Source organism: Mesocricetus auratus, unplaced genomic scaffold (genome assembly GCF_017639785.1).
Source record: "Mesocricetus auratus isolate SY011 unplaced genomic scaffold, BCM_Maur_2.0 Super-Scaffold_100024, whole genome shotgun sequence".
In the NCBI taxonomy this organism is placed as follows: domain Eukaryota; kingdom Metazoa; phylum Chordata; class Mammalia; order Rodentia; family Cricetidae; genus Mesocricetus; species Mesocricetus auratus.
This window is the reverse complement of record NW_024429205.1, coordinates 14,483,368-14,554,637: the sequence shown is the minus strand read 5'-3', so window position 1 is coordinate 14,554,637 and position 71,270 is coordinate 14,483,368. Positions and strand designations below refer to the sequence as shown.

Below are 71,270 nucleotides of genomic sequence, written 5' to 3'. Positions count from 1 at the left end.
GCTTTTCTTGAGGCCTGCAGAGGAGAAAGATGAGGCTGTGCTTGCCTTCACCTCCCGGAGTGGCAGGAGGGGATGACTGGAAGGGAGTTTCTTTATGCCTAGACATCCCAGAAGTGATACTGAGGAGGGCTCTTATGAGCCCCTGGGAATACAGCAGGCTTCTAAATGGTACCTGAAGCTGCATTGAAAGCTCCAGTCCGCTGGGACCTGGGGAGTCATGGTTCAGACTCATCCCCCCCCATTTCCTCATGGAGGTGGGGCAGCCAGGGAGCTGCTGCTTCTTTTTCCTTAGCGGGAGGTTGTGGGTTGTGGGATGGGGTTGCTGCTCCCACCCCCGCCCATTCCTGCCCTGGACCTGGTTTGCTGGTTTCAGTAGAGATTTGCTTTACAAGCTTGTTGTGTAAACAAGATCATAGTGGGATAAGCTGAACAAAGCCGGGGAACAAATTGCTTCCCGTGAAGACCCAATCTTATCTGGCTCTTAGAGAGCCCCCACCCCTTTGGGAAATTACTGGCTTTTGGGACTTCCCTATGGAGGGAAACAGCTAGCTGCCTTCTGTTTGCCTGGACCCCGGTATATGTTTGGTTCGCAGCAGCCTTGAATAAGTTCTGCACTCCTGGTATGCTGGTCTAGGTGGATCCTGGACCTCTGCCCCATCTCCAGCTCTCCCTCCCAGGGGAGGGAGTCCATGGGTTAGGAAAGGCGGGATTGGGGCCTAGAATGAGGAGGGAGGAAGCTATGATCTTGGGGTCTGTTGTCTGGAGGGAGCTGTTCTCCATCACTAAAGGGAGGCAGCCACGAGGAAGGCTACCACAGGAATCTGGGGTACCACCTGGGGTAGTGTAGACAGGATGTGGGCTGACTGGTGCGGGACTATCCTACGGATGATGATGGACCACGATGAACTTTTGAGCGTCTACCGCAGCGGTTCTCAACCCGTGGGTCACGACCCCTTTGGGGGGTCACATGACGATTCATAACAGTAACAAAATCATAGTTATGAAGTGGCAATGAAATAATTTTGTAGGGGGGGGTCACCGCAACATGAGGAACTGCATTAAAGGGTCGCAGTGTTGGGCTGTGAATGCTCACTGGAGTTGAGCCCCAGTGAACCAGCTGTCCTTGAACCTGGGCCTGTGTGAGCTCAAAACCTTTGTCCAGGGGAGAAGAGTGTGCTTTTGCTTTGTGCTTCTAAAGGAAGGGCGATGTTACTTCTGGCCTAGCAGCTTCTACACACGCTGTGCCGCCCCTGTAACCAGTTAGAGCTTACACAGCTAACCTCGGCTGGGTCTGTAGAGGCTCTCTCCTGCCTCCTCATGAAATTCTATCTTGACCCTGTGCTCGCTCTCCTAGTCATATGAGCCTCCTGGTGTCGGGGGTTGCCACGAATCCCAGGGAGTCCCTCGTCACAAATCGAACGGCTCTCATTACTTAGCACAGTGGGCAGGGACACTTGTTACTTGCTGAATAACAAGTTATTTCACCTCACATAGAAATTTTGTGGCCGTTTTGTAGTGCAGATGTTAGTTAGCACTGGCACCCATTTTTCAGATGGGGAAAGTGAGGCTGTAGGTTGTATAGTGAACTCCCTGAGGCCACTCAGCTGGTAAGTGACAGAGCTCAGGGTGTCTTTGGGGCCTTTAGCTGAACCATGTACTGTTTTTTTTTTTTTTTTCTTCCTGTTTTGTTGAGCCAAGAGTCTCTAAATAGCTTGGCTGGTCCAGAATGCATGTAGACAAGGCTGGCTTCAAATTTGCTGCAATTTTTTATGTCTTCCCCTTCAGTATTAGGGTTGTAGGTATGTGTTACTTCTCCCAGCTGTTGTACTTTTTTTTTAAATCATTCTTTGTTCTGGTCTGTCCCGGGGCCCTTGTATGTTAAGAGAAGCTTTTTCTTTTGCTAGCCGCTTTGGTTTATCCCCCGCCAGTCGCCTGGGCTCTGCCGCGCCAGCCTGGTTCTAGATCCGCATGAGTCCCAAATAAACACACAGGAAGCTATATTCATTATGAAGCTGTTGGCCTTGTTTGTCTCTTACTGGCTAGCTCTGCTTTAAGTAATTACCCCATAATTGTTAATCTAAGTATGTCTCTTACCGGAGAATAGTTCCAGGCTTCCTACCCCCAATGGCGTTACATGTTGACTCTCTTGTGTTTCCCCTTCCCAGAATCCTCCTCGACTCCTAGTCCCTCCTATCTAGGTTTTCTATTGGCCAGACAGTACTTTATTGACAAATGCACAGGCAAATAACAGGACTTCCCCAACATCTCCTCTTTTCTGTTTAAACAAAAGAAAGGTCTTAATTTTAATATAGTCAAATTGTATATGACAGAACAGTTATCAAGTAAGAACATAGTTACAATATTTTAGCAAGATGTAAAGAAAATATCATCCATCCCATCCTTGTGAGTCAAAAGTTCTATATGTATCTTTTATCATAACTAAGGAAAGCTATAATTATAACTATCTGTCTTCAACTCCATCAAAGACCACAGAAAGATAATATATAAACACTAGGATTAAAAGAGACATCTTACTGCCTGGACAGTCACCCGAAGTTCCTCTGTAACGTTGGGACATCCATCTTCAGCCCATAAGCCACAATGTGTCTGGAACACTTCTCAGCAAAGCAGGAAATTTCAAACTGTCCATCTCAAATATATTTCTGTATATCTAGAAACCTAACTTATGTAACTAGAAATTCTATTATAAGTAACTATCTATAGTCTGTATTCAATTATGCATTACGTTGTAAAAGATCAGTATAAGCACAATACTTAATCAAGAGGAGAAATATAAGCATCACAAAATTGACCTTGATTTTGTCTCAATAAATGAAAAACAATACCCATACCATAATTCCCCTTTTTACCATTAAAAAAGATTGGCTGTGATCACTAGCCAATTATAAACAATCCCATTCAAATGAAAACAAAGATTTATAAACAAGATGGGAATTGGGATGTCGCTCATTCCAAACTGCTTCCTGCTGGAAGGGGGCGCTGTTCATACCATGGGGATCATAACAAAACTCAGAAACCTGTATCAGTCCGTATTTTCAGGGCCTGTAAAACTGCATCATCTTAGCTGTTTTGATTGTTGGAACACCTGGTCCACTGCTTCCGGGGGTCTTGGTTCGTCAAACCACAAAAGCCTGGAAGGAATCCTTAGCTTTTCATTTTCTGTAGAAACATAAATAAAAACTCCTTTTCCAAGTAACATATCCTTACACTTAAATTTTGAAGTCAAGGCATTTTTAAAAGATAGAAGTTGGATTAATTCAGCAGCATTTATAATCAAGTGTACTTTAGCAGCAGTTCCTTCCTGAGCAAGCAAAAAACTGAAAAACACAATAGCGTACAGTATCCAGACTCTCTGTGTGTTTTCCATCTTTATGTGGCTTATTTATTTATCTATTATTACTTTATTACTTTATTTCTTTTACTTTTATTTCTTTTTCTCTGAGACAGGGTTTCTCTTTGGAAATCCGCCTGCCTCTGAAGTAAATCCTACCGGCGTGCGCCACCACAGCCAGCTTTTGTATTTATTTACCACTTTGTCGTTTTATTTTCTCTCTCAATCTCACGTATATTTTTAAACACACTGTAAACCTTTAGAAGTTTTTCTTTATCCAAGTCTGACTTTACTGTAAATCTTTATGTTTTTCTGGCCACGTGTCTTATCTGTAAAACCGCGGCTGTTTTAAACTGCCGGTTTTTCCGTCAAGATGGCGGGCGTAAGCGTGACTCCAGCTTACCGCCTCAGTCCATGCTGACATCCAGCAAAAGCTGCCACTTTCAGCTGTACATACACCCCTTTTAATTGTTAGCAGAGTCTCTTAAAACAACCTTGCTGTTTTTTTTTTTTTTTTTTCTTTTTATGCCGAGTCAGGAAGACTCCGGTAAGCAAGCCACGTGAATCTCGGCTTGTTGATAGCAAAACAGCACAACTGAGAAAATGCTGCTACCAAAAATCTGTGCTTCTCTCCGTTCTTCTGTTTCTAAAATTCCTTTAAAGCTTTTGTTGTTTTGCGTGGAAATTCAATCCCACTCCTGACACCATTTTGTTAAGAGAAGCTTTTTCTTTTGCTAGCCGCTTTGGTTTATCCCCCCGCCAGTCGCCTGGGCTCTGCCGCGCCAGCCTGGTTCTAGATCCGCATGAGTCCCAAATAAACACACAGGAAGCTATATTCATTATGAAGCTGTTGGCCTTGTTTGTCTCTTACTGGCTAGCTCTGCTTTAAGTAATTACCCCATAATTGTTAATCTAAGTATGTCTCTTACCGGAGAATAGTTCCAGGCTTCCTACCCCCAATGGCGTTACATGTTGACTCTCTTGTGTTTCCCCTTCCCAGAATCCTCCTCGACTCCTAGTCCCTCCTATCTAGGTTTTCTATTGGCCAGACAGTACTTTATTGACAAATGCACAGGCAAATAACAGGACTTCCCCAACACTTGTAAGACTATCCTACGGATGATGATGGACCACGATGAACTTTTGAGCGTCTACCGCTGGGTTATTTGGGCTAGTCTCATCGCCAAGCCGGGCTCTGTATCTTCTCTCCCTATCACCTCCTTACCTGGGCCTTCTGTATGTGGTGTCCTGGAACCAGTGATGGGGCAGTCATGGGTCCCACTCTCTGCCCCCCCATCCTGCCTAGCTGGGGGCAGTGCCCCACAGCCCCCATCCCTGCCCAAGTCCTGCGGGACTGGGTTTGCTCTCCACCACCTGTAGCCCCTTGGAGTTGGAGCTGGTAAGGCGGCCACATTCCTGCAGCTGCTGTTGCCAAGGAGAGCCCGTCCGAGGCCCACTGCCCATTCACTGGAGCCTCCTTAATGCAGAAGCCTTTTCAGATTAGCTTCCCTGTCCCCGGCCTAAAGGGCGCCCAGTTCTTTCTTCACTAAGAAGACCAGGATACAGTCCTTCCTTTGGCTGAGAAAATGATCCTTGTGACCCGGCCTGGGGCCACCCTGGGTGGGCAGAGCTGCCTCAGCCCAGACAGCTCCACCACGCCAGGCCTGGCCCTGCTTCTCACACTTGAGGCGTCCGTGCCTGCACCCCAGGGTCTAGCTCAGCTGGATGCTGGTTTTCTAAGTATAGATGGTTTCTGGGGGAAAGCTAATGTCCTCCATGCCTGATTCTCAGGGTGCGATTGACCGAAGGGTTTCACAGCGATCACAGCTTGCATTCCCAGGTTGGGTTCCCTGATTAGAGAGCGCGCCCCGGCCTTAGGACCCTGTCCCCATCGCTTGCATCTCCACTTGGCACCACGTTAGGTTGCCATAGCGTCGGGGATATGAGGAGGACCAGGGAACTTCCCAGAGCTGAGAGAGAGCCTCAGAGCCATGTGCAATGGCTCCCTACACGTGTAGCTGTGATGGTTGGCTGAGCCTGTCCGATTGCCTAAGACGAGAGCCCAGGGATGATGGGCACTGTCCGAGCCTCGTCTCAAATCCCTCTCTGGTCTTTTTTTTTTTCTAGCAAATTGTGACCGTCAATGTGCCCCCTGAGGATCAGGATGGCTCTGGGGATGACTCTGACAACTTCTCTGGTTCAGGCACAGGTAAGGCAGGCCCAGAACACTGAGATGGCCACAGGCCATGGCTGGAGTGGGTGAACAGGCAGTCACTTGGCTTTCGTGAGTCTCCTTCCTTCCCTATCCTCCCCTCAGCCATCAGTCAGAGGGAAGAATGGCGCCCAGCTGCAGCTAAGGGAAACACCCGGAGAAGTGGATTGGCTCTGAGAGGCCATGGGCAGCCCTTGGAGAAGGAGTTCAAGTTCACTGAGCATTGGTGTTTCCATCTGTGAGATGGGAACGCTTTGACCCAGAGGCTGTTGGGAGCTGTTGTAGCGCAGGCTAGAGAATTACTCTCACCTCCTTCTCTAGATACCATCTGTCTGGGGAAGAGATGGCTTTGAATTGCAGCTAGCCCAAGAAGTCTCCCAGAAGAGAGGTGGCGGGCGGGGGGTGGGGGGTGGGGGGAGGGAGGTGCGGGCAGGGGATGCTCAGCAGGGAAGTCAAGGTAGCAGTAGGAATGAACCAGAGCTAAGGGCTGGGAGATGGGTAGGACACAGCCACATGTTTCTAGGGAGAGAGGTAGGATGCAGGCATGTGTTCCTAGGGAGATAGGCAGGATGCAGCCATGAGTTCCTAGGGAGAGATGTAGGGTGCTGCTGTGTGTTCCTAGGCCTTTGGGGAAGAGGGCAAGGATAGGTGTATGTCCTGGGTTAGGGTCCTGTTGTCTCTGGTGCTTAGCCCATGCTCGCAGCAGTGCTCCGTCCCAGATTTCTGGAATCTTCCACACAGTTCAGAGAGCAGCAGGCTGTTCCCAGACAGCTGAAGCTGCAAAGGGCATCCCTTCTGGCCCATTTTTCAGAGTTCAGCCTAGGCTAGTTCACCCTGGAGGGCTCAGGCCCCAGGCTCACAGCACGAACTTGTCAGGCTGAACACGTGGGCACCTGCCTTCCCCGACACCCCCGCTTCTGCCCCTGTAGGTGCTTTGCCGGACATCACTTTATCACGGCAGGCTTCTCCCACTTTGAAGGATGTGTGGCTCCTGACAGCCACACCCACGGCTCCAGAGCCCACCAGCAGGGACGCCCAGGCCACCACCACCTCCATCCTGCCAGCTGCAGAGAAGCCTGGGGAGGGAGAGCCGGTGCTCACGGCAGAAGTGGACCCTGGCTTCACCGCTCGGGACAAGGAATCGGAGGTCACCACCAGGCCCAGGGAGACCACACAGCTCCTGATCACCCATTGGGTTTCAACAGCCAGAGCCACCACAGCCCAGGCACCTGTCACATCTCATCCCCACAGAGATGTGCAACCCGGCCTCCATGAGACCTCGGCGCCCACAGCGCCTGGCCAACCTGACCAGCAGCCTCCAAGTGGAGGTACTTCTGTCATCAAAGAGGTTGCCGAGGACGGAGCTACCAATCAACTTCCTACAGGGGAGGGCTCTGGAGAGCAGGTGAGTGGCTTTGTATTTCCCGGGTGGCCACTAGTACCCTGGCATCTTGGCACTCGGCACCCTGACGTCCTATGCCCTGTAGAGCCCATTGTAGCCCTCACCACAGCGATGGAGTAACAAACTGATTAAGAGATAGATCAGTAGGAGGTTCCTTAGACATCACTCAAGAGCTAGCCACCTAACGTTACACCAGGGTGAATTTTCTCTCTTAGAGCACTATGGGATTTTCAAACAAAAATGTGTGCTTTGTGTCACTTGAGGTGGTATCTGTGCCTTGGGCAGCTAGGGACCCGAGTGTGATTTGCACTCCATGACAGACGCTGGTTTAGGTTGGGTATGTCAGATGTGGGGTGGCAGGGGACCCCCGACAGGGTCTGGCAGGGCTCCAGGTTGCTATTGTGTCAATGGCTCCAGCCAGACCTGACCCGGACTTGCGCTCCTGTAGGACTTCACCTTTGAGACATCTGGGGAGAACACAGCTGTTGCTGCCGTAGAGCCTGACCAGAGGAACCAGCCTCCAGTGGATGAAGGAGCCACAGGCGCCTCTCAGGGCCTTTTGGACAGGAAGGAAGTGCTGGGAGGTGAGTCTTCTTTCAAGTAGGTAGGAGGAGACAGGCTGTGGCTCTGTGGTAGCCGGGGTTTCTGGGGTGCAGCCATCTTTAGCCATGGGGTGGCGAAGGAGAAGGGACGACTACGGCCCAGGCCACTTACTGTGTTGTTCGTACCCCTGGACCCATATTGCTGCTGAGCTAAGCCAGCCTCTGCCCACTCCCTAGGTGTCATTGCTGGAGGCCTGGTGGGACTCATCTTTGCTGTGTGCCTGGTGGGTTTCATGCTGTACCGGATGAAGAAGAAGGACGAAGGCAGCTACTCCTTGGAGGAGCCCAAACAAGCCAATGGCGGTGCCTACCAGAAACCCACCAAGCAGGAGGAGTTCTACGCCTGATGGAGGAACGGTTCTCCCCCCACCCCCAGCCCCTGCCACTCACTAGGCTCCCACTCGCCTCTTCTGTGAAAGACTTGGGGCCCCGGCCTCCACCACTGCGTTGCCTCCTCAGCACCCAGACCCTTCCAGCTGTTCCTGCCTCAGCAGTCCCAGGGTGTGCTGGGACTACATTCTACTTCTTTGACTTCTGCCTAGAAGCTTGGGTGCAAAGGGTTTCTTGTATCTGACCTTGCTACCACAGCCACACCTGATGTCCACTATTCCGACTTGGTTTCTCCCAATGGGAGGAGACCCAGCTTTGGAGAGAAAGGGGACCCAACTGCTTTGGACCTAGATGGCTGGAGGATCCAGTGGTGGGGGCGAGGGGGGACAGGAGAGGGGCTTCGGCTGACGTGCCATAGCACTTATCTGTTGAGACCGTTAGGGTCGGCCATGCTGTGGTAGGGGATGGAGTCCAGAGCTCCTTGGAATTCACTTCACATTGTGGGGAAGTCTACTTTAGATGTCAACTTGTTTTTGCACATGTTTCCTCTAGTTTCTCTGTTCAGAGCCCCAGGCGACTTTACTTCTGGGGTAAGGCAAGTCAGTTGACTGGGGTCCTTCACCTCGCTTCCCCAATCTACATTCGGGCAACCGCATCGGGGTCATTAAGACTTTCTGTTTTTGTTTTTAACCTAGAAGAACCAAATCCGGATGCCAAAACGTAGGCTTAGCTTGTGTGTTGTCTCTAAGTTTGTCGCTCATGCGTGCAACAGGGTATAGACTATTCTGTATGGTGCCCCATTTTTTTGGTGATTCATAAGTAGGCTGGCTAGTCCAGGACGCCATGGGGTAGCCACCTCCTGACCAGTCATGCCTGTGTGCATAAACTCAGGGCCATGACCGTGGCCTGGGCCACTGTGACATCAGAAGAGCCTGTGTGAGAACTTAACTCCTATAGCACAGTCTAGGGATGGAGGGGAAGAAGACTGTGGGGTGGGGGAGGGGTGGCAAGGATGCCCAAGACTCTCCTGCCTTTGGTACCATCTCTGGTCACCTTTCTCCCGGAAGTTGACAAGACACATCTTGAGTACAGCTGGCGCTGGCTCCTCCAAGAACCAAGTTCACCTTCAGCTCCTGCGGCCCTGCCCCAGGCTGGAGTCAGAAATGCTTCCCAAAGACTGAGAGTCTTTTGCTTTTGGCAAAACGCTACTTAATCCAATGGGTTCTGTACAGTAGATTTTGCAGATGTAATAAACCTTAATATAAAGGAGTCCTATGAACTCTACTGCTTTCGTTTCTTCTCTGGGCTGGTGGTGTAGACATAGCCAGCCTTCTCTCAAACCCTGGTAGCTCAGGGAAGCTTGGCTCAAGGCTGCGTGCCTCCAATTGTATTCTCTGAGGGGTAGGATCCTGGGTCCAGGATTCCTCTTATTGTTTGTTTTTGGTTTTTTTGTTTTCTTTTGGCCAAACTTCTTTTGAAAGTTGGTAGGATCAGCCAAGGTTTTACAGGGCCTGATGTCTGCTCTTGTAAATAAGTGGTATAAGTAACTGGGACTCTAGCATAACTTGACCTGGGGCCACCAGAGTCACACTTGGTTTGCAGAGCAGACACCTGGGACAGCGTTCCTCCCGTGTGTTTGCCGGGACACTTTTCCGAGGACTCCTTGCTTATTTAGCACAACAATGTTCCAGCTGCTGGCGAGCCTGCCCGTTGGCCCAGCTAGACAAGAGACCTGTGCCCCGTGTTCCATCCCAGAACTTGTTGCCAGCATATAATGGCTGGCGGGGGGGTGGGGTGGGGGTGGGGTCAGATCTGAGACAGCTTGTGAGACCCTCAGGCTGGGCCCATTCGTGTAATTGCAATAAATGGTACGTGTCCATTTGGACAGCAGACTCTTTGGTGGTGGTTGTGGAGTTTCTTCTTGGTCCCCCCATGTCCTACACTGTCCAGTTGTTGGAATGGGAGTCTAACTGGCCTGTGTCCTGGCTTGGTACCAAACAGCGACAGTTTCTGCCGTCCTTGCCCAGGCACCAGGGCAGGACTTTGGGCTTGCCTTCTCCGAGGACCCCTGGCTGTGCACCTGTCCTTACAGTGCCAACTCCAGCTGGATTAGTCCCTTCCCTGGGGTCATGAGAGCTCTGCTGACTCTTGAGTTTCAGAGTTTGCTAGTTGCTCTGTTTGCTCATTGTGCAATTCTTAAAAACCTTTCACTAGCAAGCAGTCTTGTTGGTAAAGGCTTGCAAGTACTGTCTGCACATTGGGAAGACAGTGACAACGAAAGATTGACAAGTTGAAAAAGCACAGAATTCCAAGGAGACCCCCAGGTTATGGGGCAGCTAGATGTCTCTCCTCAGCCTCATCTGGTCCTAGTGCAGGTCAGCCCTGACACTACGCATGTCTCTGGTGGTACAGAGCACGAGGGACTGCACCGGTTGACAGCAGGGCCTACAGGCTCCTGCTTGCTTAGCCTGTGGTACTCTCTTCCCATGCATTATACTTCAAAAGCAGTACTGGTTTCTGGGCCTAGTGACACACATGCCTGTAATACCAGAAACTCGGAAGGTTCAGGCAACATTGAAGGTCTACCTGAGTTGCAGAATGAGTTCACGGTCAGCCTGGGCAAATCACAGAGACCCTGTCTCGAAAGGAAAAGCAAAAAAAGGGGCCAGCAAGATGGCTCAGTAGGTAAAAAGTTGCTTGCCACCAACTCTGGCAACCTGAGTTTGATCCCCAGAACCACATGAGGAGAGAGAGAGGGAGCAGAATCCCGCAAGTTACTGTCTGGTCTTTACATGCACACACACGAGCACCCTCTCCAACTGAATAAAAAAACCTTTTTTGCTTATTCAAAAGAGTTATATGTGTTTTGATTATAATCTTCCCTCCCAACCCAACTTCTCTCTCAAAAACAAAAACCCAAATCAAAACAACAAAAAATCCTGGCAAAACAACACACACACACATACACACACACACACACACACACACACACACACACACACACACACACACACACATGCATATATACCAATACAGTGTCATGCCAGTGGAGAGCACATCCTTTTCCCAGCAGGTATCCATTGCAAATAGCTTCCTGATAGCTTCTTGGTAAGGGGGTGGGGCTTTGTGTCTACTTCCCTTTCTCCATGAGTGATGCCGTATGGTTTGAACCTGTGCAGGTCTTGTCAAAGTCTCTGAGTTCATACGTGTACCCGCCCAGTCGTGTCTGGTAGACACTGTTTCCTTGGAGTCATCCACTACCTCTGGCTCTTAACATTCTTTGCGTTTCTTCTGAGATCTCTGGGCCTCGAGGGGATGGGTTTATCCCGTTTAGGGCTGAGCACTGCAAAGTCTCCAACTCCCAGCACGGTCTCCGGTTGTGGGCCTGCCTTAATTACCATCTACCCCAAGAAGCTGCTTCTTTGATGGTGGCTGGGTGACGCACTGATCTATGGGGTGTAGCAATGCGTCATTAAAGGTCATTTTATGGCTATGTTCTTGAGCAGAATGGTAGTAATAGGTTTTCTCCTGGGCCCCACGACCTCTCTGGTCTCAGTGTCTTGGCTGCTTTAGCCATGCCCGGTATGGTATGGGTTCCATCTCATGGAGTAAGCCTTAAGTCTGATTTTTAAAAACTGGCTGGTTACAACTGTAACGTTTGTGCCAGTATAGAACCAGTGTAGTTTTGCAGGCAGGTTGCTGTTGTGGGTCACAGGGTTTGTAACTGGGTGATATTGGTGATTACTCTTTTCCTCCAGTAGCATGCAGAGGACCCTCTAGGACTATGAACACTGTAAGCAGGAGTGAAACTGCCAACTGGGCACCATCCCAGTTTCTTCAGAAATTAAACTTTTTAATTAAAAAATAAACTATTTTAAGTGTAAACAGGGCTGGGGACGTATAGCTTGGTCATAGCACACTTGCCTATCTGGCATAAGCAAGGCCCTGGTTTTAGTCACCAATACCAACCAGAGAAACTTTCCCTTAGGTCATCCATTTGTTCCTTAAACCATGAAAATAAGAATACTGGTCCTTTTCCCATCCCTGGGCTGGGTAGTAAAAACAGCGGTGGACTTGGTTGCCAAGACACCCATTAGTTTTACTAATTTATATTCTACCCACGTCCTACAGAAAGAAGCTACGGTGTGGAGTTGTTGAAGTGTCACTTTGGGGTCCTCGGGCAGCCCACAACGGGTGTGTCCTCACCTCACTCCAGCTGGGTGTTCCCACTGTCCTCTCGAGACCCTCTTCTCTGCAGGGAGCCATGGGGCACATTTCTGTCACCTCGTCTTCAGCTCCCGCCACTGCTGGAGTGTGCTAGTGTTCCGTGTAGGAAGACAGAGTCATGGAATTCCCCTCTGCGGGTTCTTCTCAGTGACTTTCTGAGGGGTGGCTCCGTTGCGTCATCTTCTCAGCTCGCATCTGGTTTCTGTTTGAATTGCCGTCTGGGCCTTGCTTGCCCCTGGGGTTTTGCTTTGAATGTCTTGTCACATTTAGAAGGAAGATCCCAGACCTCTCTGTTTTTCCTGCTCTCGGGGATGCCAGTGACTGCAGAGACAAAGAGAAGGACAGAGTGGTGTCCAGAGTTCTGTGGGGATCGCAAGGTCAGGGACATTTGTCCAGCTAAGCATCAGGGTCACCGGGGCTCACCTAGGCGGCCCTTGTTGGACCAAGTCTGGAGGAGCAAAGTGTAATTGGCCTCTGACATAGAGAAGAGGCACTCAGGGCAGAAGGCCCGCCTCAGCCAAAGACAGGGTTCCGGAGGCTCCCTGCTGGCTAGAGAGCTGAAGCAGGTGCAGGAGGGGCGAGCAGCTGGGGAAAGTGGAAGCCTTGCGGATGGGTAGGGGAGCATGGAGCGCCTGGGTTGAGACTTGGAGGCAGAGCCACTGGGATTTTCGAAGTGTGCACCTGGAGGCTCTTGCTCTCCCTCCATAAGCCCGAAGGGAGCCCAAAGGCAAAGGTGTGACGTAAGCGTGCCTTCTGCGCTTAATGGTCTTGGGGAGGAGAGGTCATGGGACGAGAGGGGACAGTAGCCCTTGAGGTGAGCAATCTTGAGCCCTCTCTGGGTTAGACACTGACAGTGGTTGGTCCCAGAATAACAGCTGGTAGAAATGGAAGCATGTGCGGGCAAGCAAACTGCAGAGGCCCAGAAATCATCGTCACCTCAGAGGTATTGCATCTGCCTGTGTCTGTCACATCATCTATGTCTCTTTTGGCCAGCTTGGCTCCTGAAGCCTGATGGGCTGCCTCAGAGGGGTGAGCATCTGCTCTCTGAAACTGGGAAGTGGTCCTGAGCCAGGTGCCTAGAGGGGTTTAAAAATAATCTGGCTTCCCCGACCATAAAGTTGTAGAGTTTCAGGCTCTTCCATCGCCGCCTGGCTGTGGCAAAGCCTTCTCCCCTTTCCCTTATGACCCAACACCATAGCGTCCCCCTACCTGCGTGCCCACGCTTGGCCACGCCCACTCATAGGACGGAATTGCCCCAGTCAGCTCCTCAGCTGTTCTATTCAACGACTACTCAGCTTCAAGTTGGGAGAGGCACGGAAACCCTGCCCCATTCCTTCCTTGTCATTCAGGCATCTCTTGCTAAGACCCCTGCCGCTCTGGGTGCTCCCGAAGGCAGATGTTTGTTGCACAACAATAGTCTGAGCCTGCAAGAGCGCCTTTGGGCGTGTCCGCTGTGTCTAGCTACGGAAACAAAGCCACAGTGGTGTTGGAAGGGAGAGGAAGGGACTGGATGGAGTGCTTCTGGGCTGCTGCAAGGGGTATCACTCCACAGGAGCACTGGGGCACTTGTAATCATTGAAGACATTTTTACCTCTCTGTGGTGCCAGTAAGATAAGAGCAGGTGTCTGGCAATAGATGTACATGCGTGTGCTCCTAGCGTCTGTAGCCATCACACACTAGACACGGAAGTAAAAGTCTATCAACAGGAGGATGGAAAAGGAATACTATTTGGCAATGACTAAGGAACCAAAGCACCACAGCACTCACAACACAGACAACTTATTACCTGCTTGAAGCTAGAAGCAGAGGAGCCTAGGTTGCATAGTTCCAGATATCAGAGGCTAGTTGACCATAATAGAAAACCTTCTGGCCAAGGGTGTGGTATTGACTAGGCTGGGACACAAAGGAACCTTCTAGGATGCAGGAAATATTCTCTGGTTTGATGTGGGTGGTGATTACAAGGGTGAAGGTCTGTGTAAATAAACCATCAGTCATGCACTTAGGTGAGTGTACTCTAGGTATTGATTCCGACATAGGAAAGTTACCTGAAGAAAATGAGCTTATTACCAAAGGGCAGTTGAGACTCTGATTAGCTTCCTGAAGCTCTGCTGTAGCCTTTTCAGTAGAAACAGGGAAGTCCACACGTCGGACATTTTCTTCAGAGTCCCAGAGGGTTCTAATTTATGGGTGGAGAGGCCCAGGGCAAAGCTAGCCACAGGTGCAAGCCAAACAAGCCAGCTGCTTGTCTGGGTCTGATGGGGTGGACTCCCTTCTCAGCTGTAGGATGGTGGGCACCAAACAGAGGGCAGCACCGGTGCTCCCTCCTCTCCCAACAGCGACCTAGCCCCGCTCCTCCTGGAACCTGCCTTCCCCAGACGCTGTTTCCAGCACTTAAGGCTGAGAGCTAAGCCATTCCTCCACTCCAGGAAAATATTTGTTCAGAGACTTGGCACCCGCAGAAGAGGAAATCAAAGCCACTTCGGAGTCGAGTGGGCAGCCTGCTGCAGGCTGCTTTGTCTGCCCCCCCCCGACTACTTCAGCGCTGGTTGTGTCTAGGACAGGGAAAACAAACGCCAACTTGCCAAGAGGCCGGCACTAGGCACGGCCTGTGTGTCAGCTCTTCATTCAGTGTTCAGTCACCAGCCAGTTCTGCCAGGCCAGATGGACAAAGCCTCCTCCATGCCAGGCTGGGTGCTGGGCCTGACCTTGCCTTCCAGGCTGGCGTAAGGGAGTGAGAGAGGTCAGTCAGTGGGTACCCATGGTAGCACAGGAAGACCATGGTGGCCAAGAGAAAGACGGTAGGCACTAGGCAGGGTGATTTCATTCCTGGGGGCAAGCATGAGATGTACCCCGAGTCAAGCTGTGAAAGAGGATGGCAGGGTGCAGGGGGCATGGGGGGCATGGGAGTAATGGAATAGCATAGCACCGGCAAAGGCCCCGAGTCGACAACTTCTTAGGAAGATGATGGCATCAGTTAGGTTTGCAACTAGGAGTCTAGGGAGGGAAACTGGAGAGAAGGTAGGCTGGGAACCTCCCATGATACCAGCTTGAGAGTGTGTGGACTTCATCTCCAGGGCAGAGAAGGTATGTGCTTGCTGTAAGATACTGAAACACGTTGATTTTTGAGACTTTTTTTTTTAATGTAGAAAAGTATAAGAGACAAAACTAGCCTAGCATGTTGTCACCGGGCTTATAATTCAAGTTACTCCAAAAGGTTTGACAAGAACTGTAAATTCAAAGTCAGTTTGGGTAACTTGATGACTGCCTGTTTGGGAAGGAAGGAAAGAAGGAAGGGAGGGAGGGAAGTAGGGAGGGAGGGAGGGAGGAAGGAAGGAAGGAAGGAAGGAAGGGAGAGAAGGACAGAAGGAAGGTAGGGGGTAGCTCAGTGGTACAGTGCTTGTCATGCCACAGGCCCTAGGTTTATCCAGAAGTATGGGAGAGGGCTGGGGGAGAAGAAGAGGAGGAGGAGGAGGGAGGGAGGGAGGGAGGGAGGGAGGGAGGGAGGGAGGGAGGGAGGCAGGTGAACAGATGGGGACAGAACTAACCTTATCTCAGTCCCACCATCTAGATACTTCATGACGACATTTGAAAAGTTTAGAAACACTTGTGGGCATGTGACTGGAAATCCAAACAGTGAGAAAGTACAAAATGCAAGCTAACTCCGCCTCCCCACCTGTGGCGGCTCAGGCCAAAGGCAGCTTCCTTTAATGGGGTTTCAGGGCATGTTTCCAGAATGTCTTTTCCAGGCCTGTTCCTGTGAGGGTAAGTCCACACTTTTAAAACTTGCACGAATGGCCGGCGCTGCACACGGGAGATCTGTGTGGCTTTCTTTAGCATGCCAGCACCTGCAGACAGCTCCGCCCTATTCTCGTCATGGCTACAGAGTCCACTCATCGAGGCCACCCCAACTCTTTCTTTTGGTAGATGCCTAGTTATCGGGCAGATGCTGCTGTCTTTAGGCAGCACTGTTTACAGCCTCCTGAGCTACCATGGACACATATGGGGAGCCCTTCTAGCCAGGGGTCCTGGATGGACAGAAGGCGATGTTTGTCACACTTGTCTTCTGAAAAAGGGATCAGGGTCTCACACTTGTCGCTGCACTCAGACTACAGCAAGAGTCTCGGATTAGTCACCACATCTCATCCAATGGTCCCATCTGCTTTTATGTGGGGGTGGAGATGGTATCTGTTCTTTTCATTCAAATGTGTTTAATTGCAAACGAAGTTTATGTTTCTCTGTGTGTGGTATAGGATACATGTATTATACATGCCTGTTCAAATGTGTTTGTGTCTAGATGTGTTCACAGGCATCTGTGCACATGTATGTAGGGGCCAGAGGTTGACACGAGGCTCATCCTTGATCACTGTCGTGTGTGTGTGTGTGTGTGTGTGTGTGTGTGTGTGTGTGTGTGTGTGTGTGTTCCAATTCGTATTTTGAGGCAGGGTCTCCCGTTACCTAGCCACCTTGCTCCAAAAATCTCCAATAATTTGGGATTGTAGATGGCTGTGTACTGAGGATCCACTCAGGCCCTCAAGCTTCCAAGGCAAGTACTTCACCCACTGAGCCATTGTCACAGCCTTTAGGTTTCTTTTTTCTACCCCCCCCCCCATCTCAGGACATCTAATTTTTCACATTTGGGACTCACCTTCCCCATCGGCCTTTTTCTATTCCTTGTAGATGGGTCCTGGGTTTTCAAACATTAAGGCACTGAAGGGGTTAGCATTTGGAACCTTGATCTTCAGGAGGCCCCACTGCTACAGTGTTAGGGGGTCTGGGGGTCCTTGGAGAGGTACGGTGGCCTGGAGGGATCAGTGGCCACAGCAGTCAGGAAGAACCAGTCAGCGGATTGAGCTGTTTTGGCATAAGTTCAGGGTTCCTTTGTTTCTGTTGCCAGCCGCCTTGTCCTAGTAAACCCAGTGAGTGACAAACCTGGACACGGGTCCTATGTGTAAGTCACCCAGCTGGCTAACCACACGCCCAGTTATCTGTGCCACTTCCCTCCTTCTCTGTGTGGTGAATGATGGGGGGGGGGTAGAGCAACAGGAGAGGAGACAGTTCCCAGGGCCCTCCCTACTTTCAACATGGTTCCCTAAGCCACGTCAACAACCCAGAGATTCCAGTATTTCAACACATAGTACCACACTGACCCACATATGTCTTCTTGGAGTTAAATCCCCAAGAAGGCACGTAGTGTCCCTTTGAGCCGATAGAGAACAGAGGACAGAGTTAGGTAGTAAAAAGGGCCCTAGGTCCCTAGTTGGTGACAGTGGGTAGCTGGGTTTCTGGCTTTAGCCCTTCTCCACGTAGGCTCCAGGACTCGACTCGAAGGAAACACTTAAAAAAATATCCCACAATGTGAAATTCTGTTTTTAAATCGAATTTGTTTAAAATTTCCTCTTGTTTTTGGTCAAATTTCTTTTATAGTTTATCCTTGTGGGTTGGGTCAGAGGAAGGGGAGAAGCAGGCCTTGGCTTGTAGCTCAGTGATAGTGCTTGTTTCCTATGTATGAGATCCTAAGTTTGATCAACAGCATTGCCAAGAAAAAAATGAGAAAAAAAGAAGTATTTTTTCCCTCTAAAACCATATAAAGTATATTAATGGCAGCTCATGTCTTTAGACCCAGCATTCAGAGGCAGAAGCATTCAAACCTCTGTGCTTGAGGTCAGCCAGCTCTTTGTACTGAGACCCCGCCTCAAATAAAATAAAAATGTATAAAGTATGTTTTATGGACAGTAAACTTGTTCCTACTACATAGATATTGTGGGGTTTTTTGTTTGTTTGTTTGTTTGTTACTTACAAATTGCACAGTTTGTGTCCCTACAACGATGGTTTGATATAGACCTACCATGTTCCCAAAACTTCTCTATGCTCTCAATGGTTAGCTCTGCCCACCCTCAGATCTTTCTGTCCCCATAGTTTTGACATAGGTTTCCAGATAAACCTCAGGTGGAATCATTTAGCATGAGTCTTCCCAGCCTAACCTCCCCAGGAGACAGCACTGGGTTTATCCCAGCTGGGACTCTTAGGACCGTGTTACCTTTGAGGCTGCATAGTATTTCACAGTCTGGATATGGTGGCTTATTTGAAGTCACTTGTAATGAAAAAACAAAACAAAACTCAGTGTCTGTTAACAATAAGAATTTCATTATGTCTAGGGTTACAAATCAAAATACTTATGTCTGAGAGCAAATCCTGATTGGAATTCAGGGTTTGAGGGCAAGAAGTATTCCTTGAGAGTCTACTGAGGGGAACATGCCTGCCTGCCTTCCTGCCTGCCTACCTGTCTATGCTCCTGTCTTCCTTCCTTGCATTTCATTTTTCTTTTTTGTTTTTAAATTTTATTTTATTTTTTTGAGAAAGGTTGCCTTGTGTCTCAAGCTGTACTCTCTATAAAGCCAAGGAGATGTTCTTGAACTTTGAACTTTGGACACCTTCCTCTCCACTTCCTGAGTGCTGGGATAACAGGCACCTCCACTCTCCTGATTCATGTGATGGGTGGGGGCAGATCCTAGGGCTTCCTACAAGCATTCTACCAACAGAGCTACATCCCCAGCCCATGAGCAGGTCATTGTTAAGGAGAGGGGCCAAGCTCAGAGGACAGGACGGAACACCAGCTCAGGATTCCCTGGCTGGTAGTCCAACCTCCACCAGTGTAGGCCTAACCCCGACCTGGGCAATAATTCTGATAAACCGAACAGGGCTCCTCCCGGTGGTGTCCAGCTCTGTAACAGAGGCATCCTTGTTCTCTAAGAGAAGGGAACCTTTCCCCACCAGGGCAGCAGTATTTTAAGCCCTCATTCGTGCCTTTATCCCTGCAAAACCCCATTGCTTCACGGGGCAGCCTGTGTTTGGGATACCCCCTCTAAAAGGCACAGACGGATGCATTGAAATCTGCCCACCCCGGGGACAGGCAGAAGTGACAGTTTCAGTTCCAAACTTGTTCAATGGAGGCAGCACGAGGGAAAAGGGGGTGTGGTCACTCACCCCTTCAGAGCCCAAAGAGGGAGTCGAGGTGGAGGTTCGGGGAAGGTTCCAGAACTAGACACAGTTTTTCAGCCATGTGAACTATCTCCCAGCATGCTCCAAGGCTGAGGCACCCTGTTAGCAGCAGCTGGTCTTAGTGAATGATGGGCGTTCTGACTGTGATAGCTCAAGGTTGGAAAGGTGTCGTCAACCCCGGGGTGACTATCTGCCCCCTGATGCTCCCCCTCCGTCTGCACCTCTGATCCCCAGTCTGTACCTCAGCTCTCTGCCATCTGGAGAGTGTGGTAGTTGGGGAGATAACCACTTGCATCTTCTGGGATTCTTCCAAGATGTGGGGACCATGCCTCCTGGCAGCCAGGCCTGGAACTGATAATGATGATTCTAGCACCTTCCTTCATGCTTGATGCTCCTTGCTGCCTAAGGGATAAGGGACAGAGCCTACACTGGGCCCCATGATTCCTAGTGCAGCAGCAGCCTGGACCTCCCTTGTAGGTCCAGCCGAGGCACCGCTGAGCTAGGATAGAACCTGCGGCTCTACTCTGAAGGAGGAGGACCTTCGTGAGCTACTGGCTGTGCCCTCCAGGTTCCCAGGGCGGTAACACATGCGGGTTATTCCGTGTCTCTCTTTCACTGAAGTTATCCTTCCGTGTGAGATGTACCACTCCCCTGAACCCATTAGATAAGTTTCTGGTATAACTGACGAGGTCTTTCTAGTTTGAAAAAGCTGGACACAAAGCAGAGAATCCTCCCGTTGCTTTGCCCACAAACGGCGTGCTGGGTCACCCCTTCTCAGAGAAGAGCTCCGGTGTCGCTGTGAAGTTCCCCGTAGTGATACTCCACTATGAGGCTGGTGCCCCAGGCTCACCCTCACCGCAAGCAGGGCTCCCCGCCACAGTGCTCAGCTGCTACAACCATCAGTCTCCCATAGTGTCACAGTCGCTCTAGGCCCGCATAGACGGCCAGCCTAACTCCCACCCTACACATGAGAAAAGGAAGCGTGTGTGCAAAGGGGAAGCTCTGTACAAGGCTGCCCACAGTGAGGCAGGGGCGGGAATGCTGGGCAGAGTCCTACCTGCTGCTGGCTTTCCTAGCCTTGCCTTTACAGGCCCCATCCTTACCTGTGCCAGACAGCAGCCTGGATCTCTGACCTGGATGCCCAGGCCAGCTCCGCCACACTAGCAGAGGACCTGTCGCAGGATGCGCCTGCTTCAGCCTCCGCCTCCTCGCTGGAACCCCAAGGATGTGGGTGCCTTTCTCCAGGTTCACCCCAGACTGTGAAAGAGACAGACAGATGTGTTTCCCTGCGGATTGCTACACACCAGGGTCTAGATCTCCCAAATGAGCGCTAGCATTACTTACATGCCTAGAGACCACTGGCCCTCGACACCCCCCCCTCCTGTGTTAGGGGAAAGGGACAATACAGAAGCAGGGGTTGGGGCTTAGAGCCCACTCCACTTGCTGCCTGACTACCAACTCTTCAGAACCTCAGTGTTCTTGTCTGGGAAACGGGGCAGACTGCTCTCAGCGCATCATTAGGTCTGTCAGGCATAAATTAAGGTAATGTTTGTAACTGCCCAGCAGTTTGCTCTGGGCTCTTCGCAAGCACGCCATAAATGGTGGCAATTACCCACTGGAGTTACAGAGGCTATCCGGACAGGTGGAGGGGATGGTCTTCCAGCTTCAGCCGCCCTGCCAAACCTGAGGTGATTCCAAAGCACGGGAAAGGGTGGTCTGGAGAATGGGTCTGGAGAATGGGCAAGCTTTGTCAGTCCATGATGATAGTGAGCCCTGTGAGGACCCAAACAGCCAGGAGGAAGATGGAAGCTCGTCTCTTCCCCACCATGGGCATCTCTGTGTGCCTATACCAGTGGCGTAGCTCACACCAGAGCCTGCGGGTCATCTCCTCCCAGTGGGGCGACTCTGGGCAGCGCAAGTTCTGAGGATGGTGACCAAAAAGTTAGTTTAGGGTTCCACAGGGACTCTTAGGAGATGGTCCTAAGTTTGAAGGGAGAGGGCTGATGTCTGCTTCTCTTTCAGTACAGCCACTGGCCTTTTCCAGGTCACGATGGCCCAAGACCTATGGGTGAACAGAAAAAGAGCACATGGTCCCACGGCACGGACTTCCATATACTACTAACCCACAGAGCTGTGCAAAGCAGGGTTGTAGGCAGAGCTGATGAGCATGGCTTTTCGCACGGGGTTAGAGAAGTCTCCCTAGAGGAAGAGGCGTCTGTATTCCAAGTTCTTGAAGGAGTTGGCCAGGCAGGGGATGGGCTGCTCTAGGCAAATGCTAGTCCCACTAGGGGCCACTCAGTGTACTGAGTTTGTAGCAGGTTTGGGGAAGTGGTGGAGGATAGAGCTGGAGGGTTCCCAGGGGCCAGGAAAGGAGGGACCGAGAGAGGACACTGCTGAACTCCTGCTGACTTGGTTGTGTGCCCGAGTTCAGAGCCTTACATCAGTGGTTCAAAACTGACCACGGTGGTAATATTTACACCACGGGAATGGACAAGATCTATAATTCGGAGGCTGCATATAAAAAAAAAAGGGTGGAGGGAAGAGTGGCAGTCTCCAGGGAATTTTAAATGAGGACAAGGGACATTAGCTTTGTCTCTTAATGGGATGTTCTGGTCTGGCTGCTGCAGTAGGAAAGACAGGGGAAGGAAAGGGCTTGGATGACCTATCAAGAAGCTGCCAGGCGAGGAGAGGACAGACTTCTGCAGGGTAACCTAACTCCTGCTGCGTGGGGGCTCAGCCTGGGGGTGGGGCACAGGATTAGGTCCTCTCTCAGTCTTCCTTGGCTGGAGCCTGGGAATCCGCAATAAAACTGTTAATGAAAAACACCTGGGCTCTGCCCCCTAGCCAGGCCCTGGGATGGGGATTAGAGGGCTGAAGAAACGAGGGTGGGTGGAGGGGGACCACGCACTCATTTCCATCCACGCACTCGCTGGTGCATCAACTCTCGTTTCTCCCAGCTCTTTGCTCTTGGTCCTGGGTGGGAATGAGGAGTAGAGCAAAGATGCTAGGGCACACAGCATAGAACATATAGAGGTCATCCGGGGCAGCTGAGGTCTCCTGGGCCATGGTACCCTATGCCTATGTCGCCAGACTGTGTGAGCTTCTGATCCAGGCCACAGTGTCAGAGGCACTACTAGGGTAGGTCCTAGGCTTCTCCGGTCCCTTCACAGGGTGTTCTCTCTCTCTCTCTCTCTCTCTCTCTCTCTCTCTCTCTCTCTCTCTCTCTCTCTCTCTCTCTCTCTGTGTGTGTGTGTTTTCAGGGTAACTTGTGCGAATGCAGGAGGGATGAAGGCTGACCCTCTCTTGCCCCTTCTATCCAGGACACATAGGGGAAGGAAACCACTGAGATTCCAAAGAGGAGACATGACTGGTCTCAGAGCCCATTGAGGTTTGGTTTGGTATAGCCTTGGTCTTCTGCTGAGGCCTGGCTTGTGGGCTTTTAGATTCTGGAGGGTCCTGAACTACTGCCACCCCCAACCCGCTCTGTCTTCTGGAGGAATATGCAGCAGGCAAGGGTCCAGGTGGCCTAGAAGCAGCTGGGATCTCAGGGAGGATCTGCAATGACCAGCCACGGCGGCGGCAGCAGTGGGGGGCACTTGGGAAGATGCTATTCTGGCAGTGGACACCTGAGGTTTTAAACTGAGTTTTGACTGGTGGTTATGCAACTTCTGAACTCTTCTCCACACTCGAATTCTATCCAGGGACACAGGTGACCCCCAGCAATAGTTAACAGGGTCTGTAGAAGCATGTGAGCTCTGTGACCATTGGAAACAGCGCCCCTCATGGACACACGGAGCTTTGCAGGCACATGATCTTCATTGCGACTAGGAAAGAAGCCATTTCTTCAAAGCAGCCAGATGTAGCCACCAATCACCCTGACAGACACACAGTAGCCCAAGTGTGTCCACCAGGAGCCACCAGAGAGGGCTCCTTTTGTAAAAGCCAGTCCCAGCTCATAGGCCCTCATTGCCCTTCCCCCACCCATGGACTACCCTCTCCCCCATTTCCAGTTAATAAACACCCCTTAAAAGTCTGCGCAGGACTCTGAGGGCAGGGACGGGTGTGGTGAAAACTGAAATCCACACGCTTCAAGGGTTTTGAGCGGTGTAGCCCCCTGCTGTCAACACTGCCACCGGCAGCTTCTAGCAAGGCCAACCCTTGGAACCTTCTGGACACCATGTGGGGACCGAGGCCCAGGCATCTGGAGATGAAAGGCACAGGGCCAGCTGCAGCCCCAGCCACCACCCAGGAGGCAGCATAGTCGGTCTTCCCAGGGTTTTCCTCCAGGGCCATGTGGTTCCAGCCCGAAACCCTTCTGCCCCACAACAGACACACAGTTTCGGTAGCGTTCCCAGATAGTCACGAGAAGAGAGGAACTGGCCGTGACATCTGGGCTGTAAATGGACGTGAATATTCATGGACTCGGCTGAGTGGGCCTCTAGAACCCATCCACGGGAGAGTACAAATCTAAGGGCTGTACCGTGTGTGGCAGGAGCCTTCCCTGAGGCACCTCCTTTCATGTTTGTGGTTTCTACGTGAAGCCACCCTACGCTTTGCACCCATGACTGACTCATCGGCAGTTGGCTTCTGAGAGACGAGGCAGCAAGCTGTGACTGGAAGCTTCCTTGCTCCGGCACTGGCTAAAACTAGGTCCTAGGCTTACTCTAGAAGCTGGATGACTGCCGGCAAGCTCATGTATGTAAGCTGAGCCCCCGGCAGGGGCTCTGAGGGATCCCACCTGGACTGGTTCCCTGAGTCTGTAGGCTATGAGAGTTAAAGCAGGATTGAGGGGCTTAAGGGGCAAAGCTGAGTCCTCTACCAAGCATCAACTGTATGTTCAGCTCCAAGCTTCCCATCGGGATAGAGGTGCCATCATCCTTCCAGAAAGACATGGCAGACCTCAGAGCCTGGCCACTGTCAGCTGGACTCAGCATCATCGTGGCAGGCAGGGGTGGGGTGGGGTGGGCGCTGGTCTGGAGAGATGGGCGAGACGCCTCTCCCCTGGAAAAGACTGCAGAGCTGAAGGCTTTATATACAAAGTTTGGGCAGCAGGTGAGCTGATGGAAGAAGGAAGCGTTCCTGTTCTGGTTGATGCCGGAAGTGCTGACTCTACATCAGGTACAGTATTGCTACAGCAGCCAACCCTGGAGCACACACCATGGGCTCAGTGACTCAGGGTCCATACTGTGAAGCACGTGCTGACCTCCAGTTCCCAGCTGGCTTACCCCACCCCACAGGCTACTCCCTGTGAGGGTTACTCACTCCGCTGAGGCTTCCAGACGAGACGCCGAGCTAGCTTGACCCCCCCCATTCATCTTCACTTTGGAGAGACAACTAGATTGGTCTTCTGGATGTTTCCTCTGCCCTCTCTAGGTGAGGCTCTCCTCTCACCCGATGATCTACCCTACCCGAGTGCCAGCCTCCTGCTGAGCCCCTAGAGACAATGCTGTGGCTTCTCCCCTCTCTTCCTCGTCTCTCCTGCAGCGACTGCCCTCTGCTTTCTCAGTTACTTTCTGACCCTTGTTTCCAAGCCCACCAACGCTCACAGGGGAGGTGTCCAAGAAGAGGTAGACACTGAGCTGGAGTACCAGGAGGACCTGTCTGAAACTCCAGAAACTTCTGAGAAAAGGAGAACTCGAGGCAGCTTGTCCTTCCCCACCCCTGGTCTCTCCTCTATGACCTTCATAGCTTCAGATTCTCTTCAGGCCGGTGCTGTTAAACAGTTTCCCCAGAAATTGAAACATCTTTTCCTCCAGGGAAGTTCCTTGAACAGGAAGGTAAACAACTCACAAGGTCTTCAGGAAGTCCCCGAAACCTACCAAATTCAGTAGGACCCGCCCTCCAGAGTAAACTGTATTGACTTTCTGTTAGCTGAGAGTCCCTCTCAGAAGAGCAGAGCCGGCCAGCTGCCTGTAAGAGGCTTAGAGCAGCTGAGGCACCTGGAAAAGACACTCTCCAAGTTGCTGAGCTGCCTGCAGGCCGTGCAGTGTGTTCCAGGTTCCCAGATTTGTGAGCCGTCACCCATGCTGGGATGGGCTTTGGTGATGCAGCTGTCTTTGAGTCATTTCTGTTACTGTAAGTGACCCCTCACCCATATTCCTGTAAGTAACCCCAAGAAGACTCATGGTTCGTCACTGGGAGTCAGTGAGGTTGACAGTAGTGGAGCGGGTGAAGCTCCACTGAGGAGTTCTCTCTGTGTGACACAAAGGGTTTGTCTGCCTGATCAGGTCCCCAGGTCAAGGTAGCTGTCTGGTGATTCACCATTAGAAGCAAATGGTTCTTCCCCAGAGAGAAGCAAACATACAGAGAGAAGTTGGCAGAATCCTTTAATCTCTTAACCATTCCTCCATAGGGAATATAATGTCTGGCTTACACACCCCCTTGGGAGGGTGTCTGCTGCTGGATGCCCCCCTCCTTGGGTTGTCCCTAGAGGCTTGGGTAACAATAACATGACCAATCTTCCCTGTGCTGGGTTGGGCATGGGACTACTGGGAACTGCCCTGAGTGACCAGTGCCTACAGCTGGGGCTTTTACCACATGCTCTTAATAGCAGGCCGGCTAGATGGCCCCAACCTGTGAGGGTTCCACCAGAACGCCCCTCCCCCAGCCTACCAGTGAGACGGATGACTTCCTGGAAATAGGTTCAATGAAGGGATTGTGACATGGAACATTTGATGTGACCCGAGAACTTCCTGTTCAGATGACCCCTTGACCTCCTTCCTGAAAGTGTCCCGGGCATGGCTAGGATGACCCTTAAGTCAGATCTGCCTGAGTAGAATTACCCACACAGGGCTGGTCCACCCTGGGCCCTGGGATACAGTACTTTCAGTTTTCCTGGCCTCTTTGAACTGCTGCTGTGTATTGAAGCTGCCTGGTGACCCGAGGGCTGTTACTGGGGAATCCCAACAGGAAGCGATCCTCCCAGAGAAGGCTTCTGCACCCATGCTCCCTCAGGGCAGTGGGAAAACAGAAACTCTAAAGAGATTCTCACCGGAGCTGCTCCAGCCTCCTGCACAGCGTTGGTTGGGGTCCCAGAAGGTTCCTTGGGCCCTTACCCATCCTATCCTTTAGGAACAGTGCTGCAGTGTGTCGGTGTGAACTCAATCAGGCTCCCGTACTTGCCCCCAGAGGCGTGAGCCTCAAGAGTTCTTGATGCTCCCAGTCAGCACCATCCTGTCTGCTGGGTTGTCCATACCTTGTGTGAAAAGAGCCCATTAGGACTTCGCCAGCTTCAATTCACTACTTCCCTGGCTGTTCTAGTATAAGCTGAACCCTGCGAGTGCTGTTTGTGGATTTATTGCCCCACACTTGTGTTAACTGGGAGTTTTATATGGGAAGACCCTGCACGTATATCCTGCCTGAAGTCTTGTGGGAAAGGCTGTAGCAGAAATAAAGGTACTTTGCCTCCAGATGAAAAGGGCCTGTGTCACAGTACTTGCCAACCAACACACCCCATGCTCTGCACTGAGAGGGGTGTAGAGGAGAACCCTTGATCTGAGACTAGATCTGGGATGCTCTCTAGGGCAAAAGGCCTTCCTGGGATTTTTCAGAATTTATTTATTTTTATTTTATGTGTTTGAGAGTTTGGTTTGCATGTATGTCTGTGTACCATGTGCATGCCTGGTGCCCATGGAAGCTGGCAGAGGGCATTGGATCTCTTGGAACAAGAGTTATTGACAGTTGTCAGCTGCCATGGAGACTCGGAGAACTGATCCTGGGTCCTTTACAAGAGCAGCAAGTCCAAGTGGTTTTTATAACCACTGAGCCATCTCTCCAGCCTCCTTTCTGAGCTTTTCAAAGCCATGGTATCACCTGTGGCCTTGACAGGTCGAGGGACTTTCTCTTGGTTTCACTCTTCTATGTTGCCCTTCTGGGGATGAAGTTCACTCTCTGGTCCTGTTAAAGGTATGCTCACTGGACCTGGCTAACCAGTTGGTCAGGCTGGGTCCTCTGGAGCATTCGCTGTCTGCCTGTGAAGCAAAAGGCTAAATCAGGCCTCGACCACACAGTTGTGAGTGCCAGCTCCATAGACTGGGTCTAGATGGGATGGGGTGAGGCTGAAGGCCAGTCAACATCTCAAGAGATGTGGTAATCCTCTTGGGCCAAGGGAGAGACACACTGTTCAAATCACCATCCCCTTAAAGGCAGAGAATGTGAGATAAGGCACCAAGGCCACGCCTGGCTTGGTACCTCTGGGCACAACAGCATGGTGCTCTTTGGGTGAGAAAGAGGAGAGGGCCTTGGAAGTCTGTCCCCGAGAGGGTGATGTGTGACGGTGGTCAGAGCAACGAAGGAGCAGCGTGGAGTGTGTTTGATTTCCTGGGAGAAAGCAAAGTGAATAGTGAGTCAGTTGAGAAATAGCCAGTTGAGTGTTTGTTTTTGGAAGGACAAGGTCATCGGAAGGCAGTGCAATTATGAGGCCTATAAAGAAAGATCTGGAAAGGCCTCAAGGATTTAACCCACCAGCCCTGACGTGTTCTTGTCTCAGCACTTGGGCCCACCCTGTGGGAAAGCCTGGGTCTGACCCCTGCCTCTTACAAGCATTTTAGGATGGGTCCGTAACAGGAAGACTTAAACAAAAACTCCAAAGTGGGGGAGATTTGCTGGCTGCTGGGAATCTCCTATCCACGCTTACAGGCTGGCTACTCTAGCCTTTCTTAGCTCATAGCCTCTCTGGAATTAGAATTCTCCTAACTCCACCTCTCCTGGAGGTCCCAGCATGCCTTGTCACTCCCATCCAAGCCCGTGCATCTAAGAGTTGTCTTCTTGCATCTGAAGGGAAAAGAATCATGGACCCCTCTTTTTGTATTGTTTTTCCTGGAAAGATGTGAACATATGCTCACCCTATATAGGGCTCTAATGGAAGACCAAAGAAATGATTCCAGCACAGTGAATAAATGAGTTTATCAGGCTAACTTACAGGACCGAGGGTGAGGTGTTATAGTCATGTGGGTGACCCCCAAACTGCTGTGTCACCAAAAAGTACCACCGTCCAATATGGGTGATGACTTCAAAGTTTCATCAATGGAGTCCCTACCTCTTCTCAGCCCTCTACTTCCTACACAGTCTGGCGTCGTCTCAAAGTGATGTATAATTGGGGTGATATATGTGGCTGGGGGTGGGGCAGGAGGGTGTGAGTGGCTGGAGTCTCAGGGGAGGGTCCAGTGATCCTCTGCCCTTCTTTAGGCTTAATGGGACCAATCTACGTCATGCTCAGAGGACGGAGTTCCAGTGGCTCTCAGGCCATCCCCAGTATGATGTCTCACCTGGGAGAGTAGGAAAGGTCATGGACATCATCCCACCTGGATGGCATGCAGCTCTCCTCTCTGCTTGGTCCCTTCCCATACTACTCCTCTGTCTGATAGAGTGGCATCGTTTCTAAGAGTTTCTGGTTGAGTTCGTCAGATCTTTTACATATGGGGATATGGGAATATATGCAAATAGGGATGCCTTGACTTCTTGCTTTCCTGTTTGTATCTATTTTATGTATTTTTCTTGTCTTGTTGCTCTAGTTAAGACTTTGTGCACTGTGTTGAATGTGAACGAAGCAGCAGACCCCCTTGTGTGGTTCTTGACTTTAGGGAGAATGCTTTGGGATTTTCCATATGTAGGACATTGATGGCTATAGACCTGTCACATACCGTCTTGTGTATGCTGAGGTATATTGCTTCCATGCTCTGAAGAGTTTAATCACGAGAGGATATTGGATCTTGTCAAAAGCCCTGTCTGCATCCATTGAGCTGATCATGTTTTCTGTCCTTGGGGAGCCCAGACAGCTCCCCGAAACTTGCCTTTTTTATGACTGTGGTCCACCTTGCAGCATCAAATGGTAGTCTGCTACATGTTAATCGTGTGTCTCAGGCAAGTGCTGGTCATGAAGTCATCTGCTTCATAGGCCTCTTGTGGAGGCAGGAAACAAACAAACAAACATGCCCAGGCTTAGAATTAGGTTGCCATCTAAGATCTTCACACCACCGTGGCACACATAGACCTCTGCCATCTGGTCTCATCTCTGGCCCTCCATCAGTATACATGGTAGAGGCATGTTCAATTCCCTCCAGCCCAGGGCACAGCCCAGCAAGGTGCTGAATGGAAGAGGAAGGAGCTGCAGGGGGCCGAGGTGGGGAATGAGGGTATCCTTTGGGGAGAGGGCTCCATGGTGGCAAGAAGACTGACAGCTTTCAAGCCTGGGTTTCAGGAGAATAAGCAGGAAACAGTGTTCCAAGTATGTCAGGAACTTGGGGCTGCCAAGGCTGGACTGGTAAATCTGAGACAGAAACATGGTACACTTTGTAGACAGAGGTTCCTGTTCTGCCTGGTCCTGGCACCCTTCAGTCCCAAATAAACACACAGAGGCTTATGTTAATTATAAACTGTCTGGCCAGTGGCTCAGGCTTCTTACTGGGTAACTCTCTCTTAATTATTATCCTGTAACTACTAATTAATTATGTATTTCTACATGGCTTTATCTTACCGGAGAATGCCCGGAGTCCTATCTTCACAGCAGCTACATGGCATCTCCCTGCCTACCTCTCTCTGCTTCCTCTCCCCAGAATTCTCCTTGTCTGGTAGCCCTGCTTATATTTCCTGCCTGGCCAATCAGTGTCTTATTCATCAATCAATAAGAGAAACATATATACAGAAGGACATCCCTCATCACAATTTTTTAGAGTAGGCTTGCCTTTTCCTTCCTCCCTTCCTTGCTTTCTTTTTCAGTTGTTTAGAAACCATTGAAGACCCTTGCCCAGAAATCCCGAATGACCTTTTACATCAGCTAAACCCTGTGTCAGACCCGCTTTTACTGCTTATTGAGGAAGAAGCCCAGCCCCACCTATGACATGCCCACCCCTCCCACCTTCACAGAAAGCTGGTTTCCACAGCACCACCCCTACCAACCAACGTGTTCCAGATTCCCAGCCTCTGATGGCGAGAAGCTTGGAGATGGTGCAGTTCATTTAGGACAAAGGACTTTAGTGCTCCGTTCAACAAACAAACAAGAGGTCCAGCCTCCTGGGAGGTAGAGTGGGCAGGTGTGGAGATGGCAGAAGCCCGTAGGCAATCTTGGCACATATGAGCTCTGAGTTCACCACCTCCATGCAGCCCCTCAGGAACTGGAGTGCTCCCAGGGAGGAGGCCCCGGGCATTGAGTGTGGGGTGAACATGCCTGGGATATGCACACACTCGTGCTTCCCTGTGACGAGACCAGGGGTGAGACTCATGGGCAAGACTTAGGGGGCCCAGGAGAGCAAGAAGAGGGGTCAGCTGTCTGGCTCTTCACCTGCTAAAGTCCTAAATAAGAGAGAGTGGGTCTGGGCAGCTTCTCCTTGTTCTAGTTCAGTCTTGAGGCTGATGTTTTATGTCTGAGGCAGTATGGAAAGGGGTCAGGTGACACTGTTTGTGGGACATCTCCAGCTAAGCTAAAACCCCAGCACTACAAGCCTGGTAAGAATGTCTAGAGGCTACATAGGGGTGTTGGCATAGCAAAGGCTATAGCTGTCACATCTAGCCTGACTGTCCCTCCTGGGAATGATCACCCAGCTTCTAGGAGCCTCTGGCCCTGCTGCGTTGAGTTCCTGGAGCCGGGCAGGTGGGTGTGGCAGCCATTGTGTAAGGGGTGAGCTCACCACTGTTCCGCCCCAGCCTGCACCAGCCTGCCCGCTGCCGGTTAATCATTGTTCAGACACCCTGGCTGGCATGCAGGCTGCAGAGAAAGACATGACGGGGCAGGATGGCCTCTGCCAGGTCTCAGCAAAGCATTCCCACCCAGCAGGCCTGAGCTGGGCTGCTACCCTGGACCCCACAGAAAACACTCTGCAGTGGGGTTGAGGCCTCTTCTTCTTGTTTCTTTAGTTAGACCTTAGGAAATGTTCTGATTGAATGCAAGAACACACCTCTGACATTTCCTCCCTTGGAACTCAATGCAGTTTAGGGCATAGCTAGGACAGACAGCAATACCCAAAGTCCTTGTCCCAAACTCTGCTGCATAATAGGTGACCTTAGTCAGGTTTCATGATGGTGATTGTGGTGCCCGTTCAGGATTGCTGCGAGGCTCAGAACAGTTACGGAGTGCCCATTGTTCCAGTAACTAGGAGGCTCAGTGTCTTGAACCAAGTCTAAAATGCTCATCACTGGGCTCAGCCAATTCTCCGAAGGGAGGTGAGTGAGCATCAGGTGTGGGCTGGCCTGTTTGCATGCATGTCTAAGAACCCTCCAGCACCCTCTTGTGAGAACTGGATACAGCTCTGCCCAGTTGTCTCGATGAGAACACTCAGATTCCGGGGCGTGGGGGAGGCATGTGTGTGAAGCACCTGCCCAAGGTCACACAGTGTAAGGGACAAAGGTGCATCTCAACCCTCTGCTGGTCTGTGCTCGGGTCTCATGTTCTCACTATCACCAGCACTGCCAGGGGCAAATCTGAACTCGTCCAGCAATTACATTCTGCCCACACTCTCTGAGCCCACGTAGGGCTGGGGATAAGGGGTTCTGGCCTGAGTCTATGAGAAAGCTAAGAGACCAACAAGGCCTCGTTCACTCCCTGGGCCTGAAGAACCCCATCCCCTAGCCATGAGGAGACGGGAAGAGCTGGCACAGGCTTGGCACAGGCCTAGTGCTACTATGACTGAGAGTTACAACATTTGGTACATTTTTTTTCATTTGTCATACTTAAACAGAATGGGGATTATCTAGAGACTGTGGGGACCTGGGATATTTTCCTTACCTCACAGCCCTCCATGATGCTGCTGGGATAGAAGCAGAGACCACTGTTGTGCGATGATACTAGGGACACCCCCCTGCAAGCCAGAGCGGTGGAGCACTTGTTTCCCAGGAAATGGTATAGCCACCCAGAAGCTCTGGTCTAATCCAGAGGTGTGCCTTAAAGGACAGTCTTGGGAGCCAGGATGGCTTGTTCTTGGGCCTATGGGTTTTTTGTGTCCCCTGTCTCTTGGGGCCAGCACACAATTGAAGGTGGAGCTTCAGGAGAGAAACCCATGTCTTTCTTGGCGGGTCCATGAATGTGTACATGTATATTGCATGCATGTACTTATAGGAATAAGTATGCATGCATGTGTGCACATGCTGGGTGACAAAGCTTCTTTCACAAGAACTTCCGAGACCTCTTCCTTGGATCTCCTCCTTCCCATGGTGTGCTACCATTCTTCCTGTGGCAGGTATGTGCCTCCCCTGCCTCCATCTCTCGGTGCCCTCTCATCTACCCATAGGGGCTCTTAGAATTTACTCTGAGATTCACACACTACCTAGCTGTTGATGCTTGAAAATAAGACTTCCCATGAGCCCTCATGGCCACCCTATCCACTCACTGACTGCCCTCCTGTTCCTATGACCTGTGATCAGGGAGTCCAGCTCTGGGAAGGAGATAAGTGAAGGAAAATGAGGTATACCAGCTGTCTAGGCCACCAGGCACTCTCTCCTCCTGGTTGTAGCAGAAAAATAAAGACAGGCCTGGATATGAACTAAAGAAAGTGATGTGCCAGCCTTGGTCACCAGGGTGAACTCCAAGTCTTGAGACTACAGGGTCGCCTGCTTGTCCAATGATGTGTCTTACAGTCCTTGGACCCGAAGTCATCTTTCATGGCCATGGTTGAAGTCATGGCCATAAGTGGGTGAGACCCAAATAGGACATCAGGAAGTATGTTATGGTACATGATGTTATGTCAGAATAGTCCTGAAGGAAGTGAGGAAGTGTCTCCTCTAATGGGCCTTGCATAACCATCGCCAGCATTATCTCACACCCGTCAACCCATTTAGTTGTTTAACTGCACATAATGGAGGTACCTGGGAGGTATGAGGTCTGCCTGAGGGCTATGAGAAAAATAAGCAGATCTTGAAGGAAGTAGAATGTTCTAATCTCATCTTCGGTTGCATACAAACAGGCATACTACCCCCAGTATCTTCCCAATCTCAGCAAACTTAGCCTTCTAACAGTCATGGTGTTCTTAGGTAAACACCACTATTTCCAAGGATCAAGGAGGAGCCGAGCCTTCTTAATCTTCAGTCGTGTTACAGTGAAAGTGAACTATCGTCCACATTCTGCCAGGAGGTCCTTTTAATAACAAGTGCCCTCAAGTCCATCAATTTAATCGTCCGCTAAACTTGGGGGCTCTTCTCTGTGTGAGTTCAGTCCCTACGGCACGTCTCTGTGCTGTCAACAGGACCAGCCAACCCTCTAGTTGGGGATGGATGCCCAAGAGGAACACTCAGAACCAATTGGGAATAGATCCAGACTCCTTGAGTGTCAGGCAGCCCAGATTCTATTCTTGTCCAAGCACAGACATAGGTGCCGTCATCTTTGCATCCAGACGTAGTTCTTGAATGTCACATAGTGATAAATTATCTGGAATGTTTTCTGCTGGCCAGTGGATTTGGGGGAGTAGATCTAAATAACTGTTTGAGGCCCTTCTGCTCGTCTCTGGAGTGTGGGTTTCAGTGTTCAGTAATCACCCCAGAGCACTTAGCTCACACATGAGACCATCCTGTGGTCCATTCACGGACAGTGCCACTAGCCGAAAGGTCCCCAGCTTCAGCACTTCTCGCCAGAGAGTCCTCTGTTTTGGGCTGGCCTAAGCCTGGGTGCCTTTTGTAGCTTCTTTCTTAAGATGAGACAGTCAAAAGGGCTTGCAGACCTTGGCAACTATCCCTGGGTCACAAAATCTCTACTGCTGTAACCTCACTGACCCAGAGAGACCACATTTATTATTTAATGGAGACAGGGTCTCATTATGTAGCCCTAGGTACCCTGGAACTTTCCGTGTAGACCAAGCTGACCTTTCACTTGCAGAGCTCTGCCTGCTTCTGCCTTCTGAGAACTGGGATTAAAATTGTGTACCACCAGCTGGGCGTTGGTGGTGCATGCCTTTAATCCCAGCACTCGGGAGGCAGAGGCAGGTGGATCTCTGTGAGTTCGAGGCCAGCCTGTTCTACAGAGCGAGTTCCAGGACAGCCTCCAAAACAATACAGAGAAACCTTGCCTTGAAAAACAAAAAACAAAACAACAAAAAAAAAAGGAAAACAAAATTGTGTACCACCGTGCCTTGCTTAGGTGTGTTTTTGTATTAGAAAAATTTAAACAAATACAAAATATAAAGAACAGTGTGGTAGATCTCCATTTAGTCACCAGCAAAGCTCAACAGTGCCTGCTCACCAATTTCAGTTCATGTCTCCTTCCTCCCACTCCCTAGTATTTGGAAGCAAATCTCAGATAGTTCATCTATATGTGTTAAAGTGTCTACTGACAGGTGGAAAAAATTTCAAGTATACTACTACTATACCTTGAAAATTAAAAGTTATTATTTAATATAAAACATCCAGTAAATAATGCTGGAGAGTCTTAAGGATGAAATAGACATGTGACTTAATAGGATACTTGGAGAGCAAGCAGAAGAAGGGATTGGGAAAAAAAAAGGACCAGTCCACACTTGAGACAAGTGTTTCCCTAAACATTGCCTTAACAAACACACATCTGAAAGGTTATTTCCCTGCACTGGGTCTCTAAGGAGCTCCCAGAACCTAAATACAAAATCCCAATGCATCTGCCTCTTAGGGTCACTGCCGTGGCTTCATGTGCTTCTGCCTTCACCTGATGTACTGGCATCCAGGGATGGCGTCACTCAAGGACACTGGGTATCTACTTTGTTCTGGAGGAGCTAAAATGATGCTCTTCTCCCAAATGCTGGGGTTCATGCAGCCTTTAAGGCATGCAGGAATGTTGGAAGCTGCACATTATGGTACGCAGTCAGACACAAGGATGTCCCCACCGATCAGTCTGCTTAAGAAGTTTGCTAAAGCCCCCTCCTGAAGAGGCAGAACTTCCTCAACAACCAGGTTATTGGATGACCTTCATCCCCAGATGTTTATGAAGCTCAGCCAGGGTAGGGCATGGTTCTGAAGGACCACAGCAAGCCTTACTACTTGAGATGCAATGCACAGATAGCTGGCAAATTCTTCCACACCCTACGAGGACCTCACCGCTGCCTCAGGCCATATGCCTAGGACAGGCTGCACATGGGCACTTCTGTGGCTGGTCACCTCCCTCTAGTGTGCCTTATAGACAAATCTTGCCTGGATGCTGTCAGACCCCATCCTTAGCCTCTTCTTCCCACAACAGCAGGGAATTCAGTCTATCTACCCATCATGGAGATCTTTGCTTGTTTGGGTTGCTCAGTCCACAGAAATACCCAAAGCTTGGTCAGTTTCAAGGTGATTTGTTTTTCCACTGGAGGGCACGGTGCATGTGTGTGTGTGTGTGTGGTGTGTGTGTTCACTCATGAACTGTGGAGGGGCCACTGGGCCTCTAAATTTCTATGAATAACTATTGAATTTCTATGATGATTTCCCTGTGGCTTCTGAGGGGATCTATTAGGCGTCTACTTGGATTCCATTAAGATAGTAGAAGGATGTTATGTTTATCCACAAGAAGTATACACCAATCCTATAAAGACCCGAAGAGGTTTTCAAGTGTGAACCTCCCAGTTTTGGCTTGTGGGTGGATGAGCAAAGAGCTTTGCCTTCAGCGGTCCCGCCCCCGCCCTATAAACTACACCGCACTGCTCTTTCGCTGGCCTCCTTCTGCTCTACTGCCCTGCATAGAATCAGTTTAATGAGACAAATTTAAAAAAATGAATAAAAGGAAAACCCTTGAGCAAACAGCACATGGTGTGCTTGGCAGAGGGTATCTCTGACATGAAAGGATGTTGGGGTGCATCAAACATGCCCGAGACAGACGCGAAGTGCCTGGCCCCTACTGGCTTGCAAAAGGCATGGAGATCCATTTCCAGCACCCTGGCTGGCTACCCCAGCCCTCTTCTTTCCCTAATGTTGGGTCCCTGTTGTCAAAGCTGTCTTTGGGAGCTCATGTTTGGGGTGCAAGCAGAAGGGCGTCTTCTTAAGCTCCACCCATATTGGGCCACAGTCACTGGCCAACTGCTGGAGGCTGGGCTGCTCCCACGAGTGCTGGCTCCTGGTCAGGTCGGGCAAGTTCCCACAAGCACTGTTCTCCACCCCAGGGTTGGTGGAGGACAGCTGCAGACAGGCCTCTCTGGCCAGGCAGCTGGGAAGAATCAAGGGGCTGGTGGTGGTGGGGAAGCTTGAGCTAGGGTTGGGACAGCTTGAGCTAGGGTTGGGACAGAGGGAGAAGAAAAGATGGCAGACCTGGGACGGGCAGGACTCCCGAGAGCTCGGAGACTGACAACCATTGGCCCAGTTCCTGAAGGTCAAGGCGATGTCTCCTGATTTATCTGCCCTCCTCTTGGATCCAGTGCCCTCCAGTAGAATTTTCTATGCTGATAGAAATAGGTTTTCACTGTATGGTATGCCAACTCCCATCCGACCCCCAGTAATCAAATATGGCTAATGAGCACTTAAACAGCCATCTTACAACTAAGGAACCGAATGTGTAAAATTGCCAAATTTTAGTATTTAGATATTAACTTGTAAAACGGGTGAGTGGCAGCCCCACTGTTTTCATTTATTCTTTTGAGATAGGATCTCATGTAGCCCAAGCCAGCTCTAAATTCACCATGTAGCTGAAGGTAGCCTCGAACTTCTGATCCTCCTGCTTCTACAGCTCCAGTGCTGGGATTGCAGGTATGCATCCCTCCTCCCGTATGTGGAGGTGCATGTTGAATCCCAGCTTTTTGCATACTACATTAGCTCTCTAAGAATTGAGCTATGTCCTCTGCAGCAACCATATTGGTCAGGGCACTTGGGTGCAGGTGGCACTCGCTAGATGTCCCTCCCGGGTCTGGACAGCAGCAAGCTCTACCTACACAGGAGAGTTCTTAGCTGTCTGCAGTAGCGATTCCTGTAGATCCACTGAGTGTAGATCACCAGACAGAGCTGTGAACATACCTTGCCTGTGGATGATTGTGGAGGTCTGGGTTCGAGTCTGCACACAGCCCCAGGCTTGTGGGTGACCTGGGTAGGTCTGCTCTCTGCAGAAAGTGAACATATGTTGGCTATGCCAGGGGCTTAGCGGCTCTCAAGTGGCCTAGGTATGGGACAGGATAGCCCTGCAAGGCATTCTGGGCTCTTTTACACACACCTGAGCCCCCACCAGTGGTAAATAGGTCTACGGAAAATATCAGTGATGATTATCTAAATGATAGTGATGAGGTACTTGGCTTTGTGGCTGAACTATTAATAGCTTCAAATCTCAACTCCATTACCTACAGCCTGTGGGCCTTTTTGTCTTGTCAGTGTTAAGCAGGTGCAAAGAGCATGGGCCTTGGTGTCACTGGTAGTGGTCTGGAGTTGCCGTCTATGCGCTGGTGAGAACAAACTACTGAATTCTCAGGGACTTTGTGAGCCAGTTGATAGACATATCATTAACAGCTTAACTACAATTAAATAAATTACATTAGAAGCGAGGGTTTAAAAAAAAAGATTTCAAACTCACCACTCTGCAAACATTTTACCATTACCTAGTCTCTTAGAGTTATTTATATGAACTATCTATAGATTGACATTTTTTTTCCTATGCTGAGGGTATCAAACCCAGGCCTTGTACATGCTAGACAAATTCTCACCATTGAGTCTTTATTTTATTTTATTTTTTTTGGTTTTACGAGACAGGGTTTCTCTGTATTGTTTTTTGGAGGCTGTCGGTCCAGCCTAGCCTCGAACTCACAGAGATCTGCCTGCCTCTGCCTCCCGAGTGCTGGGATTAAAGGCGTGCGCCACCACCGCCCGGCTTCCTTTGACTTTTCTAAGCAGTCGAAACTGCCAGGCTGAGATTCCATGGTCCTCCCTGCACCCAACGGAGAAGTTGACACTCAGAGGGTAGGTGGCAGATAGGCACAGAGAGGATTCCTCTGCTCATACCTGCTCCCATGGCTCCTGGAACCATCAGCCCATGTCCCCTTCAACACATTCTGCTCACGATGAAGGCCACGTTTCTATGACCCCCCCCCCCCCAGGTCTGTGTTCTCTGGGTGGACTTTCCTCCTGGCCAAGAGTGACCCTCCCCTGACCATATAGTCCCCCCAGCCCAGCTACTTTTTGGTGTGTGTTTTCCCCTCCCATCTCTGATACTTTGAAGTGCACCCTGCAGTCCTGGATATTTTCTGCCTTCAGTAAATGCCTTTTAGGAATCCAGCCCCAGAATCCGACTGTGATTCCTTAGTGATCCCAGATCAACCCTACGGACTCCTGCAGTTCTCAGACAGGTCCTGTCAAAAATCCCCCCCCATACCATAGCGCACATGTAAAGGTCCTTGCCTCCCACCATTCTTGGGTCAAGCTCTCTTCACTGTTCACTGTTCTGCATGTTAACTGGCTCATCATCTTCTGGGGATTCTCCAGCCACCACCTCCTATGTTGCCATGGGAGTGCTGGGATTATAGATGTGCATGGCCATGTCAGCTTCATATTGAGTTCTGGCATTTGGACTCAGCTCCTCTCACTTCTGTAGCATGTTTTACCCTCTGAGACACTTCCCCAGATCAGAGCTGTGTAATATTTCTGTAGAGACTTTGCAATGCCCATTCTATGAAGGGACATTTTCAATGTCTCCCGATCAGGTGTTCTCTCAACCTGAGAAGTCCTGGCTTCTATTGCTATGACTCAATCCTCCAAACCCTCAAGGGCAAGCTCAGATGTCCACCTTCCCCACTGAATGTGCAGTTTTTCGACCCCCAGTCTTTCCAAGTCCATTGCCTTCTCCATGTTCCTCTATTCCATCTCTCATCCTGGGCCCATCACCACACCTCACTGGGACGTTCTGTAGACATAAGTGAGGGCACGTACGCATTGCCACCTACATTCTGATGCCCCACTGCCAATTTAGGGTTTCCATTAGTGCAGTGCCCAGCCTCACCCCCACTTTGTCTCAAGGGGTTCAGGTTGGACCATGCCTGGGGATGCTGCTGACTCCAAATAGGTCCAGTGGGATTCTGACCAACCTACTGGCACCAACGTCACCTTCCATTCCTGTGTCTCTTGAGTTCCCGAGTGAAGAAACCCTTAGGTACCAAGAAAAGCCTTTTCTTTATTTTCTTAGGTAGATGGGACTGTGCAGCATGGTCCGCACTCTCTCTGGTCTACACCACAGTCTATCTCCAGAGGCTTCGATAGTCATCTACTGATGCCAGGACCTCATGAAGCTCTGTGTTTCAACAAAGTAACGTGAGGTAAAGCTATTTCCTATTTTGTCTATAATCATTGACTCCCAAGAGCCTAACCATCATGTGGCCTCATCTTCCGGTGGTTCCCATGGGGGTTCCCATACTTCTTCCACAAAATACCTGTTACATCTGCTTTCGACAACATCCCTGACCCAAATAAATCAAAGAAGAGAAGAAGACACAGGGGCAAACCCACTGTGGTAATGGCATAGCTTCTTGTCTTGCTGTCTAGATTCCTGGGGTCCTATCAAGCGAGCTTGGGCCCGGGAGAAGGCTGTTGGCTGTTGCAAGGAAAGGGGTCTTTCTTTCAGGCTCCAAAGTCTGCCCTCGTTAGCAGCAAGGATGGAATGTCTTGTGTATATGGAAAGGCAACACCGCTGACCTGGCATAGGAGGACTTTGGCAGTAAGCACTGCGGGGCTCATAACACAAGTCAGGCCTTTCCTGGCTCCAAGGCGGGGTCTCGGGAGAGGTGCAGACCTGGAAGCACTGCACCTGGCTGCACGTTTGGTATCCTGGGTGCGGAGCTGGGTTGCACAGGCTGAGGTCAGAGTTAATGAATCCATACTTATTTTCTTAGTTCTGCTAGTTTGTCCCTCACATGTGTTTATAGACTCCGCGTTTTTTATAGATGTGTTTTATGCATGTCTGTAGGTTTTATCTGATGCTCCTAAGGGACCATACCTTCTTTGGTCAGCCAAATGGTAGGTAGGGGAAGACCTTGATCTTAGAGCACCGAACTGTGGTTAAGAGTTCTCACCAGCCCCAGACTGTGTTGCGCCACCCAGTCCCGCCCATCTCCAGACCACGCTGTAAAATTGGACATCAGCTCCCTGTCTCTCGTGGTGATTTAAAAATGGACTTGTGGTCATGCTTTATGTGCCCTTTGACTCCCCTCCCCCTCACCCCAGGAAAAGCTAGATGCTATCAGACCAAGTTGTGTTTAGCTGTAACCTTTTAGCCTGGGCTTTCTGCAGGTGGTCAAGGTTGCTTAGCTTGACCCAGCTTTCTCTAGAAAGAAGGCACGTCCCCAGACCAGAACCAGGCTCCAAGGTGGAAGATGAAGAAGGTGGGTGCTCTCTTTCTGTGGACGTCTCAGGAGGGGTGGGATGGTGAGTGGATCTTGGAACGGGGAGCTAAGGCTATACTGGGTGATGGTGGGTAGATGATCAGCCATAAAATCTCCCTACTGCCCTGCCCCTCCCCAAGAAGCTTCACCAGGGAAGGCTTCTTGTTTTGTTTGGAAAGCCCAGAGCGTTACACACAGTCTGAAGTCAGGGTCTGATGGAATTTATGAGTCTTTTGAGCGTCTCATCAGGTTATGTTCTCTGGCCACGGTGGCTCCAGTAAAGGTGCCCGTGCTGTCACCCAAGGGACAAGGATGAAGTCCCTTCCACATTCTCCCTCTGCTTTCTCATCTCAGCACACTCTATGACCAAGTATCTCCGTGGCGATCTTGCCTGGTCCAACTGGTCCTATGAAGTGAGTGGTCCCATGCCTACCTCTGCCTGGCCCCTGTAACCCTCACTGTGCTGGAACTCACTCTGTAGAACAGGCTAACCTTGAACTCAGAGGTTCACCTGCCTCTGCTTCCAGAGTGCTGGAAATAAAGGCATGTGCCTCCACCGCCCTGCTGGCCCTGCTTCTTAGTTTGTTTGTTTGTTGGGTCACAGCTGCCTGCCTCGACCTTCCTCCCTCACGGTTCTCTGTCATCAGCGTTGACAACAGGCTCTGTTCCTCCTCCTATCATTTCCAGGACACGGTTTGACCAGACTTAGGTAGGGGCACAGGAGAAAAGGCTGAGTCTGCCTAGGTCTGAGCCCATAAAGGGAGCAGCCAGCTGCCCGCGCCCTGCATGCCAGCCTGGATTTCCTATTAGACACAGCTTTACGGCAGGAAGGCCTGCCCGCCAGAGCCTGGGGCTGGCAGCTCCATCTACCCGTTCTGGACCTGGATGTCTGCCCTAGCAGATGTGATTTAGCTTGCTTCGGGAGAAATAGCTATAAAAAAGTTAACTATTGTCGTAAAAGCAGCCCATCAGACCCAGGGCAGGACTGCTGGAGGGGTGCCCAGCCCCTGGGTCACTCTCATCTCAGAGACCACGACTCTACTAGCCAAACGCCCCCTCTCCCCCCTGCCTCCCTCCGCCACCTCTTCCTCTCTCTCGGCACAAGAAGGGTGTCACATCACGGAACTGTCCTGATGGGCAAAGGTTGTGTCATTGCTGTTGCATTCCTGAAGACGGTCTCCTCCCATGCTGCGGAGACAGGGATATGTACCCCCTCATGCGCATGCGCATGCACCTGCATTACCTGGAGTGGCCTGAAGGGGACTCTCTCCATCTCTCTTGGGCTTTTAATTAGGAAGGAAGCCCAGAAGCGAAAGAGGAAGGTGGCCCACCATTGTGCAAGCCTCGGGTAGATTTCCCCATGTCTCTTTTCACATAGTGTACTATCATATTCAAAAGCTAATGCTCTTCCATTCTCCCCGGGGCCTGGACTTTATGGTACGAAGGAGGAGCTGTGGGAGGGAAGCAGTTTTTGAAGAGGAGGCCCCGTTGGCCTCTCTCCATTTTCCCCTCCACCTGCGACGTAGGAAGGAGGGGAAGCGATGGAAGCCAGGAAGAGTTTTGTCCTCTAGGAAGCGTTCGTCCTTTCTCCCTTCTTTAACTGCACAGCTCAAAGCCCTGGCCCCCAACTTGGAAAGAGTATGCGATGCTCAGTAAGGCAAGTATGGCAGACTGGGGGTCTCCTTGTGGACCATTTCTGTGGCGACGGGTACGCACATACTCTGATGGAGGCCGGAGTATCATTCTTCATAATGCCATCCACCTTGGTATTTGACACAGGGATGGACCTGCTTGGCCTGGAACTCATTGATTCTGCCAGGCTGCCTGGTCAGGGGCCACCCAGGGTGGGCCGTGTCTCTTCCTCCTCGGGGCTAACATTACAAGCGCAGGCTGCCATGCCCAGCCCTTTGAGGGTACCGGGGACTGAACTTGGGTCCTCATACTTGCACTTCACCAACCGAGCTGTGGTCCCAGCACCAGCCCGTGATTTGGGTCGTGTGTTTCCTTTGCCCCACATGGTGTGCATCCTTGTTTCTGGCCATGCTGAGGAATAGATTAGGCATCGGCTCCAGGAGAAGAAAGGGACTTCATATTTGAACACTGGTTGGTTGAGAGGTGTTGGGCTTGGCTATGGAGTGGAGAACTTATTCTGGAAAGCTGTCTTTTTGGGGGGGGGGGTTCCAAAGGCAGGTGCCTTGCGCTTTGGTACCTTGAGAGCAAGGCACCTGCCATGATACCGGAGGGAAGAGGTGCTAAGGGGCTAGTGGCCATCAAAGAGACAGCTGAGTGGGAGACCTGCTCGAACAGGTCCTTGTGAGAGCCACCGGGATAAGTAGGAAGCAGAGGAGGGAGCCATGGGCAGCCTCCTTCCCACTGCTAGCCATTGCCGTGAAATGAGGGACCCAGCCTCACCTCCTCCAGAGCTCTACGTGCTCCTGGAGGACGACCAGTGGGGTGAGCAGTGAGCCCAGTAGCTGCACTGGACTGAACTGCCCAAGCCTTCCGTCAGTGTCTCGATGTGTCTACATGGCTCCACCAAGGGGGACCAGCTTTCTGCCCTTGAGGGTTCTAGTGAGAAGGACACACATACACCATATTTTCAGGGCACACAGAGTGCATGAGTAAACACTAGACAGTGTCTGTGTCACCCTGCTCTGGTGGGAGTAACGGGCTAAGTCATGCCATGGGCAGGCAGGAGAGACCCTGGGCCCGTGAATCTTGTTCTCCTTGGCTTTGGTGTGAATCACAGCCACCGTTTTCCAGACATGGACACTGGTGGACTGCTAAGGCTTTTCTTCCCTGGAGACTGATTGTCTCCTGCCGTGATAGGTCACATTCCGTTTAAATGCCACTCTCCCCAGCGACGCTGCAGGCAGAACCAACCCCAGGATGCCAGGGAAGGCAAGGCTCAGGGAGATGGGCCATAGCTTGATTGCTTCTTGGTTTGAAGATCCCATCCCTTGTCTCACGTGAGCTGGCACATGGAAGGCATCAGTCATACTTTCCAGTGACTGACACTTGTGTGTGTGTGTGTGTGTGTGAGTGTGATGTATGCAGTTTGTGTGTTCGTGTGTTGTTAGTGTGACATGAATATAGGAACATGTGTGTGATATGAGAGTGTAAAGACTCCTGAGAAAGACAAAGAATATGCCAGCTGGCCATAGGCACAAAGTTCAGGCTCCTACCTTCCTGTGGATAGAGCAGTTCCTGGGTCTGGTTCAGTATATCCAGGAGAAGGAAGTGGGCAGTCCTAAATTGAAAACTTGCATGTTTTTCTGGCCCAGGTCCCTGATAAATAAGACTTCCCTTTTGGAGAGCTAATTCCCATGTTTCCACTTGTCTGTCTGTCTGTGATATACCCTGCTTGTTGGCTGTTGTGGTCTCTCCCTTTTACAGCCAGGAGGGAGACAGGGAAGTAGGAAACTGGAGAGGCCTGGTGGCTGTCCCCAGGCTGTGTAAGGAGTGGAACTGAGCTTGGTGCCACGGCTGGGACTACTCGGAGGCAGGAGTGCACAGCTTCTTGGGAGCCCCTCCATGTCTTATGTCTGTCTAGCTCCTAGATGGAGGGCCAGCAGCCCTGTGACACCTCAGGGTCTCCAAGCTGTCCTAGCCTCTCTCATCGCAGAGGAATCACACAAGTAGGAAAGCCCACAGAAGGTTCAAAACAAAGTGAGTTTCAGGTCAGCACCGAATGGTTTTCTGACAGTTAAGTCCCATACATGGCATGGGGAGCACTTATGCTAAAAAGACTGTTTGTTTTTCCGACATTTGCGCTGAGCTGAGAGTATCGCCATGCTCTGACTGCCTTTGCTTAAAGGGAAACCAGTGATGACAATGAGAGACTGAGAGACCTCCTTCTTTATTCTGGGCACTGAGCTGCGTCTTCTTGCGTGTTCTTCTCACTTAAACCTCGCACGCCCCATGCTGCATCCCAAACAGACCATTTGGTCACTGCCTTCAGGATTTTCTCCTCATTTTTTCATGTCTCCAGTGTAGCTTTCCCTAACTTCCTTTCTTTAAATCAGTTTCTTTCCTCCCTCCCTCCCTCCCTCCCTCCCTCCCTCCCTCCCTCCCTCCCTCTCTCCCTCCTTCTTTTTCTTTCTTTTTTTCAAGACAGGGTTTTTCCATGTGACAGCCATAGCACTCACTCTGTAGACCAGGCTGGCCTTGAACTCACAGAGATTTGACTGTCTCTGCCTCCCTTGTACTGGGATTAAAGGTGGGTGTGTCACCACCATCTGGCTTAAATCAGTTTCTTAAAAACAAAACCAACATAACTCTTAAATCTACTTAAAACTTTTTTTCTAACATTTATTTATTTGTGTCTGGCAAGTGGTGTGGCGGGTAGAGGGGCAGAGAGCAAAACCTGTAAGAGTTGATTCTCTCAGCCAGGCGGTGGTGGCGCACGCCTTTAATCCCAGCACTCGGGAGGCAGAGGCAGGCGGATCTCTGTGAGTTCGAGGCCGGGCTGGACCGACAACCTCCAAAACAATACAGAGAAATCCTGTCTCGTAAAAACCAAAAAAAAAAAAAAAAAAAAAAAAAAAAAGAGTTGATTCTCTCAATCTACTATATGTGCCCCGAGGATTGGACCCAGGTAAAAGCTTCCAGGCACAACCTATTCGGTGAAGGAGCACCCACGCCCTGTAGGATAACTCCTGACCTATGCTCTGTAATGAAGCCTGCCACACTCATTGGTTTCCCAGAGTCAATTTTGGTGGAATCATGGTTTGTCATTGGGAAGTTAGTAGATATGTGTATATCTCCCTCTGGGAAGATATTTTAACAATAGGTCTCAACATTGCCCAGGCTGATCTTGACCTCCTAAGAGAAATGATATACTCATTATCGTGTCACATAAACAGCTGCAACACTACCAGCAACGCTGTGCTGGCCCGCTCACACCTGTAATGCCAACACTCAGGAAGCTGAGGCAAGAGCCCGGTCCAGACTGGGCTCTGTTTGAGATCCTCACTCAAAAAAAGAACAAGGTGTAGCTCTATTCCCATGGAAGTCGTTTTGAGGCTAGGCTACTTAGAGGCATTTCAGCCACCAGCTCCAGAAACTATGCAACACCCACCTTACACCTTATTCCCAACAGAAGAACCTCTTCTGTCTTCAGAGGTTAGAATGGAGCAGTCTCTTTCCCAGCCTGCCTTTGGCCGCCATATGGGCGCCTGACCCAGCTCTGCCTGCTGAGGTCTAAGTGAAGGCCCCTCGGAGCTTTTGAGAAAGTTTCACTTCCACATTTAAAGACTAAATAAACCCCAGAAACACCCAACATGTTCACCAAGGAACTAGCAGATTAAAACCCAAAGTGGTAGACACATACAACAGAATATTATTCACCTCTGCAAAAAAGGAGAGTCCTGTCAGACTCCACAGTGTGGAGGAAGCTTTAGTTGGTTGAGCGAAGTCACAGAAGGACGTGTAGGACACACATCGGTCTCTATGAGGTGTTTTCTAGAAGCCAAGTTCATAGAAGGAGCACACAGAATGTGGCTGTCTGGTGAAGTGGGGGACGGAGCTGCTCCGTGGGTAGTTTCAGTTTTGCAAGTCGAAAGGGTCTAGAGATGGTTACGCAACAGTGTGCCTGGTTATCACCTCGCAGCACAGCTGAAGTGATGCGTTCTTTATCATCGCTTGGAGGCGTTGCACGCGGGTGATGGTGACGGTTGTGCAATGCTGGAGTGACTGAATCACCCCCTTTATGAGGAGTCACCGCTCCAGACAAAGCGTTTTTAAACAGACCTCTATGTAACTCACTCTCGATGTCTTCAGATAAGGTCACCTGTGTGTATGAATCCCAGTGCTCTGGCAGCCCTTTTGTAGTCATGAGGGAATGTGTCTAAAAATCCAAGTCCAAGCGGATCGGGAGAGAATACAGGAATCTTTAAAACGTCCCTGGAATTGCCTTCCCCTTGAATTGGTTATGTGAGCTCAGGCATTATACTCATTTTAAAAATTACATTTTAATTTATTGTATGTTCACGTGTGGAGGTCAGAGGACAACTTGCAGGTGTCTCTTTTCCTGGGGTTCGAACTCAGTCCCTTGAGCTTGGCACTGAGCCATCTCATCGCTCCTTATCCCCCCCCCCCAAGACAAGGTTTCTCTGTGGCTTTGGAGGCTGTCCTGGAACTAGCTCTTGTAGACCAGGCTGGTCTCGAACTCACAGAGATCTGCCTGCCTCTGCCTCCTGGGTATTGGGATTAAAGGCGTGCGCCACCACTGCTCGGCCTCCTTATTCATTTTTAATTGGGGTGCTTTGTTACTTGCACCAGGAGCACAGGAGCCAGAGACTTCCTTATGTAATCAGCACTGGAGACAAAAGGAGAGAAATACAACTTCCAGCCTGTGATTTATCACTATTGAAGATTATTTTCAGGTGCCACGTGAAACCGTCCACTGTTCCACCCCAGATCTGCATAAGCAGGCATCCTACAACCGGAGAAACTATTGTCCCTGTGCAGAAGGTCACAAAGCTAAGACACTAAATCGACCCTGTTCCAACCTCTGAAGTCACACTAAACAGAGTGCTCCGAGTGGGAGGAGGGGTGTTCTTCTCATCGTTCCCACCTTGGGACCCTCACTCCCTTCTTGCCAGTGACACTCTTCTAGGATGCAGGTGTCGGATATGAACCATGCATCTTGTAGCCTCCTGATACAGCTGAGCTAGAATGGAACACCCTACGGGCACCATGATGAAATCTGAATGGGATAAACAGGGAGATAAACAGGGAAACCAAGGATCTGGCACAAGGTGGCTTTCCCCAGCCCATCTCGAGTGCGGGCAGAGTGTCCGCGGTTCTCTACCTTCTCCCGCAAAGCCACCACTAGCCTCTTGCCCCCTGCCTGCCTCCCCATATCAGTACACCAGCACTTACCCTGGTACCTTGGGGGCCGGCCTCCTTTCTTCCTGAACCTGTTTGCTGCCTATCTAACTGTAGCTCTACCGTCCACGTCCTTACCTCTCACCTTGCCCTGTGTGTCCTGGCCTCTTTAGCAACCCTGTTGAAAAATGGTCCTTTGGCTTTTTTTTTTTTTTTTTTTTGGTTTTTCGAGACAGGCTGGACTCTTGGGCTCATGTGGACCTTGGGGACATTGCAGACCAGCCTGTGAGACACAGCTGACCCCATGGGAACAGAGGCTGCTGCACAGCTCTTCTGGGATCTGCCAGGTCCCCACTCAGAAGTCACAGGAAAGCTCCTGCAGCTCTGCCATCTGCCATCCAGACACATTCCAGAACTTTGCTTGGCGTCGAGGGGATGTGTGACGCAATGGACATTTGGGTCCAGAGGACCTGTGTTTAGACCCAGGCTTCCTTCTCTTTTAGCTCCAGTGTCTTTAAAAGCCACTCACTACAGAGAGGTTCCAGGAGGAACCATAGGGACATTGTGTGAAAAGGCATTGTTCCTATGCACCAGTGACCAATTTAGGAAGATACACAAAAAGAAAAAAAACGTCTTTCAAACAATTAAAACTCACAAAATGAAAGACATTAAGAAAATCATATAAGGTAAACCCTCAAGGGGTGATGTAGACAATCTTAAGAAATTGCACTATCATGCAGATATCCATTCAGATATTACAACATAGCACACACATTCATTATCTAACCAGGAGTCTTAGTGATGGCTGATAGTCACACTAAGAGGGCAAGCAGAAGACTAGACTTATCCCACCAGACCTCAAAACTGCTAGAAAGGTAAACCGAGGCACAACGAAACTTTGAAGTGTCTGATTTGTAGATTGGACCACCCAAAGCCACCACAGGAGCAATGGAGACTCTCATAGCATGAGCAAGGAAGAAAAGCAAAGGGTAGGGTTGACTCAATGGCTGCTTGGCTTGTCCCATTGTGAAGTCTCTGCTCTGTAAGTTCCTTAGTGGTTGGGCTTGTGTTAGTTTTCCTAAGTCTGCAATTCAAGCAAGATTGAGATCATTATAGACCTAATTGGTTTTGTTTGCTCAGGATTGGTTTCCATTTTAGTAAAATTTAGTAGGCAGAACTTCTGTGTCCTGGAAGCTGCTCCCAAATAACCACAAAGAGGCTTAATATCAATTATAAATGCTCAGGCAATAGCTCAGGCTTATTACTAACTAGCTCTTACAACTTAAATTAACCCATTTCTATTAAGCTACATTCTGCCACATGGTGTTACCTCTCTTTCATCATGCACCTCCTGTTTCTTCTCTGTATCACTCCTCTGACTTGGCCCTTCTTCTTCCCAGTGTCCTTAGTCTGGTTCTCCCACCTAACCTTATACTGTCCAGCTATTGACCAGTCAGCTTCTTTATTAAACTAATCACAGCATAATTTACACAGTGTAAAGGATTATTCCACAATGAAGTTATAAGATTGCCAAATAATATAGGAGAGGTGTGGTAGTCTACAATCATAATCCCAGTACTCAGCAGAAGTTAGAGAGGATTCCCACAATTTTGAGGCTAGCCTAGGCTACATAGTAAGTTTGAGGCAGCCTGAGCTACAGAGTTAGACTCTGTCTCAACAAGCATGATGTGTGTGTGTGTGTGTGAGAGAGAGAGAGAGAGAGAGAGAGAGAGAGAGAGAGAGAGAGAGAGAGGATATGAACAAATAGTTGGAAACTTAGTATATGATGAATTTGGTGTTTCCAATGAGTAATAGAACACTCTGTTAACAGCTACAGAGTTAGACTCTGTCTCAACAAACATGATGTGTGTGTGTGTGTGTGAGAGAGAGAGAGAGAGAGAGACAGTGAGTGAGTGAGAGAGAGAGAGAGAGAGAGAGAGAGAGAGAGGATATGAACAAATAGTTGGAAACTTAGTATATGATGAATTTGGTGTTTCCAATGAGTAATAGAACACTCTGTTAACCATATTGGAAGAATGCTGGGCAGTGGTAGCATACTCCTTTAATCCTAGCACTTGGGAGGCAGAAGCAGGTAGATCTCTGTGAGTTTGATACCAGCCTTGTCTACAGAGTGAGTTCCAGGTCAACCAGGGCTACATAGTGAATCTGTGTCCCAAAAAACAAAAATATTGGAAGAAATAACAACACATTATGAGGTCACATTGGTTCTACCTCACCCTCACCATAAACTCCAGATCACACACACAGCTAAATGCTTCTTTTAAGAAGACTGTTTTCATGATTCTGGAACACAGAAAGTTTATGAAGTAAATGAGATTTTACAAGGTGTAGAATAGTTATTCTAAAACTGTATGAAAATGTGAAAGAACAAGAATGGGACAGTCATTTCTGAAAAGGGTGACTACTTTATAGTTTTGAGAGAGGGTCTTTTATTGTTTTTATTTGTGTGCGTGTGTGTGTGTGTGTGTGTGTGTGTGTGTGCATGTGCACATACATGGCACACATTGTGGAGGTCGGAGGACACCTTGTGGATGTCATTTCTCTCCTTTCAACATGTCGGTCTCAGGGATCATACTCAGGTCCCCAGGCTTGATGGCAGGTGTCTTTACCCCTGAGCCATTTTTATGGAATCTTGATAATTTGCACAGACTGCTCTCAAACATCTGGGCTCAAGTGATCCTCTTACACCAGCCTCCCTGTAGCTGGAATTATAAATGCACACCCCCAGATTTGACAATCAATGGGGATTAACCAATGTAATTTCAAGATGGTTCATAACTACAATAATGAGGTCTGTGAGTCACTGGAAAAGGGATGCAAGTTTGAGCCAGTGGGACAGAACAGAGAACAGAGAAATAGACACTCACACATATGTCCAAAGTAAAGGTGGAGTCACTGGGCATTCATGGGAAAGAAGGAAGGAGAGAATGGGTTTGGTGGGAGGAGAGAAATAGAGAAAGAGACCCCTTGGATCGAGTTAATGAATTTTTAAAATTTTATGTGTATGTGTGTAGATGTCAGAGAACAACTTACAAGAACCAGATCTTTCCTTCCACCAGGTACTCAACACAAGCTATCAGGCTTAGTGCTAAATGTGTTTACTGCTGAGCCATCTTGCCAGCCCTGACTTGAGTTGATTTTGTTTTGTTTAGTTTGGAGAGAGGGTTCTACTATGTAGCCTTGGCTGGCTTACAGTTCACTGTGTAGGTCAGGCTGGCCTCTAATTCACAGAGCTCTGTCTGCTTCTACATCCTGAGTTCTGGGATTAAAGGTGTGCGACTGCCCTCGAGTTAATTTTTAAAGAAAAATCAAACTATAGAATTTTTAGTGGGAAAAAGGGGGGATGTCTGTGACCTGGATCTGTCAAAAAGTTCTTAGCTTTGCCCTTCACACTGGAAGTGGCATGCAGAAGAGGGAACCTTGGTAAATTGGCTTCATCATGTTTTAAAACTTTTTGAGAAAGGGAATGGAAAGATAAATCTTATGTGGGGAGAAAGTATTCATAAAATACATTTCTCATAAAGGACTAATATCCAGAGCGTCGGAAGACCTTAAAACCGAGCAGGAGCAACAACGACAACAAAACGAATCAAGTTAAAAAATGTGCAGAAGACACAGAGAGATACTTCAGCAGAATGTGCTTTGTGTTGGCACACAAAGATGCCCGGCCTCTTTGGTCGTCAGGGAAGTGACAGTTAAAATCCCACGAACTACAGCACTATACATCTATCAAGATGACCAACAAAGATGCCCGGCCTCTTCAGTCATTAGGGAAATGACAGTTAAAATCCCACGAGCTACAGCACTATACATTTATCAAGATGGCCAACAAACAAACAAAAATCTAGTGACAACATCAAACACTGGGCAGTATATAAAGCGATTGGGTCATTTGTACCTTGGAGGTGGCAGCTGGAGAAGGTCTGCTCATTTGAAAGCAACTTGACTCTTTTTTTTTTAAATAGAAGCTAAACAAGCAACCACTACAGGATCCATTGTTACACCTCTGAATGCTTATCGGGAAGTGAAATTTAGGTTCTCGTGAAAACCCTTGCACACCAGTATGCACCGTGAATTCTTTAGTAATATGCCCAGGTTGGACACAATCCAGACACTCCTCGGTGAGTGAATGGTTTAAACAAAGTAGGGTACATGAACACCCTAGCAACTGAAAGAAGCAAACTGCTGATCTAAAGAACAAATTGACCCTGGAGGTCACATGCTGTTGGCTCTATGCACAGAACATTCTTTTTTTATTTATTAAAAATTTTATTTTTAAATTTAAATTCAAATTAGAAACAAGGTTTCTTCACATGTCAATCTCATGTCCCGCTCCCTTTCCCTCCCCTCCTCCAGCCCCCTCCCACCACCCACCCGATACCCCCTCCTTTCCCCAGGGAGGGTGAGTTCTTCCATGGGGGTGTCCATAGTCTGTCATTTCATCCAGGACAGGGCCTAGACCCTCCCCCAAGAGTCCAGGGTGAGAGTGCATCTCTCATTGTGGGACGGGCACCCAATGTTCATTTGTATGCCAGGAATAAATACTGGTCAACTACCAAAGGCCCCATAGATTGCCTAGGCCTCCTCACTGACACCCACATTCAGGGGGTCTTGATCAGCCCCATGCTGGATTCCCAGGCATCAGCCTGGGATTCAAGAGTTAACCCTTGTCAGGTCAGCTGTTTCTGGGGGTTGCACAGAACATTCTTGAGATGACAAAGTGATAAAAATGTAAAACAGAGCTCTGGATACTGGAATTAGGATGGAGTGGTGTCCTAGTTTGATTTCTGTTGCTTAATGAAACATCCTGATCAAAAGCAACACGGGGAGGAAAGGGTTGATTTGCCTTGCAAATCAACAGGTCACACAGTTAGTCCTTGAGGCAGGAACTCACAGCACATCCACAGTTAAGAGCAAAGAGAAAGTAGGCGCCCTTGCTCACTGCCTGCTTTCTTTCATGTAGCTTTTTCCTGTCTTACATAGTTCGTGACCCCTGCCTAGGGAACGGTGCTGCCCACAGTGGGCTAGGTCTTCCTACACCAATCAACAACCAAGACAACTTCCCTCTCCCTCCAGACCTGCCTACAGACCAACTCAAAGCGAATGACTCCTGGGTGGCTGTAGTTTGTGTCAAGTTGATATTTGAAATTAACCATCACATGAGGCTTGAGGTGACAAGGAAGGGAGAGAAATGTGGGTGTGACTTGAAAGGGGCAGTGTGGAGGCTGTTTGTGGAAGCGAACATTCCAAATGCAATGTCCTGGGTGTGCCGTTACATCTAAAACTTAAGCATTAGAAAAAACACTCTTTTTATAATTAGTAATTGGAAAACCTTGTGAAATAAGACACTTAATACAAAAATCTGCTGAGGGAGATATCAACAGATTCACCGAGAGGTACGCTAGTGAGTGCAGTGGTAAGAGGCAAAGACAGGAGATTTCAATTTGAGGCTAGCTTAGGCTACATAGCAAGACATCCTGTCTCAAAAAACAAACAAACAAAAAACAACAAAGCACAAAGCCTAAACAACACACAGGAAACTAGGCAAAAGTTACTAAAAAATAAATACTTAGCTGGGCGGTGGTGGCGCGTGCCTTTAATCCCAGCACTCGGGAGGCAGAGGCAGGCAGATCTCTGTGAGTTTGAGGCCAGCCTGGTCTAAGAGGGAGTTCCAGGACAGCCTCCAAAGCCACAGAGAATCCCTGCCTTGAAAAACAAAATAAATAAACAGACATCTAAGCAGTCACAAACCTTTGAAAGGATATATTGTCCCCCAAATTAAAGGGACTGTGAGTCAAAGTTATGAGAAGTCATACTTTATTCCATCAGAAATGCAGACTAGGAAGTTTGCCCCAGGTCAGGGCTGCTGAAGATGCAGGCAGCACCCTCACATTCTGTTGGGGAGTATGAATTGGTAAAGTCACTTTGAAGATAGAATCAATTAAAATAATTTTGACCCAACCAGCCTACTCCCTGGAGTGGTGTAAATCTCACCACCTCGGTGTAGTGGGATCTGCATGCACACCCAGAGATAAATTGAAACACACACATACACACACACACACACACACACACACACACACACACACACACACACACACACACACACGCTTTCCAGAGGTAATTTTCATATTAAATTCATGACCACAAATCACGTGACACAACTGGTAATCCTAAAATCCTTCCTTGGTGCTATTACCTATTTTCCCCCCACAGTGATTATTTTATACAGCTCTCTACCCCCTCACATCTCCTATGTCCCCCCCACCTTGTCATAGCCAGATCTTGACCTTGTTACCACATAAACAAAACAAAAAATAGTTCACAGACACCTGGACCTCCCGATAGGAACTCTCCAATCCACATCTGCTTGTGGTACATAGACATAAATGCAGACAAAACACCCATACACATCAAATAAAATTAAATAAGAAACCTAAAAAAATGTTGTTGTTGTTTTTTAAAGAGAAGTGCCATGTGACCCAGCAACTCCCCTTCTAAGTATACAACCACAAAGAGCTGAAAGGAATAATCCAAACACACACTTGTACAATGTGAATTACAACACTATTCATGAAAACAGCAAACAAGAGGAAACAATGCAAATGTCAGTAACAGAGGGGTAGGTAATGGAACACAGTCTTCAGATCAAGGGAATACTTGGGGACTGAACCTCAGTTTCACGAGTGTAAGGCAGGCGTTCTGCTATCCATCCTTGGAAAGGAAAGGAATACTGACACATTGTACAGCACAGAAAACTCTGACAAGATTTGCCTAGTGAAACAAACTAGGCAGAAAAGGACAGATGTTGTATAAGCCCACTTCCATGACCTGGAATAACCAAAGCCACCAGTGAGGAAGTAGAAAAGGAGGGAGTGGGGACACAGTGTTTAATGAGACTGCGCTATTACACTAAAAAAGAATTAAAGTGGTCAATTAGGGTTATGTGTGCTATGCTTTGAAGAGCATACCTTCCCAGGGTTCACAGGTATCTTGGCACCCAGCATGGCAATTTTCAGAGGCAACTGCAACCTAGTACAGGGTAATTAGGTTACACAGGGCGCTGTCCTTGGAAGGGATTAATGTAGTTCTCACGGGACCCTCAGTTGTCAGGAGAGAGGGTTGCAGTCTGGGGATGTAGCTCAGTGGGCAGATTGCTTGGGTAGCATGTATGAGGCCCTGAGTTCATTCCTGGGGTTATATAAACCCTGGGGGTTCATGCCTGTAATTCCTACACTCATGAGGTGGAGACAGGAGGATCAGAAGTTCAAGGTCATTGCATTCATCTACTATATAGTAGGTCCAAGGCTACCTTGGGCCATGTGAACCCTGTCTCAGAAACAAACAATATACATATAAATTGAGATAGATGGATAGATGATAGATAGATAGACAGGTAGATAGATAGACAGATAGATAGATAGATAGATATAGATAATAAAAGACTAAACTGGTTCCTTTCAACTCTGTCTTCCCATCTCACTATATGAGCTTTTCTTCATGTATACAACCCTCTGTGATGCCAGTCACAATGTGGTGACCCAGATGAGAGACACTTGCCCATCAGAAACTGAATTAACAGAACTGTCCAATTGGGGACTTTCAGTCTTCATAATCAAAAGCTAAATAAAATTATTTTCTTATCAATAAGGCTTCCAACCTCAAGTATTTTATTATAGTAACTAAACACTGGCTGATAAAGCACTCCACACAGAGAGGACTTATTATCAGTCTCTCTCCCTCTTATTCAACACACACAACCGATTATGAAAGCAGGTTTTGGTTTTCTTTTTTTAAAATCAACTTTATTTTCAGATACCCTCTCACCCAGTTAGCATTAAAACAGGAAGAGAAGTAACGTTGGGATCTAAAAGATGGCCATTAGCCTTTGCCTTCTGGATTCTGCATTCTCTGTGCTCCAGCAAGCTTTGCACAGTACCAGAAACTGTGGGATTTGGAACACCAGGCAACTCAGGGTAGCCTATGCCCAGAGTTGTGCCCATGAGCAAGGCAGGCCCGTTAGGCCCAGATGGCAGAACTTGCCAGCAAGAAGGAAGTGACAGGGTGGTCTTTGGGATATTCATTTGCCAATTAGCAGTTTCTCTCAGCCCAGTCTCTGGCTTCCACATGTCCAGGGTTTAAGTCTGCCCCTGTGCAGCTGAGGTTTGCATCCGGATCTGCAAGGCAACCCTTGAAAAGTCAGCTACAAACACCAAATGAACCTCGGCTCCCGAGCAGTTTTCCACATCACACATCCCCTCTAGACACTCACAGCCTGAGTCTTCTCCATATGCTTCAGGAAATGCACCAGGAATAAATCAAATTAACTCCGCCAGTGTCCCCTCACTTAAGGGACCATATGTCTCCCATCAAAACTGGCTACAAGGCAGTGAGCCGCCTTTCCCGTGAGCCTCATACCCTTATTGATTTTCAGGCTGAAATTGGGATTTTTTTTCTAGTGGCAAAGAAAAAAAAACAAACAAACCACAAATTGACCATCTAGATACAATTTTTGAAAATCTTACTTAAGGTCTAGAAGACCTAGGCATGTCATGTATGGAAAGATGTAAGCACCAGAAGAAACACAATAAGATACATGTATTAATGTCACAGGCCTATAAGAGAAGACATGTCATTGGATGCTATAGTCAAGCTAGTCTCGTGTGTGTGTGTGTGTGTGTGTGTGTGTATGTGTGTATGTATGTCTATGTGTGTATGTGTGTGTATATGTGTGTGTATGTGTGTGTATGTGTGTATGTGTATGTGTGTATGTGTGTGTATGTATGTGTGCATGTGTGTGTATGTGTATGTGTGTATATGTGTATATGTGTATGTGTGTATATGTGTATGTGTGTGTATATGTGTATGTATGTGTGTGTATGTGTGTATATGTGTATGTGTGTGTATATGTGTATGTATGTGTGTGTATGTGTGTGTATATGTGTGCGTATGTGTGTGTGTGTGTGTGTCTGTGTAAGGGGAGTGGAAGGCTGAAGTACCAGGAACCCGGTGTAATACCACTGCTTCTCTTTATGCCAGGCTGAGCCCTAGCAGCCCTGAAGCACCAGGCCTGTGGCCAGCAAACTGCAAAGCTGGAAACTTGTCTCCAGTGTGTGTGGGTTGAGACAGTGGGGCGCTTAAGAGATAGGGCCTGATGAAATGTAACCAAGTCTGGGGTGTCTAGTCACATGACTCTCAGCGTTGTCTTCATGGAGGAGGTGACAAGTCAGGGGACTGGATTGGTTCCCAGGAGAGTGAGTGAGTCTCTATAAATGGGGTTTGAGCACCTCTGCTCACTTTCCCATACCTGTGCACAGTGCCTGGGTCATGCCCCTGGTAGTTCTCCATCTGCTTCCGTGTGGGGCTGTGATGAGGCTAGGGAGACACCCAGGGTACCCATGCCGTGATGTATTGGACCCTCCAGCCAACAGAATTGAGTGTCAATGTGTGTTACTCACCCACAGGTACTCTGTTACCTAAAACAGAGGAAGTTCATTTAAATACCCACTGTTTTTCAGTGCCTTTCTCATAAGCGATTTTTTGACAATTTTCTTTTCAGTTCCTCTGAATCCATTACCATAAAAATAACTCAGAGGTTTGGGCTCTGTAAGACTTTTCCACTTACTCACTCAACACATTTTTCCTTCCTTCCTTCCTTCCTTCCTTCCTTCCTTCCTTCCTTCCTTCCTTCCTTCCTTTTTTTGTTTTTTTTTTTGTTTGTTTGTTTTTGTTTTGAGACAGGGTTTCTCTGTGTAACAGTCCCAGCTGTCTTGGAACTTTGTAGACCAGTCTGGCCTTGAACTCACAGAAATCCGCCTGTCTCCTAAGTGCTGGGATTAAAGGCATGCACCACCACTGCTTGGCCAACACATTCTTTTTATGTCTCTAAAAATATTACTATGTATTATATAAAAGTAATAGGTTTTGTTAGGATGTTTTCGTGTATTTAAAGTATATATAACATACTTTGGTCATACTGACACCCCCATGTACATGGAGTTCTTAATTGACTTAAATAATAAAAACCCGGAGTCAGATATAGAGGAAAATTCTGCGAGATCAGAGAGAAGGAGCAAGCCACAGCCGTTTCTTACCTCCTTAGCATCTCAGCAGACAAGGGAGCGGTTCCAGTTTCTCCCTGCTTATATCCTTTCTCTGCCCAACCATCTCACTTCCTGTCTGTCTGTGCAGACCTCCAGACCTCTATGGTTAGCTTGTGGCAAGCTCACCCTCTGATTTTCAGACAGGCTTTATCTTTACAAGCAAGATATCACCACATCCCCATCACACTGTCTTGTCCCCAAATTCCCATTTCACAAATCCTCTTCCTCCCTGCAGGCCAGAAGAGGGCACCTGATCTCATTATGGGTGGTTGTGAGCCACCATGTGATTGCTGGGAATTGAACTCAGGACCTCTGGAAGACCAGCTAGTGTTCTTAACCACTGAGCCATCTCTCCAGTCCCCCCTTCCTCCTCCCAAACAGCCAGCCAGCCAGCCAGGTAGCCTCCCAGCCTCTCAGCCTCCCTCCCTACCTCCCTGCCTCCCTCCCTGCCTCCCTGCCTCCCTGCCTCCCTGCCTCCCTCCTGCCCTGTCTTCCTTTCTAGACTGGCTAGCCTGTGAGTCCCTGATATCCACTTGTCTCCTCCTTACCAGTATTGGGATTAGACTCATGCTATTATGCTCAGCTATTTTTTTTACATTTATCCACTTGTTTATTTATTGGGGGAGCGCCTGCCATGACACGCATGTGGGGGAGCGCCTGCCATGACACGCATGTGGGGATCAGAGGACAACTTGTGGAAGTCAGTTCTCTCTTCCCACCATGTGGGTCCTGGGGATTGAACTCAGGTTGTTGGGCTCTTTTGTGGCAAGCTCCTTTATGCACTAAGCCATCTCAGTGGTCCTTCTCCCAGCTTTTCTGTGGATGCTGGTGTTTCAAACTCAGGTCCTTTACCCACAGAGCCACTGCTACAGGAGTGTTCCTTGCCTTCGCAGAGCTTCGTCTTGTCAGACCTTTGTAAACAGATAGACAGTATCACCCATTATCTCCCATAGTGTGCGTATGTATGCATACCTCAGAGATAGTGCAAGTTTTGTTCCAGACAACCAAAGCAAAGCAAATATGGAGGTAAAAATGAGTCACATCCGGTTTTGTTTATGTTAGACTGTAATCTGTGAAGTGAGCAATAGCACTGTGTCTAAGGAAACAGCACCTAGAACTTAATTAAAAATACTTTACTGCTGAGCTGGGAGATGGCTTAGTAAAACACATGCATTCCATGGATGAGGACCTGAGTTTGGAAAATGCTTGTACTCCAAGGATGAGGACCTGAGTTTGGAAAAATGCTTGCACTCCAAGGATGAGGACCTGAGTTTGGATCCCTGGAGTCCATGTAAAATCTGGGTGAGTTGTCATGTGACTACAACTCCTGTTGGGAAGTAAGAGACAGGTTAATCCCTGAAACTCAGAGGCCAGTCAGCCCAGCCAATAGATGAGCCCTAGGTTCACCTAGAGATCTTGTGCCAAAAGTGTAAGTTACGGAGCGACTGAGAAAGACACTTGATATCTACCCTCATCCTTCATGCCCGTGTACATACATCCATAGACACACACACACACATACACTCAAGAAAACACACAAAGAAACCACACACACTCACACATACACACACATATATACACATACACATGAGAAAATATACACACATATACATACACATAAGAACACACACTCACTCAGACGTGCATATACACATACATGAGGAAGCACAAGAAAACACACACACATACACACACACACACACACACACACACACACACACGAAACTACTTTTTATGCCCACACATAAAAAGCAACTCCCTATTAGAGTTTTATTACAAAACCACGGTAACCCAGTCACAACCTTAGATGCCACTTCTAACTCTAGCTGTCACCCTTCTTCCTCCACAGCTGTGGACACTTCCTCCATTGAAGAAACCCCCTCAAACCCATCTGTAAGGGATGGAGTCAACCTCTTCCCCAATCTTCCCAAGGTTGCGTTTTTACCTCTCCCACCAATCATTATTGTTTTAAAGAGCAGCTCACACTCTGTGAACCATTTCCATGGAGCTTCCTAATTACTTTGCCCATGTTCATCAGAGGGACTGCTATTTATGGTAGCTACAGCCTTATTAAATGTGTTTCTTACATCATAAGATTTGGGAGTCACTTTACTCATTAATCCCTGGGATGTTGTGTTAGCATACACAAAGACATCCGTGTCATAGCAGAACTCTGCCACAGCTCTTGGGTGACCAGGTCAATTGTAAGAATATTTTAAGAATAACCTCCCTCCACCCCACCCTGATGCCAAGCAATAGATTTCAACAGTGGCATTACGATATTCAGTTGGCCATATTGTGGGCAGATGTGTCGTCTTCTGAGTTTTTTATTGTTTTGTGTATAGAGCACAGGGAGACTACATTTCATGTAATTCTCTTCTTAACATTTATTTGTGTATTTAATTTTTATTGAGGATGTGGGCGTGTTCACACACACATGTGCATGCCACATCTCATGCGTGGAGGTCAGATGACAACTTTTCTCTTCTCTCTTTCCACCATGTATGTTCCAGGGATTGAACTCAGGTCATCAGGCTTGGTGGCAGGTGGCTTTACCTACTGAGCTATCTTATTGGCCTTGCTGGTGATTTTTCTTCAATATTTATATGTTTTTAATTTACCTGTGGTATGTGTGTGTGTGTGTTTTCTTGCACATGCAGGCTACAGAGCCCAGAAAAGAACGTGGGATCCCAAAGGGTTAGAGTTACAGTTATAGCTAATTATGAGGCTTATCCCACAATGTGAGTGCTGACAACCAAATTCAGGTCCTCTGTAAGAGCCCCAAGTGCTCTCAAATTGCCAAGCTATCTTTCCAGCCCCCTGTTTTGAAAAACCAAAAACCAAACCAACAAAGCACGCTTCTCTGTGTCATGAGTCATGCCTTTCTGGTCATGTGTGTGCTTGCAGGAGAGCACGTTTAATGTCCTTTGGGAGCTTTTCATTGGCACTCATGATGTGGCCATTGACGGAAAAACCCTGGCCTTCAGCATGTCTCAGCTTTTGACATGCCTTCCTCAAGAAGCTTAATTATGTCTAGCTTTTGGTTTGAAGTAAGGGATGGTGTGGCTCTTCCATCTGAAGAAATACTTGGAGGCCATTGTTGGGTTATCAAGTGACCTCATTCCCATACTCCTATGTCTCTAGAAATGGAAGACCTGAGTAGAAAATGGGGCACAGTCTGCTGGCGGCGCAGTCAGGACACATACAACATTTACCGTCATGGTTGCCTCATGCAGGTGTGGTTCCTGGTGCCTTGAAAACAATTAAAGCAGCGACATCAAGGAACATGGATCCCAAATCACCACGACAGGCATCACGACAATGAGAAAGTTTGACGTATTGTGTGGGAGCTGTGAGGCTGAGCACAGGCTTCTGGGAAAATGGTACTGAGAGACTTGCTTACTGAGGGTGGCCGTAAATCTTCAATGGGTAGCCGACACATTACTTCGTGTGGTGCCTGCCTGGTGGAGGGACAAGACTAGGTGTGCCTGTCTGTCCCCTATACACTATAAAGAAATAAGCAGGTCAGTGAGAGAAACATCGAATGACGAGGAGGGCATGGCTTCCAGAAGGCGGTAGAGAAGCAAACCATGGCGTGGAGTCTGAGATGTTCGTCCGTTTGATCGTTCATTCGTTCGTTCGTTCGATCGTTCCTTCCTTCCTTTGTTCATTTACTCATCCTTTTGGCAGATGCTGAGAGTGTTGTCTGTGGTTCAGGCACTGATCTGGGCTAGGTATGGGGTTGTTTTAGGAAACTAGCCGTGTCTGTTTTCCTGTGGGGTTTCCTTCTCAGACTTAATGAGTGAGGCTGCAACCTCGGGGCAGGCAGAGGTTGACTGGAAGAGGGGAGCTGAAGTGGGGAGGAGCTACGTTCCCCAAAGCTACAGAGAGACACTATCTGCCTGGAGCCCAGGAGGCAGGAAAAAGCAAATCTTGTCTGGTATTCAGGAGCCTTGGTCACAGTCTGTGACACTGGGTGCCAAGCTTGCCATCACTACAGTGTTCCATCCCTGACATTCCTGTTCCCAGATATAACACTTGTATCTTTTTTAAATTTATGTTTATTTTATGTGCATTGGTGTTATGCCTGCATGTATGTTTGCATGAGTGTGTCCCTTGGAACAGGAGCTAGAGACAGTTTGAGCTGCCATGTGGGTACTGGGAATTGAACCTGGGTCCTCTGGAAGAGCAGCCAGTGCTCTTAACCTCTGAGTCATCACTCCAGCCCCATAACACTTGTATCTTACACCTTGTGTCCTGGGGCTTGCTGGACTTGGCATCGTCTGGTAGACTGAGCCTGATCGTGCGTATTTATCACAAACGGCAGTAGTCTTCGAAAGCCGGTCCACTTGTAGTGGACCTAGGGCGCAGAACTTCTGTTTCTCTCTCACATTCCTCTTCTAAACCCTGCAGCATGCGTTTATTTCATTTAAAAGATGCTTAAGTTACGCTTACTGATTTATTGTGTGCTTGCGCACCCGGCCGCTGCACACGTGTGGAGGTCAGGGGAAGAATTTCAAGAGGTGGTTCTCTCCTCCCACCACGTGGGTCATGGGGATCAAACACCGGTCTTTAGAGTTGCCAGCAAGTTCCTTCTCCTTCTGAGCCATCTCAAAGGCCCCGACACATTATCTTTAATTTTCACAAGCCGTTTTACAGATGGGAGTGCCGAGACTTACAGAGATACGTAACTTAGTGCCGGGTCTTGTTGCATGCTCTCTTCAACCTGCCAAGTGAACCATTCATCCCCACCCCCACCCCTGCACACCTGACTCTTCTTCCTCCCACAGTGGAAGGGTTGGTGCGGTGGTGGGGCATGTAGGTGTCAACGGAAGAGAGTCGAGCACTGTTCTGGGACAGCGAGCCCTCCACGTGTGCTCTTTACCACACCAAGGCACGTTAATGATGTCATTTAACCCTCCCAGCCAGCCTGTGAACTTGTGCGTCCTGGTGGCCGGCGTGCTGTTGGGGGACAGTGAGTGAGGTGGGGTCGAGGTGCCTTCCAGCTCGTTCGTCAGAGTTAAGATCTATTAGCTGTCTTTTGAACCGGATGCTGTCCCTTGACAGGTTCTATTTCTCACCACGTGACCACTGGGAACCTCAGACTCTTTGGTAGGGTGTAATTGCCTCCATGTGGGGGTCCTGGTGTTGTCTCCTCCTCCATGAACTTGCCCAGCGTAGTACTCAGAGCTCAGTAGACAGGCCTCCTCAATGGTATTTCCTCTCATTTACCCCTTATTCAATTTAGAGTTTTGCTAAGTGAATTTCTGTTAAGCAAGGGATATCTGCTCTCAGATTTCACTAACTGCTACTTTCAGGGCAAGGGGTTATTAGTGAGACTTCCTCTTGCAGTGGGTGAGGAAGGGCCAGGGAAATGGAGGAGAGGGCATTCCAGCCGCAAGGGTCAGACACCAACCCGGAAACAAAGAAACAACAACGAGAAAACCCAGGCCTTTGTCTTGTCTCTTTGTTGGGGACCAAAGTCATGCATGTGTATGTATGTGAGAGCCCCTCACGTGACTGCGCCAGTACTTTAAAGCCGGTGCCTCTGAGCTCTGGTCTCAAAACAAAATAATTGCATGCAGACATCGCTTTTGATCACATTCTAACGCCGATTTACAGCTCGGCTTCCTGGTAACCCCGAAGAAAGCCCTAATCAGGGAGTGTGCAGCAAAGCTTAGAATTTTGAGTCCGTGGGAGTGGGTGTCTGCAAGCGCACATTTGCACAAGGGTGCAGTGAGCTTGATTTGCTCGTTTTAGTCCCCCTCCCCAAATTAAGTTCTCTTGTGGCCGCTGAGGTATTTCGCTGTGAATGGCTCTGTTGAGCACTGGAGGGAGAAGACAATTTTTTTGTGGTTTGCTGCGGGCTAGGCAGTTTTTCCATTCTGTTCTTTTTACTGTGATCATGATCACTTCATTACCTACCCCTGACGGGCTCTCTTTAGGTCCCCGTCTGTTTTTAATAAGAAGCAGACGAAAAACAAAGTTTCGGTTGTGTTTGAAAGCTTCAACATTTCCCCCCCTGAAATAATAGGTTAAAGAATTTTATTTGTCTTTTGAGGTTCTGAGGTTTGCTCAGAAAATTCTCTCACCCAAACCTCGGGGCTACAAGGAAGCCATTCTTAGAATATAGTAACGAAAGGCAGATTCCTGGGCTATGCCCAGCCACTGAATCTGCAGAAGCCAAGGAGAGGCTCAGGAACCTGTACTTCAAGCAAGTATTCCAGGTGGTTCCTTGGAATAAGGAAAAAAAAAAAGTTCAAAGTTTGAGAAGAGAGTGCAGAAGGGGGAAAAATTCGTCATCCAATATTTCTTTTTAATTATGACATAATTCAAATACCATCAAACTCACCATTTGAAAGCATACAATTATACGATTTTAGTATAGTTACAGGTTGTCTAACCACCACTATCCAGGTCCAAATTCCCATCTTCCCCACAAAGAGTCCCATACCAAATAGCAGAGTCTCTCACCCTCTCCGTAGCTGTAGGTAAACACTAATCACCTCCTGTCCCTTTGGATTTGCTGGTTCTGCACATCCCACATAAATACACAACTTATGACCTTTCGCGTCCAGCATCTTTCCTTTAGAGTAATGTCTTCGAGGTCTATCCGTAATTGCAGCATTTCCACTTTGTTTATGTATTGCTGGGACTCACAGGGGCTAGATATGGGGGGGGGGGGGGGTCAACCAAGGACACTTCTCCAATAGCTCAGGGGTCAAGAGAGAAGGGAGGACGCGGCCCGAAGTTGAATGAGTGAATGCATGGAGGCAGCCAGTGTGGGTGTGACAACGACGTGGACTGATGCACACTGTGATGTGAGGGGTACTGTCCAAACCAGGGTCAGCAGGGCCAGTCACTCATCCAGTACACATCAGGTCTGGGTCTCAGGTGACAGACGACACAGTCAAGGCTGGGAGAGGTAGCGATGGTGTGTGGTAGGGCGCGAGACCCCTATCATACGAAAAAAGCAGTAGTGTTGGAGCTGGATCTGGGTGTTTAATTAATTGGGCCACACAGCTGATAGGTAATGGGGACAAGTTACCTAAACACCAATACAGAAATGTGTGACGTGGGCTCAGGGATAAAGAAAGGATCAGGACACCTGTTGTACTTACTTGGGCCGGTTCTTTGTTTTGGTGTTTAGAGACAGGGTTTCTCTGTATTGCTTTGGAGGTTGTCCTGGAACTCGCTCTGTAGTCTGCCTGCCTCTGCCTCCAGAGTGCTGGGATTAAAGGCGCGCACCACCACCACCCAGGGTACTTGGGCAATTCTTATCCGAATTGACTATATGGCAAGAGTCACCTGAGGTCTTAAAATATCAAAGTCAGGACTGGAGAGATGGCCCAGTAGTTAGAGCAATTCTATCTTCCAAGGCACTTAAGTTTGTTTCCCATCCAATGCCCATGTTGGGTGGCTCACAACCGCCTGTAACTTCGCATCAAGAGGATCCAACTCCCTCTTTCAGGCTTCTGCAGGAACCACCCCCCCAAACATATAAATCTAAAAAAAAATTTAAAAAGTCTTCCCCTGTCTTGAGAGGCCCTGGCTTTGTTTTAACTCATTTGTTTTGGGATGAGCCAAGGCAGCAAGGTTCAGTTCATCACAACTCCCTAGTGATTCCCACAGTGAGCCAGAATTCAGACCCACTGACTCCAAGGGTAAATGAAAGGAAGACAGACATTAGCCTGAAGCATCAGCCTGGAAAGGGACCACACATAATTGACCACATCAGTTATTGACAAACTGGCATATCTTTCCATGAAAGCGGGTACCACTGTGTATTATTAAAAGTCAGGAAGCATCATCTGGGCTCTTTAAAACACTGGGTTGGATGTTTGCCTTAAGCTATGGAAGACATTGAGTTCAGACGATGGGGTTTGAACTTCAGAAAGTTCTGGAGCAAACCACAGGTGTAGAATACAATTGGAGGTGGGGAGGGTTGAGTTGGGGAGACAGAGACACTGAGCAATGAGAGGCATCTTTTTCAGGGCTACTCCAGATAACCCTTCAACTCTGATGGAAACAGGAGCTTCCTCATGTCCCCAGTGTCCTTACCTGGGATGCGTGGCTGACCCAGCCGGCCATAATCAGGCCATGTCCCTGAGTATTTCTACTTCTTGGAGATCCCGGACTCATGCTGCCGCCCCCCACCCTGCCCCGCCCCAGGTTGTGGATCATTGAGAAGGACTGTCTTAGCTGCAGCACTTCTCAGATGCTATCCTGTCCAGCTAGGACCCAGAGTACTGAAAATGTGTGGCCATGAGCAAGACTACCTGGGCAGACCCATGTGCAGACCTTCTTTCCCCAGGAGTTGTCCTATCAAAGCAGTGTGGACACTGGCTCAGTTTTGTCTACACTGCTGATGGACATCTGTTCATCCATCACCCTCTGGTGGAAAGCTTTGGCTTCAGTGATGGAGAAGGAGAGGGGAAGATGAACACTGGTCCTTCACTCCCAACTAGCAAAATGTATGCTCACAGAGGCATGCTCTAATGCAGCTTCTCTCTACTTGCAATCAGAATTTCTGCTAGGACCCAGTATACCCTGATTTCCTTGGTAGGGGCATCTAAATTACAATTCTCATCACTGTGATAAAATACTTGAAAGAGGCAACTTGAGGAAGGAGTTGTCTTGGCTCACAGTTTGAAAGGCTACGGTCCCTGGTGGTGTGGGAGCCAAGGTTGTGGGTGCAAGCTCCTGTCTTTGGTGGTGGCAGGAGCCTGGGGCTGCTTGCTTACATCTTGGTGGATCAGGAAACAGAGACACCAGCTGCAAACTGCTGGTCCAGGCTACAACTCTAAGCCTCCCCACCCCCAACCCCACCCCCAACCCCACCGTGATCCACTTCTTCCAGTTAGATCCCAACTCTAAAACCCGCCCAGCCTTCCCAAACAATACTGCCAGGGTGCATACCCGAGCCTGGGAGACACATTTCACATTCACACCACAGTAGGGAGGTAAGGGCTAAGGAGTACAGATAGATGAGACTTCCAGCTAACATGGGCATTTGGGAGTCTAAGCGATCATTAAATAAAGAAAATGGAATGTGGGCACTTCTGTGTGTATTGGGACAGGAGGAGGAGGAGGAGGAGGAGGAGGAGGGGGAGGGGGAGGAGGTGGTAGAGGAACAAAAACTCTGAAAGGTTATACAATAGAAAGCCATTAGTCGCTGCCTCAGCTGGTAAGAGCTAAGGTGACTGTGTTCCTTTCTTCTCGTTGATCTGTTTTCTATCCCCCACTACAATGATTGTGTACTTACTTGGGTTATTAAAAACACTTTACTGTGGTTCTCCCCCCCAAAAAATAATTGGTATCTAGAGGCCACAAGAAAAAGCTGTGTCTGTTCCTACTTATCCTAGGAAGGGGAGGGGAATATATCATGTTTTAGAAGGATGTTGTTCAATCCCAAATGGTTAAAATAGAAGAGCTAGGTGCCTTCTGGGGGTATGCCTGGTTGTCTGGGGAAAATAAGTTGCACACCTGAACTTGAATTGATGGGAGAGATGGAGTCGCAAGTGGAGTAGGGCAAGGGAGCCAAAAAGATAGAAGCAGAAGGAGGTACAGGCGTGGTCATAGAGTCTCTGAGATGCTGCCTTGGGGCAGTGGAATCCAAGGCTGCTCATGCACATGGGGAGCCTCAGGCAGGCCATATAAGGGAAGCTTGTCCAGCAGCCTGGCAGACATGTCCCTCAACTTACGTCTTAGAAAATGCTGTAATAAAACGACCTCAAACATCTACCAACCAAGCCGATTGTTCACTGGTATGACGTCATCTTAAATGTGACAGGAGAGTTCATGGGGAGGGATAAGGAGAGGAAAATGGAGCACCCTATCCAGCGAAGAGACTAAGTGTGTGGCCAGACTGTGTGGTCAGGTGGGAGAGAATGGGGAGGTCCAGCCATTGTAGACTGGGACAAGTAGGAGGAGGTCCGGATTAAGGACAAAGGAACCCGAGGGAAGAGGGCTGAGATATTCAAGCCTGAGCCCATACAGTGCATATGTGCAAATTAGGGAAAGGTGCCCATTGAGTGAATGCCTCTTGGCACTCGGGGATACGGGTGAGTGGGATGTGATCTAGATTTTATTCTTCTATTTGTCCCTATACCCAGCTGTCCTCATTCAGGTGACAGCTTGCACCCATGGCAATAGAGATCCCAGGCAGTACAACCATGGCTTTCCTCATACTACCTCAGGCAGATGCTAGGTAGGGTATGGGATCTGGGAAGGGTTCGGGATAAGGCATAGTGTGGCCACAGGACACAGGTGAGTGGGTGGAGGCCCAAGGCAGAGTTAGAAGAATAATGATAAGCTAGAGTGTGAGGCAGGGAAACTGAGGCAGAATCCCATTTGTATAGACAGAGGAAGCATGGTAGGCACACCTCTACTTCCACAGCGCCTCTCTGGCCATGCCAGGCATTCCAGGTGCTTCTGGAATATTCTGCCTATTTAGTCCAAGTCCAGTGTAACCAGGAGGGAGCTACAGCATCCATAAGCAGGCCTCCATAAGCACTGGCGGGCATGGGGACAGGCAAGGGGCTGGCCGACTAGGTCTAAGATCTCCTAAATGCTCAGCCATCCTTTACGAAGGTGGCTGTTCTGGATAGTTTTATGCCAACTTGACACAAGCTAAAGTCATCTGAGAGGAGGGGACCTCAATTCAGAAAATGCCGCCATAAGATCAGGCTGGAGGCAAGCCTACAAGGCATTTTCTTAATCAGTGATTGATGGGGAAGGGCCCAGCCTGGGGTAGGTGGTGCCATTCCTGGGCTGGTGGTCTTAGGTTCTATAAGGAAGCAGGCTGAGCAAGCCATGGAGAGCAAGCGCGTAAGCAGCATCCTCCATGGCCTCTGCATCAGCTCCCGCCTCCAGGTTCCTGTCCTGTTTGAGCTCCTGTCCTGACTTTCTACAGTGATGGACTACAATGTTTAAGTGTAAGCCCAATAAATAAACCCATTCTTCCCCAAGTTATTTTGGTCATGGTGTTTCATCAAAGCAATAGAAATGCTGCCTGGAGACAGTGGTTTTCAAATCTGAGCATGTGTTAGAATCGCTAAGAGGTTCCCAACGCTCTCCAGTGTCCTCCTCAGCTGGTCTGGGGTTGGGGGACAGGGTTTGCATTCTGCCCTTTTATTCTGAAGAAGATGCCCCTTATTTGAACTTGTGATCCTCCTGCCTCCACGTCCTGAGTGCTGGGATTACAGGTGCGTGCCACCACATCCGGTTTATGTAGTGGCTGGGATAGAACCCGTATGCTAGGTAAGCAAGCACTTACCAGCTGAGTTGTGTCTTCGAGGACCGGAGGAGAGTGCTGGGTGTCCTGCTTTCTCACTCTTAGTTTTGTTCCCTTGAGATAGTCTCTCACTGAACCTGAACCTAGGCTGTAGGCTAAAGCAAGCTCCAGTGGTGCTCCACACAAGACTAGGGTTATAGGCAGGTGTGCTCTCAGTCTTATGTGTGTGCTGGGATCTGAACTGGGATCTTCAGGCTGTGCATCAAGTGTTCTTACACACTGAGTAATTTCCTCAGCTGTGTGTGTGTGTGTGTGTGTGTGTGTGTGTGTTGCCTACACTATCCTCCTTGTTTTTTGAGACAGGGTTTCTCCTTGACCTGGGGTTCACTGAGTAGGCTAGGCTGGCTGGCCAGCAAGCTCCAGGGATCGCCCCAGCCTTGAGATTGTAAGTGAACCCCACCAAGTTCAGCATTTTAAAGAAGTGGGTTCTGTAGATCACACCCAGGTCTTTGTGCTTCCGTGGCAAGCCCTCTACTGCCTGAGCCATCTCTTCAGTCCTGAATATTGTATTTCTAACAATACAATTCCCAGGTGGAGTGGATACGGTTGGAGCAGTGAGTGGCTATACTTAGAAACTCACTGTTCCAGAAACATTTCCTCAAAGTCCAAGGCCTTGAGGGCTTGCTCCTCCATGTGTCTTTGTTGGATTCAGGGGTCCAACAATGGAGGCTGTCACCCAACCCCCAGGGGTCACCTTTCCAGGCCTCTGTGGGTCTGTATCTCTATCCTTTTCCTGGCTGCCCATTATATGCTTCTATCCCGTTCTTTCTCCATTTTGTCTCAGTCTACATGTCTCCCAAAGGGTGACAAGGAGGGTGTATTGGTTACTTTCCTCATTGCTATGACCAAATACCTGACCAGAAGCAACTTAAGGAAGGAACGGGTTATTTGGGCTTACAGTTTAGGAGTGGGAATGGATATAGGGAATCTCAGAGGCTGGTGGGAATGGGGTGGTCACGTGATCTCCAAGTCAAGGAACACTCAGTGACCCAGAAGCAGGGGGGGCGCGGCAGCGGCGGGAGGGGGGTGTTAAGGCTATTAAACCTTGAGACTCAGCCTGTTCCTTCCTTCAGCAAGGCTCCACTTGCTAAAGGGTCCACAACCTTCCAAAACAGCCCCACAAGATGGAAGTCTTCAAAACATAACTTTATGGGAGACGCTTCATAGTCAATGCACCACAGAGGGCCTGGGGCGATCCCAGGACTTTCTGCTGCCCTGGTGCTTTGTCGTCTTAGAAGCCAAGCCCGGGATTTATGGAACCATGCCTTTGGAAGTAAAAGGGACCAGCGAGCAGAGATCAGCCCCCGTGAAATCTCAGCTGAGTTCTAACTGAATGTAGTCTCTGACCTAGAGGAGTTCCTGTCCCACTAGGAGTCTCAATTTGCCTCATCGTAGGCGGCCCCGGATGCTTCACCCCAGAGATCCTTCCCGAAGACGATGGATCTGAAGAGAAGAGAGTGTTTGCCGAGGAGTAAGTGGGAGTAAAGATGACATCATTATGGTGAGCTGGGCTGGAAGTTTGGCGTGAGTCACACATGACAGGAGGGCAGGGAAAGGCTTGACGGGGGAGTCATGTGGTCATACCATGGGCCAGAAAGCTGTGGCTGGCAGGCTTGAGGATTCAGGGGTGACAAACTCTTCCATAGTGCCATTTAACCTCAGGTCCCAGGGGGTAGGGGTGGAGCTTATGGCTCTGAAGAACTGTAGGCTCTTATTGGGAATGGCCACACTGAAGGGATGGCTTCTGGGCCCTGGCCCAGGGCCTTGTGGGTACGTGACTAATGGGAGGTCTTCATGCAAGCAAGCCCTGCTGCAAATTCCCTACCTCACAAACCTTCCCAGCCTCATTGAACCACTTGGCTTCAGCTTCAGTGACAGGGCTGTCTTTTACATATGTCTCTAGCTTCTGTTTGCCTCTTAGTACATCATAGATGGATACCGGGACTTGATGGCTTCTGTAGCCCATGAACAGCCCAGGTTAGTCCAGTGGTGGACACCCAGGGGGACCTCCAAGAGGGAAACCATCCATTGTCATCAAAGGGTAGAGCTGAGGGGTCTGGTGTCTCTTCCTGTCTGCTCCCTGATTGTCACTTTGTCTTCTGTGGCTTTTGCTGGGCTCCTTTGGTGACTTTGCTGAGATACGGGGCTCAAACCAAGGCTCACCACCCGGATGGAGACTCATCATGCAATAGCACAGATCCAAAAACCCCTCCCTTGGGCACTAGGCTGGTGTCTGGGAGGCTTCGCTTGTGTCTGTCTCACAGCTGACTGCGTACTCTTGTCTCTTCTCTAGGGAGGCTCCTTGTTTGTCACTTGGCAGCTGGTGTGTGTGTGTGTGTGTGTGTGTGTGTGTGTGTGTGAGAGAGAGAGAGAGAGAGAGAGAGAGAGAGAGAGAGAGAGAGAGAGAGAGAGAGAGAGAGACCTTAGGGTATTTTGCTGTTTGGTTGATGGCGTGTGTGTGTGTGTGTGTGTGTGTGTGTGTGTGTGTTGGGGGGGCTCACTCATCTGTCAGTTGACAACTGTTATCCATGTGTGTGGGGGCATGTGTGAAACCTTAGGGCATTTTGTTGTTTGTTTGGTGGTGGTGGTGGTGGTGGTGGTGGTGTGTGTGTGTGTGTGTGTGTGTGTGTGTGTGTGTGTGACAGGGTCTCTTACTGGCCATGAACTTACCAGGTATAGGGTAAGTCCC

The 71,270-nt window shown here is 49.1% G+C and overlaps 1 protein-coding gene and 1 long non-coding RNA gene across 2 annotated transcripts in view; both read left to right on the top strand.

The window, feature by feature from the left end:
* Sdc1 (syndecan 1) overlaps positions 1-9,167 on the top strand; it is a 24,575-nt gene extending 15,408 nt beyond the window's left edge. The window contains exons 2-5 of the mRNA XM_005079068.4: positions 5,480-5,561; positions 6,494-6,969; positions 7,415-7,550; positions 7,746-9,167. Of these exons, the coding sequence (XP_005079125.1) occupies positions 5,480-5,561; positions 6,494-6,969; positions 7,415-7,550; positions 7,746-7,915 (864 nt within the window). The 3' untranslated portion in view covers positions 7,916-9,167. The remainder of the gene's footprint in view (positions 1-5,479; positions 5,562-6,493; positions 6,970-7,414; positions 7,551-7,745) is intronic.
* A 6,502-nt stretch (positions 9,168-15,669) lies between these two features.
* On the top strand, positions 15,670-70,837 carry LOC110342629. The gene is made up of 3 exons (XR_005870833.1): positions 15,670-15,887; positions 39,139-39,268; positions 69,977-70,837. It is a non-coding gene; the product is annotated as an uncharacterized LOC110342629 (long non-coding RNA).
* Positions 70,838-71,270: the final 433 nt, after the last annotated feature.